We start from the raw sequence: 68755 nt of genomic DNA, 5'->3' as shown, positions 1-68755 counted from the left end.
ATCTGGATTATTAGATCAAAGACCAGGACACAGTGCGACACAAACAAGACCTTTATCAAATAAGAGGCGATACACACCAGGGCAGTAAGACGTCCAACTCACTCTTCTTGGCAACGGTCAGGAAGCACTGCAACCCCGAGGGCGGCACTCAATTCCCGCCACTCCTGTCACTCACGTTCCCCCCGTCCAGCCACCCCGAGCTCATCCCGAGCTCGCTGATGGAGAGCGGACTCCGGCTCCCTGTCCCCACAGCCCCGGCGGGGCACCTCTCGTCACTCACGGTGGCCAGCGAGTTCACCGCTGTGAAGCCTCAGGTGGGGAGCTGGGTGGCCCAGTGGTCAATGCGGCAGGCTCAGGGGCCACTCGGCTGGGGTTTAAGACCCAACTCCTCCACCCGCTAAGGCCAGGACATTAACTTCTCTGTACACCAGTTCCTTCATTCACGCCCGGAATAATAAAAGTTACTGGGAGATCTAAACAGTGAACACCCCGCGACCAGCGTTGTCTGTTACATCTGCAGGAAATGGGCCCCAGACAAGGAAAGCCCGGCGCTGGCTACCAGGAATTCATCCCTTTCTCCCATCTCCCCCTTGGATGGACAGCAGGACTGTGCTCCCAGGAGCTCTGGTGACAGCCTGGGGGCTCCTCCCTTCACAGGACCCTGCTGCACCTGCCGGCCCTCCCTCCCAGCACTGCTGCAGCCGGGGCCCTCACTCGGGTCAGCACCGCCTTCCGCCTCCGGAGCGCCGCTGAGCAGTAAACTCGGACAGGGGACCACGGTCTCGCCCGTCACCCTGCTCTCCTGCGGTGGGGACAGCTCGGACAGGGGACCACGGTCTCGCCCGTCACCCTGCTCTCCTGCGGTGGGGACAGCTCGGGCAGGGGACCACGGTCTCGCCCGTCACCCTGCTCTCCTGCGGTGGGGACAGCTCGGACAGGGGACCACGGTCTCGCCCGTCACCCTGCTCTCCTGCGGTGGGGACAGCTCGGACAGGGGACCACGGCCTCGCCCGTCACCCTGCTCTCAGCACACGGCGGTGGGGACAGCTCGGACAGGGGACCACGGTCTCGCCCGTCACCCTGCTCTCAGCACACGGCGGTGGGGACAGCTCGGACAAGGGACCACGGTCTCGCCCGTCACCCTGCTCTCCTGCGGTGGGGACAGCTCGGACAGGGGACCACGGTCTCGGACAGGGGGCCTGACCCGGGGCGGCGTCAGGAAGGAATGCAGGTCCCCGATGACCCTCGGGGACCCTGCTCACCTCCACAGACCCTACTCACTCAGCCGCTGGGACCGGGGGGCGACAGCGCAGCACACGGAGCGGTCACTCTGTGACCGTAGAAAACGCTGCCTGGAATAACCGGGAAGCCCGACCCCGCACTCAGCACACAGGAACACAGAGCAAAGGCCGGACAGCGGCCGCTCAAGCCGCAGCTGACCCGCACGCAGAGGCGGGGGCCAGTCAGCCAGGAGCCGCAGTCCCCGCCGCAAGCTTAGGGACGGCGCCCCTTCCCCGGAACGCTTCGCTCCCGCAGCCCCGGCCTGCCGACCCCTGCCCCTCCCGGGAGTCTCACTTAGACCCCACCCCGGCTCCGGGTGCGCTCCTCCGTCACCAGCCCATCACCCCGTTCTCTCGGCCAGGGCGGCCGGGCACGCCCTGAGGCGCTCCGCGGGCGACTACGGCGTCCAGACGCGGGGGCGCACGGGGAAGACCCCAGGCTCCGCGGGCCCGGGTCCCGCCTGTCTGCGCAGGCGCACGGCGCCCCGCCCACCTCAGGCCCCGCCCCTCCCGGCAGGTGTGCGCGGGAGACCCGCCCGCTCGCCTCACAGGAAGGGCCGAGCCGGGAAGTGCAAGGCCCGCCGGGGGCTCCCCCGCGCGCGCGCCCGCCCGCCATCCCCTCCCTGACGCCGAGGCCCCAGGGCTCACCGCTTCCCCCGGAAGCTGGAGCTCCTCCTGCCTCCGCCGTCGCCACCGGCCCAGCGCAAGGGCGTCCATGCGGCCTCGAGCCCGAGTCCACGCGGGTCCTCGCTCCCGCCGCGCCCACGGCCACACCCCCTTCCGCACGTGTCCCGTGAGAGCCAATGAGGAGGCGGAAGGGGTGGGGCGTCGAGGGCAGCACGTGAGCCTCCGAGGCGGTGGCCGCAGGCAGGAGTAGTGGAGGCCCGAGTCTCCTGGGGACTAGGGCCCTGTGGGGCTCGCGCGTCTCTCCAGGTCAGTCTTTAGCGACGATTGGCCAGTATGTCCTTTCTCGGTTCACAGAATCAACCGCAGGTCCCGAGGAACCCACTTCAGGATCCCCGCCACGTCTTGACTGCCGGTCTCCAGAGGATGGAGCAATGCCCGCCTCCTCTGCCTTCTGATTGGCCCCTGCGCCCTATCAGCAGCCTTCTTCCTGTGGCTGACAGATGGCGCGGCAGGCCAATCATTACGGCCGAGGCTGCCGTGGGGCGTCGCTGGGAGTTGTAGTCCCGGGGCGGCCTCCTCACTTCCGGAGTGGCGGCCGGCTCTGGACTGCGCGTGCCGGCGTGGTCTGGAGTCGGTGTCTGCGTGGTCTGCAGTGGGGAGCGCCCCGGAGGTGCCCTGCTCCGCCTCCGGGCTGGAGGGCCGCGGGTCCGCTGGCCGCGCAGTAGGGGAAACTGAGGCCCGGCCGGCCGCCGAGGGGCTGCCCGCGTCCGCGGCGGTCGTGCCGCGGGGCTCCCGCACCCAGGCCCTACTTTTTGACGGTTTTAGCCGCGGTGGTCCTTGGGCAGAGCCAGGCCGGCAGCGGGTGAGATCCGGCTGGGCGCGGGGGGCCGCCTGGTCCCCGGCGGGGCGGGGGTCTCCTGCGTTCGCTCCCAGGACCCCGCGCTCGGGCCGCCTCGGTGTCTTCGTCGGGAAGCCTGGGGGGGACGGGGCGGGGAGGAGTCTGTTGGTGCAGACCGTGTGCAGCCCATGCGTGCCGAGCGTCTCAGGAGCTTTCTTGGGAAATGCGTGTTATTAAAAAAAACTGAATTTTAAAATTTTTTGCACCCAGGTAAGCATGCTTTAACTCCGTGCTTCCACGTGTTTCTGCAAGTACCCTGTCCAGGGCACGCGGGAGGGTGCGTGACATAAATTAAGGACTGGAAGTCGGATGCGCCGCCACCGCCAACGCTGGTGCGGTGTTCCCTCGGAACCCGCGGGGCTGCGGGTGCTCCTGGAATCCAGGATTTTTTTTTTTTTTTTTTTTTTTTTTTTTTTTTTTTTTTGGTGTCTGTAATTCTAAAGGTCTTGCCTTTGTGGATCAGCGGTGTGTTTAAAAATTATTCTTCTTACTGCTTCTCTCTCCAGCTGATTTTTTAAAAATTTACTTGAAAGAGAGACAAGAGGGAGAGGGAGATCTTTCGTGCACTGGGTCGCTTACCAAGCGGCCAACAGCCGGGAGCCGGGAGCTCCATCGCTCCATCCGGGCCTCCCACGTGGGTGCAGGCGCCCGAGCGCCCATCAGGTGTCAGCAGGAAGCCGGATCTGGAGCGGAGCAGCCAGGACTGGAACCTGCGCTCCCGGGTGGATGCCGCCCGCAAGCTGCAGCTTAAGGCTGCCCACAGGCCAGCCCCTCCTGTACCGCTGAAGGTTGTGTACGGGAATAACTATGCTAATTTTACGTCTCCTTAATTAGTAACCATTAAATAGTTCATCCTTTTCTTGTTAACATTTGAATTCTCTTTATGTCCTGAGCTATCCTTCCATTGGTTGTATGGTAGACAAATCACTTCTCTTGGGCCTTGACTTTTCTGTTGATGGTGTCTTGAAATTCAGGATTTTTACATTTCTAAGCCAAACAAACTGAGTATTTTGAGTTGTTTAAAAGGGTGATGTGTGCACTGTATTTCATGAAACACCCTAGGAGTATCTGGGACTACCCCTCTAATCAAATAATACTTTGGCAGCTAAAATATATGAATGTTCTCAGATATTCAGCCTACATGGGATATACAGAGACTAAGTATTCTCAATTCAAGTGGGTTTTGTTGGGTCTCATGCCCGAAGCTGGCCCTGACCAGCAGGGCCCAGTGCAGACACTCCCCAACAAGGTGAACAGGAAGGGTAGGTCCACGGGTGAAGGACACACCACAAGCCCGTGGGCTCTGTGGAAGCAGGAACGCTCTGTTGAGGAAGTGTGCAGGCTTATTAGAAAGTTTACGAAGGATGCGCGCAGTAGGGGAGCCAATCAGAAAAGATCACGCAGGCGTGGGTGGGCCACGCACAGGGCACCTTAAGCGAAGTATAGGGATCACGCACCGTCCACGTGTCCGGAACCAGAGTGGACCTATCCCTGCCGGTGTTCTGATCTCCTGTAGCTTAACCGCGGCAGCCGCAGGCGCCGTATTGTAACGGAGATTTTAGGCAGTGCCCAACAGGGTTTGTGTCAAACGCAGGAAAAATCAAGCTTTTTAGAGTGTTTGCGAGTTGGATAGAATGTGCTGTGTCTGCTTGGCGGTCTCCGGTCCTGCGGTGTAGAGGAGACGGTTTGCCCTGTTAGCCAGGGTCAGTGTCACTGCTGCTGCTTAGATGGGCTGAGAACAAACACTTCGACGCATTTCCTTCCTGAGGTTGAATTGTCTTCATTAGTGACTCAGGAGCCAGGCAGCTTCCAGTCCTCACACGTAAGGTGCTGTGACGGCCCGGGCAGAGCTGGGGAGCTGCAGGCGGACGGCAGGGGAAGCAGGACGACACATTGCAGATGGGCTGCTCCAGGGTTCCCTTCCTTCAGGGGTGCGAGAGGAATCTTGTTGGCTTACTGGGATCTAACTCTCATCTCTCTCCTGGTTTCTCAGAAGGTGAGATCTTACAAGTAAACAGCTCGGGCTTCAGCCTTGTGTGAGAACCCGCTTCGGGGCCTGATGTCTTGAACAGATGGCCCGAGCGACCGCTGGGTCACGCGGGGTCCGGCCGTGGGCATGTTCAGAAGGACGTGCAGTGCAGCACACTGCTGAGCGTGCGTCACTTGGTGCCGGCCGGGACGTACACCAGCCTTCGCTGCTGTATGTGAATTCCCCGTGTCTCCATTTATAAATGATGCCTTAAAGTGCTTGTTATTTTAAAATTCTAAGTGAATGTATTAACTATTAGAATAAAATATGGGAAAGGTTCATGATATTAGATTCTCGCATATTATGCAAAAGCACAGCGAAAAAAGTTAAATTGGATTACATCAAAATCTAAAATTTGTGCCCCAAATGCACTATTACAGTGAAAAGGCAATCCATGAATCAGAGAAAATATTTGCAAATCATATATCTGCTAGGGAGTTACTATCCGAACTTTATAAAGATTATCTACAAAATTAGCAGCAAATAATTAAAAAAGGACAAATTGACAAAATGGGGTGGGTGTTGCAGCACAACAGGTTAAGCCGCCTCTTGGGATACCTGCAGCCCGTATCAAAGTGCCTGGTTCAAGACCCAACACTCTGCTTCTGATCTCGCGTCCTGCTAACGCCCAAAGTCTTGGGCTCCTGCCACTCATGTAGCAGCCCCAGATGGAGTTGCTGGCTCCTGGCTACGGTGGGCATTTCAGGAGTGAACCAGCAGAAGGAAGACACCTCTCTGTCTCTGCTCTCTTTGTCACTCTACCTTTCAAATATCATTTAAAAAAATTAACAACTTGAATAGAGATTTTGCCAGAGGAAATACACAAATGCCCAGTAAGTACATGAAAATACAATCAATACCGTTATTCATTAGGGAAACACATCAAAACCAGGTTGGGGCCCACTTCTCAGCCATCAGGGCGAGAAAAGAGAGAAGGCTGGCTGTGGTGCGGAACGCAGGCGCCACCTGGGTGCTGGCACCGTGTGCGTGCCTGGCTCAGGTCCCAACGGCTCCACTTGTGATCCCCTCGTCGAGTTGGATACGCTTGGGAAAGCAGTGGAAGATGGCTGAGGACTTGGGCTCCTGCCACCCACCATCCCCGGCCATGGTGACCATTTGTAACAAATGGTCCGTTTGGAATAAACCAGTGGATGGACGACTTCTCTCCCTCTCCCTCTCCTCCCCCTGCCCCCAGTAACTCTGCCTTTCAAATAAATAAACCTTTTAGAAAGATAAAAGAAGTGCCTGCTCGGATGTGAGGACATTGGCTCCCCTGCACCCTGCTGGTGGGGATGGGACAGAGACGCCCCCAGCTCCTCTCATGGGTGGAAGGGGGGCAGCGGAGAGCAGGCACTAGGTGTGTACACGCGTGTCAGAGCGGGATCACCCACAGGAGCCAACAGGGGGGAGGGCCCACGCGTCCACTGATGGCCAGGGTGGATGGGCTGGAAGGCATCATACCAAGGAGAGGGAATCAGTCACAAACCAGACTCCGAGTCCCCTCTCTGAGGTCCTGGAGCAGCGGCACCAGTCGGGGTGGAACGGTGGGGCCGGGGCTGGGAGGAGTTAGGAGCTTTAGTCTGGGAGAATGAAGGAGTTCTGGGGGTGGGCGGTGGTGACTGGCTTACACTAAGTGTGTGAGCACTTCACACACGCCGAAAACGGCCACGCTGGCAAGTGCTCACCACAACCTAAACGAAGTGCTTGGAGGACTACAACTAAACGCTGCTTCTCCATGCGTCCCGCGGTCTTGCTGGCCGCCCGCAGGGGCCGTGACTCAGGAGAAAGATGCTCTAACTGGAGCCCCTGGTTCCTACCTCAGAGGGGTGCTCTGAGTTTTAAGTGAGACCCCGGCTGTGCAGTCTGGGGAGCTCTCAGTCGGCCGTACCCCGTGCGGCTGTCTCCTCTCTCCCCACAAGCGCTGGGCCACCTGGCGTCCAGGAAGTTTCCGGAGAGTTGGTTCACTTCTGGCTCCAGACGGGATGTGCGCTGGGTGCGTGCTTTTCTGAGCCTCCGTTCTTGCATCTGCAAAGCAGGAATAAAATAGGGGCCGGTGGTGTGGCGTGGAGGGAAACCGCGGCGGGGAGTGACCCCCGATGGCGGAGCTGTCTCTCCCTCCTCTCTCTCTCAACTCTTCTTTTTGTTGTTGTTTAGATTTTTATTTATTTATTTGAAAGTCAGAGTTACACACACGCACAGAGAGAAGGAGAGGCAGAGAGAGAGGTCTGCCATCCACTGGTTCACTCCCCAACAGCCAAAGCTGTGCTGATCCGGAGCCAGGAGCTTCTTCCGATCTCCCACGTGGGTTCAGGGGCCCAAAGACTTGGGCCATCTCTCCTGCTTTCCCAGCCCATAGCAGAGAGCTGGATCAGAAGTGGAGCAGCCGGGACTTGAACCGGTGCCCATGTGGGATGCTGGCACTGCAGGCGGCGGCTTTACCCGCCATGCCACAGCGCCGGCCCCTAAACTCTACTTTTCAAATAAAGAAATACTTTTGTAAAAAGGAATAAAAAGACTGCTCCAGGCTATTGGTTTTTTAAGCTTATTTATTTATATTTATTTGAAAGGCAGAGGGCCAGAGAGTGCTTTCATCCACTGGTTTACTCCCCAAATGCCCACAACAGTAGGGGCTAGGCCAGGCCAAAGCCAGGAGCCCTGACCCTCATCCCGGTCTCCCACGTGGCTGGCAGGGACCCAAGTGCTTGAGCCAGGCACATCAGCGGGAAGCTGGATCAAAAGCAGACGTGGGATTTGATCCCAGGCTTCCCAATACGGGTGTGACTATCCCAGGCTGGGGCTTAACGCACTGTCACATAACTCCTGCCGCTAGGCCATTTTTTAACTTTATAAGGAATGGTTTTCTTAGATACTGTACCAGCAGTAACCATTACCAAGACGCTTGCTCCTTCATGTTTTTCTGATTTTGAGTGAAATGTCCCCTCCGCAGGGGAGCCGGGTCCAGCACCCCACCTCCAGCAGCCACCAGCGCTCCAGCCAGTAGCCCATTGCTGCTCTCCCTGGCGCTCCTCTCTGTGGGGTCGGTTTTTTTCCTTGCACTGACAGATGTTCTGTTTGCGTCCCCCAAACGCTGTGCCTGTTGTCCAGTCCAGAGCCAGGCACACAACAGGCACTCGGGAAGCAACTGGGCTAACTAGACACTACGCCAGTCCCCCGGGCGCCCCTCGATCCTCCTCCAGGTCACAGGGCAGGGCTGCCTTCCTGTTCCCAGAGAAACGCGGCCTCGGAGAGGTCAGCCCTCGTGCCCGGGGCTGCGGCTGCTTCAGTAGCAGCTCTGGGTGGGTTTCCCGCCTCCTGCTGCTCCGTGGCCTTTCGGCTCCTGTGCGAAGCCCCCCAGCCAACTGCAGTCTTCGTGAGAACAAGGGGAGCCTGCAGGCCTTCGTTCCGCAGCCGGCGGGGCAGGGTGTTCTTGAACGTCTGGAGTGGCAGGTGTAGCAACGTGCCAGGGCTGAGGGCTTCTGTCTCCCTAAGGCTCGGGCGGTGCTGCCTCCCTGGCTCCCTCCTCAGTGGCCTCGGAGGCAGCTTGGAGCTGGCCTGCACCTGCACGGGGCAGGGCCCTTCGCACCTTGGCCTTTTTTCCTCCCTGGCCCCTCCACCATGGCCAAGCTGCTACCACCGTCTGTTGATCCCACAGGCCGTCCCTTCATTGTCAAGTGTCGCCTCTGGTAGCTCCTGCTCTGACTTCAGCCCCCAGAGAAGCCACCTGCTTTCCGTCGCGCTGGCCACGCTCTCTCCTGGACACAGCAGGGGCGCTCCAGTGACCTGTGTCCCTGGGCCTAGCATGGGCGGGGCCCAGTGTGGAGGAGTGGCAGGTTCCGTGGAGCTGGCTGTGTGATAGCTGCTCAAGCCCCAGGGAGGCCTCCAGGAGCAGGTGCCACTGCCCCGGCCCCTCCGCGCCGCGGTTGGCGGCCCAGGCCCCAAGCCTGGGGAGGATGAGACGTGAGGATGCGCACCCTCCCTCAGCCCGTGTGTGCTCACCCCACGGAGCTGTAGCAATTGCACAGATACCTGGGTGCACACCAACATGTCTGAAACCAGCTGGTTGGGAGGGGCCCAAGCTCTGCAGGGCCCAGGTCTCTGACCCGTGTCCCTCCCTCTGGCTGTAGGCAGGGCAGGCTGTTGTCCCCTAAGAAGACTAGAAGCTGAAGTACAGCCTTCTCCCTGGACAGTCCACACCTGATTTGGTGAGGCTGTGGTTTTGTTCCAACGTTATTTTACCTTAGGCTGAATTTTCCTTTATGGCAAAACCCAGGATCAGGTTTCTCTAAATGTAATCCATGCAGTAATCCAGGAGTACTTTGTTGAGGCAAAAAAAGCAAACCGGTTTTCAGCTTCCGTGATGATAACACGCAGAGCTTTGTGCCCTAAGTCAGTTCCCTGGATTATTTTCTGAACTTGCGAATGTGCTTCAGAGGAATGACGGGAGACCGCGAAGGCTGAGTGCTGAACGGCTCTCACCAGTTCAGGTGATATTGTGCAATGTGTGCTCACACCTATCCCACAGGTGCTGGCGTGGTGGCACGGCAGGTAGAGCTGTTGCCTCCCCGGCGGCCATCCCGTATAGGTACCTGTTCGAGTTCCCACTGCTCCACTTCCTATCCCGCTCCCTGCTAATAGCCTGGGAAAAGTGGCGGAATACGGCCCCTGCCACCCACATGGGAGACCTGGAAGAAGCTCTGACCCTTGGCTTTTTGGCCTGGCCCAGCCCCAGTTGTGGCATCCAGGGAGTGAACCAGCAGATGGAAGATCCCTCTTTCTTTCTTTCTTTCTCTCTCTCTCTCTCTCTCTCTCTCTCTCTCTCTGTCTTTCCCTCCCTAACTTTTGACTTCCAAATAAATAAACACATCTTTAAAAAATTCCATCCCATAATATAGCCATAAACACTTTGCTACATATGGAAGGTAAATATTTATAATCTGTCATTTTGCATTTTCTTCATAGTTGCTCTAAGTAAAATATTGATGTAAAGGCAAATATAAATAAAATGAAAATATCAATAAACCCAAATGCACCTTGTAAGATCAGTAGCTCTGTATTGGAATGGGAAGCGTTAATTGCATCTCGTACACACCTGTCCCTGCTTCTCATTGCCCAGTGGTGTTTGTTGGCTGCCGTATTCCAGTGCACTTGCCAGGTCGCGCTTTGTTTCTCTAACAGTGGATTGAAATCTGAGCGTGATGTTTTATATTTCATCCTAAATTTTTTTATTTTCCAGGATATGAAATCACATTGGTTATGTTTGATAATCCATTTTTGGCATGTATTTTCATATAAATTATGGGGTGTTTTTGCCTCTCAGTCCTTACAACATAGTAAGGAGAAAGCCCCCAGCATGTGGAAATATGACTGATGCCACGCTGGTGTATGGGTTAGAAATAATAAGGATTATAAATGACTCACTGGGTGCAGGAAACAAGAGGAGAAGACTTATTGGGGGAGAAGTGTAAAAGCTTGCTCGGTTTATGCACAGCTGAAGGAAGGCACCGTGAGAGATAGATTACAGTCCCCCTCTCTATTATTTCTAAGGCAGTTTTTATTAACCCCTTTTTATCAATCAAAATGAATTGATTGCCTGTGGATGCAATATTTTCTGACTATTTGAAATTATAAAGCAAACGCAAAAACACAGACTCACCTACTACATTCTCTGAAAAATAAGAGACAAATTCCCTCCAAAGGGATTGCTAAATAATGTTAACACTTTTTATGGCCACCCCTTAAAACACAACATTTCATTTAAGGATAGGATTAGGCCTTGGGATTCCTTTGGAATTTGACTTTGCCCAGCTGTGTTAGTGACCAGGTATTGCAGACACTGTTACTTAATATTTATACCCCATCATAAAAGGACATCTTTCTGTAGGGTAAACATGGTTATGGCCGATAATAACTGGGTCCTGGATAAGGAATGATAGAACAGCCTGATTCAAGGAAGAGAAAATGAGAGGTCAACCAAGCTGTGAGTCGCCGCCAGCAAGGGGCACAGGCCCTCGGAGCTCTGATGCAGTGACGGGCGCGTGCAGAAACAGGACGCCCGGCTCTGGCCTCTGGTCACAGCTCGGACTCCAGAACAACCAGCTGGGTGTCATGGAGCTGTGACTTCAGGGTGTGTGTGTGTGTGTGTGAGAGAGACTATGTGCACCTGTGTATCTATGTGTGTGCCTGTATGAGCACCTGTGTGTCTGTGTGCACCTGTGTGTCATGGAGCTGTAACTTCAGGGTGTGTGTGAGAGAGAGACTGTGTGCACCTGTGTATCTATGTGTGTGCACCTGTGTTGTGCACCTGTATGAGTACCTGTGTGCACCTGTGTATCTATGTGTGTGCACCCGTGTTGTGCACCTGTATGAGCACCTGTGTGCACCTGTGTGTCATGGAGCTGTGACTTCAGGGTGTGTGTGTGAGAGAGACTGTGCACCTGTGTATCTATGTGTGTGTGCCTGTGTGTGCACCGTATGAGCACCTGTGTGTCTGTGTGCACCTGTGTGTTGGCCTGTGTGTGTACACCCCTATGTGTGTGCTCTCAGTGTCCCAAAGACCTCTGCACCCTGAATTCCTTGCACAGGTAGGAGGGGCCCATGGGGCCTGGCGCCCACTGGCTGCCCTAGGAGGTGACACCTGCATACCAACCAGCCTGAAGGCGAGTGCCCAGCCCAGCAGAACAGAGGGCCCTGTGCATTCAAGGCTCCCAGTGTCTGGAAGGTCCTTGGGATATGAGCCCTGGGAACCACACTGCCCAAAAGAGCTGGAATGGTTGGGACTTCCTGAGTCTCTAAGGAATTACTTCCGATTGTATCAATGGTTCGTGACACCAGGGAAGCTCATATGTGTCCTTAGTTTCTTAAATATGAAAAAGAATTACAAACATGAGCAGAAAACCAGCTCTCAATGGACTTGAAGCAGGAATATGCATACATGTACACACACACATTGTTTATACACAAAACATTTGACCCAAACAGGAGAGAATCTCACGCCTATGACCATTATCTGGGGATCACAGACACTCAGGGCCCAGGTGTCAACAAGAATGGGTCAGCACAGTCGCAGGGCGTGGACTTTGAGGGAAGGAACAATGCCACAGAAGGCCGAGCGCCCGAGAGATCAGTCTTCCTCCTGGGCCTCCCACACTCCTGCCAGCACTCTGCCAGGTGCACAGCTTAGAGGCCCTCACACTCACACACACGCACACACACACAGCTGATGGGGAGGCCAGGGCAGGAGAGGGGAGAGGAGTGCCGGTCAGGGGAGAAGCCTGTGTTTTGGGTGGATTGGCAGAGCCTCTGCAGACACAGGACCTGCTTGCATCACTTCTCAGTTGTGGTCCCTCTGGAGTGAATGAAGAAACCACTCAACAAAGGCTGCTCCCCTGCACCTAGAGAGACGGTTGATGCCATCTACAGCCTGGAAGCCGGTGCTGCAACCCACACCCAGCGTGGTCTGCTCTGAGCGGGAGGGAGGAGCTGAGAATTTATGCAGGAGATGGGAGGAACATGGCAGTCAACTACTGCCCACGTGAGTTTTTTTTTTTTTCCTGGGAAGTTGTAAACAATTAAAAATATATTAAAAAAAATCATTTTAACTAAAGAACTTCTGCAGGCTGCAGCAGTTGGGCTGAGATTTACGAGCTACGCTTTTTCTGAATGTGTTTCTTCCAGTCCGCGCCATATGGGACATGATCACAATTTTTTTTTCCTGTGTAGCAGCCCTGGTACATTCAAGGCAGCTCTACTGCTAGCTTTGCTTGTCCAGGTAGTCCTGTCCTCTTAGGGGAAACCGGGTTACTGTGTGTCCAGGTAGTCCTGTCCTCTTAGGGGAAACCGGGTTACTGTGTGTCCAGGTAGTCCTGTCCTCTTAGGGGAAATGGGTTACTGTGGAGCCACCAGATGACACACACCTCTGAGAAGAGATGGAGTGTATTTTTATCAGCAGAGCCAAGATGAAGTATGTCTTGAAATCTGCTTTACAAATAAACTTGCACATAAATTGTCCATTCACTGCTTGGAAATCTTTTTTCCATGTTTGAGGAGCTGTCAGAGGTCTCTAATAAACAGTGAGTCTTATTTAGTTTACGGGATATGTAATTCTTCTTTCCTTCGAAAATAATTATTTTTCAAGCGAGTGCAGCAAAAATACAACCAATAAAAATCTAGCTATGACAGCATAAACAACATTTATAGCAAGCGTATACATAGAGTTCTTCCAATAAAAGTAGTTCCCGCTCAGGGACGCAACACAGAGAATTGGCTGGCTGTTCCCAGATGGAGCGCTGACCCCTGAGAGCTGAGAAGCCACCTCACAGCTCGCTCGCTCCCACTTCAGCAGCCTGCAGGCCTCCGGATTATTGTGGTGCCGGAGGGGGGTCCGCAGGGCTGCTTGCTTGGTTGGGTCCGTGTCCTGCCTATCTGCACCTGGTTTAGCAAGACACCCTGGGACCTATTCCTGGGGCTAGAAAACTGATGGACACGGGGCGGGATGCCCTGCAGGACTCCGGAGGGGCAGGCGGGAGACTCTCTGGTTCTCCTCTCTGGTTCCTTCATTTTGGGTCCGGGCTGGTTGTCCGGTTGCCTTGGAGAGGGCAGTGCCAGGGCGGGTGGTGTGTTTGGGGGAGGGAGGCGGCGCGGCCGGGCTCCTCTGGGAGGCTCCGTGTTAGTGAGACATGCCGGGTGCTCATTTATGCTTTTTATAGTTGCTCCAGAAGATGTTATCCCAGCTTGAGAACAGAAATTAAACTATGTATCCTTCAGGTGCAAATCCGCCCTGCTTAGTTTTACTGTTTCTCAGCAGGGGGCCCCCATCAATCTTGTAGCAGGGAAATTCCTAAGGAAATCAATTCCCTCCACTGGGGGAGTTCTCAGCTGGTCTTTGGGGGCGGAGTCTCCTGGAGGAGAGCCGGCCTGCTTCTTGAGGGGCGCGATTCTTCAGGCTGGGCTTCTGGCCCTCAGAGCCCCCCCCCCCCACTCTCCCCCTCCCAGGAGCCGTCCGTGCCTCTCCCTTCCCCTGGCAGGGTTTGCAGTCTCCAGGATCAGCCGGGAACGCACGCACCCCATCGGCGCCCATCTGCGCCCTCTCTGCCCCAGTCAGTTCAGACTTTTCCTCCCGCCGTTCAGTTTCCCAGGCCAGCGCGTCGGCGTCCAGGCCCAAAGCCCCAGGTCTGGTTCGCAGGCTCCTGGCCCCTGAAGGGCCACTTGATAGTCCCCTCCTTCTCAGGCTGTGCTGTGAGGGACCGGGCACAGGAGGCTGTGAGGACACGTCCACAATCCCTGGAGGAACCCGCGGGGATGGGCCGAAGCTGGCCCCAGCACCACGCTTTCCTGTGTCTTTGCACCAGGGGCAGGAGGGAAAACCAAGTGTGAGTGTTTTCTGTAACAGCCAATGACCAGCTCCTCCCACTGTGAGAGCCCAGAGGAGCTGGAGCCCTGACCAGCGCTGGCTGCTGGGGGGGGGGGGGGGGCAGTGAGATGAGCCCAGGCAGTAAAGGGAGGGGTCTGGGCAGGTTCCTTAGCTCTGAGGTGGGGGTGCACAGTGATGGCTTTCACCTCATCAGCTGGAGGGAGTGGGAGCGCGGAGTGAGAACTGTGACACTCACGTAGGTGGCCCTGCGTAGACCTGAGTTGCCCAGTCCCGCTGGCCCAGGAGTGTTTGCTGCAGAGCCTGGGAGAGCTGAGAGGTCATCCTGACTTCTCGGTGGGCTGGGTGCAGCACAGGCAGAGTTGGCCAGGTGTTCTCTTTAAGGGGGGCTCTGCCCTGCAGCCGCCTGCTACCCCCAGCAGTCAGTGACACCCACTGTTTTGTAAGACTCACCCTGGCACACTTCTCTTGCTTTTCAATTTCTCTGTCTCTCTCTTTTTTTTAATCACAAAGGCGGTCCTCTCTGAAAACATGCACATCTCACAGTATTTAAGGAACAGTGAGCTCCTGTTTTCACTCTGGGGGTGGGACAAGCTCTCCCACCTGGGGAACACCTTCCTGGAGAAAGTTGGGGTGCAGAAAACAAACCCCCCCAGGGCAGGCGCCCGAAGCCGCCTCTGAAGCAAGGTCGCCTTCGGCTTTCTGCCCTCCTGGCTCCTGCTCCTCCCTCGCCCTGCAGGGCAGGCAGGGAAGCTGGGTTCTCTTCCCCAAGGCAGGAAGCAGGGAGCAGGAACTAGGAGCCACCTCTCCTCCCCCCTCCCCAATCCAACGATAAAGCCTAAAAATATTCCTCTAATCTCCCTGCCCCCAGCTAAGAAATCCTCTGACCGCTTGTCTGATGGGAGCCTAAGACCTTTAGAAGGGGTCCTGCCCATTGGGGGGGGGGCGCTGCAGAGAGGCTGGGGGGAACCTGCTTCAGTCTGTTAGATCCTGCCCTTTCTGTGCGATCACACCTCTACACTGCCGTTCCTCTGGGTCTTCCAGTCTCCGGGCTGAGGGTGCTCCGTGTTAGACTTTCCTTTTGTTCACTTGTCTTTGGGTTATAGGGGTGTTGGCCGGGATCCTTGATAAAAAATTCTGACATGTGCTAAATTTAACAATAAAGGCCAGGGATAGCGAGGAGGCGAGATGGGGAAGTTGGTTAACTTTTACTAGCTGAAAGCCAGAAGAGACTGTATCACCTTCCTGAACATACCTTACAGTCTTCACTCAGAGCCTACCACGGCCCTGAGGGCCACTGCCTTCCGCTTACAGCCCCAGACAGTGCAGAAGTCCACAGAGCTGCTCTGTTCAGCTCTGCTAGCCCGGCTGGGCATACCACCCCTCTTAAGTCAATGTGAACAACAGATGCGTTCCCGCCCAGGATTCTTCTTCTAAAACACTTATTTATTTGAAAGGCAGAGTTACACAGAGAGAGACAGTGAATAGAGAGGTCTTCCATCCGCTGGTTCACTCCCCAACCGGCTGCAATGGCAGGACCTGGGCCAGACTGAATTCAGGAGCCAGGAATTTCTTCCGGGTCTCCCACGGGGGTGCAGGGGTCCAAGCACTTGGGCCATCTTTTGCTGCTTTCCCAGGTGCATTAGCAGGGAGCTGGATTGGAAGAGGAGCAGTCGGGACTCGAACCGGTGTCCATAAGGGATGCCATTGCAGCAGACAGACTTTAACCCACTACGCCACAGTGTTGCACCCCCCCCAAGATTCTTATAAAAATACCCTCATCTCTGCGTGGAGTGGACACACTTCTAAACGCTCTCTAGGCCTGCTGCTCTTCTCACAGGAACGTGTCCCAGGACCTGGGCCTTCTTTGGGTCTAGCATTTGCATCAGCTCAGTAAACCCATGGGTCTCAGAGAGGCTTTGGTCTCAGGTTTTGCTTTAATGCCCTTTGTGGTCGGCAGGAAGGGCATCACTTGCTTTTCTGTCCCTGTTAAGACCTTTTCTACGCTACATATATATTTTAGCTATATATATTTTATTTACTTATAATTCTATGCTTAAACACAGTAATAGGCTATACTTGTATATCCAATTTATGGCATGTTTTTTAAAACTAAACTTTTTTATTTTAAAATAAGTGTAGATTCACATACAGTTTTAAAGAAAAACAACACAGGCCAGCTTTGGTAGCATAGCGGCTTAAGCTGCGGTGACACCTGCTTCTGTATGGGCGCCAGTTCATGTCCCAGCCGCCCCACTTTCGATCCAGCTCTCTGCCAAAGGCCTGAGAAAGCAGTGGAAGATGGCCCACATGCCTGGGCCCCTGCACCCACTTGGAGACCTGGATGAAGCTCCTGGATCCTGGCTTCAGCCTGGCTGGGCCAGGCTGTTTCAGCCACTTGGGGAGTGAACCAGCAGATGGAAGACCTCTCTCTGTCTCTCCATCTTTCAAATACATAAATCTTAAAAACAAACAAACAAACAAACAAGCAGGAAGACCCCATGTACATCTTCTCCAGTGGTAACATTTTGCACAACCTGTAATGCAGTACCACCACCAGGATGTCAGTATCTCCACACAGTCCACCAGCTTTTCCAGATTTCCTGGTTTGCTTGTACGTGTGTGTGTGTGTGTGTGTGTGTGTCAGAGAGAAGAGAGGGAGCGCATACTTAGCTCTATTCAGTCATGTTTAGGTTCATGCATCTACCCCACAACCAAGGTACAAAATAGTTCTCACCCTCCTACTGCACTTTTTAAAGGATTACTTTTATTTATTTTTAGATTTATTTATTTGAAAGAGTTACTGATGGAGAGGGACTGACAGAAAATTTTTTTAATAAAAAGATTTTTTATTTTATTTGAAAGGCAGAGTTGCAGAGAGAGAGAGAGAGAGAGAGAGAAAGAATCTTCCATCTGCTGGTTCTCCCCAAATGGCCACAATGGCTGGAGCTGGGCCAGGCCAAAGCCAGGAGCCAGGAGCTTCTTCCAGGTCTCCCATGCGGGTGCAGGGGCCCAAGGACTAGGGTCATCTTTCACTGCTTTCCCAGGCCACAGCAGAGAGCTGGATCGGAAGTGGAGCAGCCTAGTAGCCTGGTCTTGAACTGGCGTCCATATGGGATGGCGGCACTGCAGGCGCCGGCCCCAAGGCTGCTTCTCATCACTAGGGCTGGGGAACGGAAGGCGGTGTGGGTCAGCCGTCGTGGCGCAGAGGTCAGACCAGCCTCGGGACGCCCCCATCCCAGTCGGACTGTGGATCCAGCTTCTTCAGAAGCAGAAGACGGTGGCCTGAAGGGTGCCGCTCAGGCAGGACACCCCGGCCTGGCCGGCCCCGCCCTGGCTTTTGCAGCCATTTGGGTACTAAACCAATGGAAAGAAGCGCTCTCTCTCTCTCTCTGTGTCACTCTGCCCTTCAAGTAAAAAAAAAACCTTTAAAAATTTCACAAAAAGAAATGTATCCAAAACAATTCAACATGCAATCCGTGTATAGATTAATTTTTTTGGAAGACATCTTTGAAATCCGGCCAGTGCAGGTCCCAGCCAGCCACCGGCCACTGAGGGGCAGTTCAGTTCCTGGTTCTCGTCCAGGCACCTGGAGATGCCCTCCTGCCCACCCTGACAGCAGCCTAGGAGACAGGCACAGGAAGCAGCAGCCACGGTGGAGCAAGCACGGGGCACCCCGTGGACCCAGAGCTAGCTGGGGGAGGTTCCGTGGGGGACCCCCGAGGCCCAGGGACCCCACAGTCCGCAGCCCCGAGGGCCAGGGACCCCACAGTCCGCAGCCCCGAGGGCCAGGGACCCCACAGTCCGCAGCCCCGACGGCCAGGGACCCCACAGTTGAGAGCTCCGAGGGCCAGCGGCCCTGAACCGGGAGCCACAGAGACCCCACAGTCCGCAGCCCTGACGGCCAGGAGCCCCACAGTGCGGAGTCCCGGGGCCAGGAACCCCGAGGCCCAGCAGCCGGGGCGGCCAGAGCCCAGCGCCCCGAGCCCGCCCAGGGCCCGCCGCGGGCGCCGCCTCCCGTTTCCCAGGATCCTCAGCCGCGGGGCGGGCCGGGGGCGGGGCTTTCGTGCGCGCAGCCGCCGTGAGCGCCGCGGCCCCGCCCCGATCGAGCCGCCCGCTGTCGACTGCTCCTGTCTGGCGGCGGCAGCATGGCGGCGGGGGCGGCTGAGGCGGCTGAGGCGGCGGCGGCAGTGGTGGAGGTCGGCTCCGCCCGGCAGTTTGAGGAGCTGCTGCGCCTCAAAGCCAAGTAAGCGGGGCGGCGGGCGGCGGTGGGGAGTGAGTGCGGGCAGAGAGGGCCGCGCGGAGGGCGCTCGCCTCGGCCTCGGGGAACGGGCCGGGGTCGCCGCGGCGCCCCGGAGCCCCCGGGCTGGGCAGCCAGCGAAGCCGCCGGAGCCCGAGCCGCCGCCTGCGGAACGGCCGGCAGGCGGGGGGCGCGGCGGGCGGGGGCCCGGGGGCGGCCTGGGACCCTGGGGCCCCGACCCTGCGGCCCCCGGCCCGGGCGGCCCGGGCGCTGGCGGTGACTCAGCTCTGCGGCAGGCGGAGGGGGCTGCGGCGGGACCCCCGCCCGCCCGCGGGGCCCGCGCTCGCCTTGGCCTTCGCCCCTGGCTGCCCGACCTCGCGGTGGGTCCCGCTGCAGCGGGGGCTTCGGTCCCCGTCCTTACCTCGGCCCTGAACCTGCTGGCTCCTTGGGCGGGGAGGGCCCGCGACCTGTGGCGGGCTCAGGCGGGTTTCCTCGTCCCAGACTGGCTGGGGAGGGTCCGTCGGGCTGGGCGCACGTGCTGCTCGCCCTCCAGGGGCCCGCGTTTTGCGGGGAGAGGGGCGCTCGTGCAGCCCTGCGCGCGCCCAGCGGTTGTCTGAGCCACGCGCTGGGCGGTTGGGGTGGGCGCTCGCTCCAGTGCCCGGTGGCAGCCCCGCCGCCTGCGAGCCACGTGACCCCTGGGCGGGTGTGGAGAACCGAGCCTCGGCGTGCCCCGCGGGCTCCCGCGTACGCTGCTGCGCGTGGCCTGCGGGAGGCATCCCGAGCGGGCTGTGTTGGGGGGCTTCGCAGGCGGGCGACCCGAGGCAGGTGATGCCCCGTCCTGGGGCCGGGGGACCCGCTTCGTGGAAGCCGCGAGGGTGGAGTGTGGAGGCAGGCAGCCCCTCGGCATGTCGAGTCTCCTTGGGGTGTTCGTGGAGCGGAGCAGGGCGAGGGCGGGCGGTGCGGGGCGCTCCCGGTGGAGGCGGGTTCTGTCACCCGGGGCTGGCGGGAACAGAGCAGTGGGGAGGCCCCCGCAGGGCGCCCGCGCGTGTGGGCCTCGCCTTGCTGGCCGGCTTGCAGCTCGCTCAGGGCACCTGCGTGCTGCACGCCTTTGTGTTTGGTTCCTGTGTGAGCCGTCCTGACAGGTTCCTGACAGGTCAAAGTTCACATAGAAAAGCCACTTGGATGTGTTTCGGGCGCTGGTCAGAGAGCCGCGTGCCCTGCGCGGTGGCTGATGGGCGTCTGAGGGCCGAGCAGGGGCCGACGGAACACTGCCTGCCTTCCAGGTCATCCTTCGCCAGTCCTCCAGCCATCACTGACCCTCGCTGCCCCGCGGGACGGCAGGGGCACGTGGCCAGCAGTGGGGGCTTTGCTCACTGGCTGCGCCCTGGAGCGGGGGTGCGCTCCGAGGGGGAGCGGCTGGACGGAACCCGCCTGCAGGAGGCCGTGTGGGCACTGCTCGCTTTCCTGACGCGGACCTGGGTTAATGACGCCGTCTACCACTTGGTCCGGATCTCATCCTCCTCTTCTCTGGAAGTTCCCTCCAGCAGTGCCTCGGACGGGTGGGCTGCCCTGCTGATGGGAGAAGGCTGTTCCGTGAACTCCCAGGCAGTGTGCCCATTGGTGTGTGCTCCAGGTGTGTGTTGAGATCGTGGGCGTGTGTGCTGAATTGGAAAATGGAGGTTAGGACATGGAACCTGGGCGCATCCTGGCTAGGGCAGAGTAACCGTCAACGCTGCTAGAATGTCAGGTGGTCGAGGCCCTTTTGTACGTGTTTGGTCTTTCTGGCATGCCAAGGTGGTAGGCACTGCCGTCTTACAAATGTGGAGTTACTGTTAAAACCGCCTTGGTAGTAATGGAACTGAAACTGGAATCCAGATCCGATCCATATGCTTTTTTCTTTTTTACGTATTTGCACTCACACTGTTACAAAGCTTGATAATTTATCTTAATTTTAAAAACATGTAATCGTATTGTGAACATTTTACTGTGGCGTTAACAATTCTTTTAAAACTTGATTTTTAGTGGCTTTACATATGTTTTAATGGCCATTAAAAATCTGTATTGTTAGATGTTCCCAGCTATTTGCTTTGTAAAATAATGGTAAAATATCCACATACATAAATCTTTACCACTTTAGTTACTTCTTCAGGATATTTTCATATTTTAAGAAATTTCTGAAGGATCCCAATTTCAACCAGCAGGATATGAAAGTGCGTCTCACCATCTTGTTTATCATTCAATATCATGATTTAAATAATCCTTTGTGAATTTGATGAAAAGTGATAGTCTAGCTTTTTAAAAAGTTGAGATTGGTTACATACATTAATGAAATGCACAAGTCTTGATTCTCTGATAGATGAGTTTTTAAAATTTATCTATTTGAAAGGCAGAGCGACAGAGGGAAAGGGGGGGGGAGAGAGAGAGAGAGAGAGAGAGAACTCTTCCATTCACTGGTTCATGCCTCAGAGCCCACAACAGCCAGGGCTGGGCTAGTCGTTTTCACAAACTGCATCCTGGTCTCCCATGTGGGTACAGGAACTCGAGTACTTGGGCCGTCATCTGCTGTCTCCCAGGCACACGAGCAGGAAACTGGGTTGGAAGAGCTGGGACTGTACCCAGGCTGTCTGATGCGGGATGTGGGCCTGCCAAGTGGCAGCTTCACCTCTGTGCCATAGTGCCTTCTCCAAGACAGGGTGAACTTTTTTCTTTTTAAAATTTATGTGCTTGAAAGGCAGAGTTACAGAGAGAGAGAGGTGGGGAGAGAGAGTGAGCTTCTGTCTGGTTTAATCCCCAAATGGCTGCAATGGTCTGGCCCAGCCCAAGCTGGGAACTCCTTCCAGGTCTGCCATGTGGGTGAAGGGGCCAAAGCAGTTGGGCCATCTTCCTCTGCCTTCCCAGGCGCATTAGCAGAGAGCTGGATCAGAAGTGGCGCAGCCGGGACTGGAACCAGTGCTCATATGGGATGCCGGCCTTGTGGGTGGCAAGCTTAACCCTCTGTGCCACAGCGTCACTCCTGGTAGGGATTTTTAAAGCTGTATGCATACCAGTAACCAGCATTCAGAAAAGAGTATCGGGCCCCGGAAAGTTCTTTGGCTCCTTGCGTTGACCGCTGATCTGTGGTTGCTGTAGTTGAGCTTTCCCTGTTCTTGGACTTGATGTAATAGCATCATGGGGTTTCTTTTGTGTTTGGCACTTTTGCTCAGTGCTTCAGGATTGATCCGTGGTGTGTGTATCTGCAGTTGGTCCCTTTGCTGCATGAGCTGTATGACATTGTGCGAGTGTACGCTGCTTTCAGCCATGTGTAGGTGTCGTAGAGACTGTTACGTGTGAGGCTGCCCTGAGCGTCTTGCACAGGCCTCGCTGGACTTCTCTGCGACCCTCCTTGCCTTCATTAGGCCTCAGAGACCCCTAGGTACTGCTGGCCGGTGAGGCTTGAGTAGGCGCAGGTTCATTACGGGGGGCGAGGAGGGGGACGCGGTGTAGGGGTCAGGCCTGGCTTCACTGGCCGGAGCTCAGTTCCAGGCTCCCAGACACGCAAACCTGCTGTGTGGCTGAATGCTTTGGAGGAGTGCAGCGTGGTCTCTGCTAGAACCCAGCACGCTTGCTCGCGCGCTGGAGCGCTGGACTCTGCAGGGTGTGTTAGCGTCCCCGGCTGGGGCCCTGCTGCTCTCCCGTTGTGCCCTGCACAGCTCTCCCCTCGTCCTCACTCCGTCTGGGATCTCTGTTCTCCATTCTCCTTGGTTTCAGCGAATGACTTGAGAAAGCAGCACTTTGGGGTGCCTTCCTGAGTCCCCTTTACCGCTCTGCCAGTCCCTTTCCCTCGCTTGGCTCCTGACTGGGGGAGCCCGCGGTCTTGTGCAAGCCGAGTTCTCAGCTGAGATTCGCCCTCTGCTGCCTTCAGAGACCTTGCGTCCGCCGCTGTCTTGTGGGTCTTCAGCTTCTGCCACTCCGTTTGCACTGTGAAGGTTCTCTTGTATTCAGAGCAGAAGCGTGCGTCCCTTGGTGCCGTCTTTCCTCTGCTGGACAGGATCTCTAGGGTCCCTGCTTGGCCCTCAGCTCAGCCCTCCGGTGCGCTTGCACCTGCGCTTCACCGCTTCCCACTGCGGGTGGTGTTGCCGCTCCTTTCTTCTCGTGACCTCTGAAACCCTCTGCCTGTGCCGTACCCCAGGACCCTCTCTCTGCAGCAGGGTCTGCGCTCCTTGTCCTGCCTGTCCTGACGTGGGTGAGCTCCTCGGACGCTGCACCCGAGGGTCTCCTCTTGGTCGCCTGCGGCATGGTGCCAGGCTGTCTGGATTCCAGAGTCTGGAGATGCAGCGCAGACTTCCTTCAGTTGGACACCGGCGGACAGCACACTGGACCCCCTTTCCTCTCAGGTCGGCAGCTTCCGTGCTAGGGTTGGAGGGGAGTGCCACCCAACCCGCAGTCTCTAAGCCAGAATTTGGGGTCCCACGTCCTGCCTCTGACTTCCTCCCAGAGCTTCTCTCACTGCACTTCCTGTTCTTTGTTGGGAGGTCCTCCCCCCTACCCCCCGCGCCCCACTGTGCTGTTTTACTGGGATTTACACTTTCCCATCCGCTTGCTTGCCCACAGTCTAGTTGTCCTTAATTTTGCATGTAACTTTTTCTGATTTTTTTTTGGAGGGGGGATTGTATATAAACTTGAAAACCTATAAAATTGAAGGTCTTTTCAGTTGTATGTGAGGATAGACTTACAATTACCTTTGACAGGGTAGTTTTCTATGGAAATAATTAAGACAGATAAATACTGAGATCCTTAAAAATTTAATCAGTAATTTATTTATGTATTTTATTTGAAAGCGTTACAGAGAGAGGTAGAGACAGAGAGAGAGATCTTCCATCTGCTGGTTCACTCCCCAGATGTCTGCAATGGCTGGAACTGAGCTCGATCCAAAGCCAGGAGCCAGGAGCTGCTTCAGGGCCTCCCATGTGGGTGCAGGGGCCCAGGATTTGGGCCATCCTCCACTGCTATCCCAGGCCATAGCAGAGAGCTAGATCAGAAGAGGAGCAGCCGGGACTAGAAACAGCGCCCGTATGGGATTGCAGTGCTTCAGGCCAGGGCTTTAACCTGCTGTGCCACAGTGCCGGCCCCCATGTAGTCAGTAATTTATCAAACTATTTTTTTAAAAATTATTTTCATTTTATTTGGAAGGCAGAGAGACAGAGATCTTCCATGTGCTGTTTCAGTTAGCAAATGTCTACAATTGTCAGGCTGAGTCTAGGAGCTCAGAACTAAGTTGGGGTCTCCCATGGGTAGCAGGGACCCAGGTCCTCAAGTTACCACTGCTGCCTCCCAGGGTGTGCATTAGTAGGAGTTGGAATTGGAGCATAATTGGTACTTGAACCTGGTATTCTGGTCTGTGATGTGGGTGCTTTAACCAGTGGCTTAACCACCAGGCCAAATGCCCACTGTGCAGTATCTTTATATTCCGTTTTCCCATAAACTTTCTGAAATCTCTCCATACGTGTTTAGAAGATCTTTTACAGCATAATAGAAAAGGGTTCTTTGTAAAAAGCGTTACCATTTTTCCCGTGTTTCTGGTGGCGTGTCTTGTCTTGAACATTTGATTGCTGATCCTGTGGTCACGATTGTGTTCTTGCTCACAATACCATGTTTAAAAAGTACATTCCGACTCTGGCAGGATACCATTCTCACAAGCGTCGTGCCTCGGTACGGGAACTCCCTCTGCTTTCCTCTGGGGCTGATTTGCATAACTTAGTGGAGATGGATGAATGTTCAGAACCACCTCAAATGCACTAAATGTTGACTCAGGAAATATCATTAACTGGAAAATGCAGCCATGAGGGCCGCAGAACCTCGCCATGTTCGATGCAACAAAGTCTAGCAGAGCGCAGTTCACGCCAGTCTTGGATGATTTCTTGGTCGTAGAATTTATATCATATTCACTCATTTCCAGAGTTAATATATTTTTAAAAAATGTGTTTTGTTGATGGACAGATCCCTCCTTGTGGTCCACTTCTGGGCACCATGGGCTCCCCAGTGCGCGCAGATGAACGACGTCATGGCAGAGCTGGCTAAAGAGCACCTGCAGGTGTCGTTTGTCAAGGTGAGACGTTCCCAGTGTCGTCGTCCTACGCTTAATTCTGATTTACGTGTTAGGCTCGAGTTTATTAACTAATTTAAGGGGGGAGTGGTGTGAGATTTCAAGTGTTTATAGTTGGTGCTGGGATTTGTTATTTTTGCAGATTTTACTTAGAGACCTTAACATAGTTTTGGATTTCTTAAGTAGTGTAAAAATCACCACACTTTTCCTTGAGATCCTTGGGTGGGAGGACAGAGCCATAAATATGCGGATGGGCAGAGCAGAAGCAGACTGGACAGCTAGCTGTGGGTGGTTGATTTTAAGACCCTTGTGACATTGACGAGATTACTTCAGCTGGAAAGCTGGGTGTCAGATGGAGGACTGGGTCAAGAAAGGGTGTAGCGGCAGCCGAGGACAGGGTGTGGGAGGAAGCTGCTGTCTGGAGCTGGATAAATGCACACCTGCGGGGAACGTGGACATCTTTCCGACCTGTTTGGGATGCAGAGAAGGGAAGCCAGACAGTCTCGCTGGCTGCCGCCTGGCTCTCTCCTGTTTGTGTGTTCCTCAGTCCTCATCTCTCCTGAGTGCATAGTACTAGCAGAGTGTCTGTGGCCCTAGGTGAGCTCACTTGGTCTAGCACATTTACTGTCATTCAGGACTTAGCTCTGGTTTAAGCAAAAAGCCAAGATAAGAGTTGAGAATAATAAATTATTGGGAAGGGAGGCACGTCTGTACTCAAAAGCCTGAATTCCTAGAAATGAACAAAAACTCAAAGCCTTATTTATTTATTTATTTATTTTTGACAGGCAGAGTAGACAGTGAGAGAGAGAAACAGAGAGAAAGGTCTTCCTTAGCCGTTGGTTCACCCTCCAATGGCCGCCGCGCTGTGGCCAGCGCACCGCGCTGATCCAGTGGCAGGAGCCAGGTACTTATCCTGGTCTCCCATGGGGTGCAGGGTCCAAGCACTTGGGCCATCCTCCACTGCACTCCCTGGCCACAGCAGAGAGCTGGCCTGGAAGAGGGGCAACCGGGATAGAATCCGGCGCCCCGACCGACTAGAACCCGGTGTGCCAGCGCCGCAAGGTGGAGGATTAGCCTAGTGAGCCACGGCGCCGGCCAAAAGTCTTATTTTTTAAAACCAGAATTTGAGTTCAGAGTACGTGTTAGCAAGTATACCCATATATATCGTTGAACATGACATCAGCTGTATTTGTGTGCTCTCTATGTAAACAGAATGATGACAGGCGGTTTATCTGAGTTGTAACTGATAACAGTTTCAGGTGACCTCTGACTAGGGAAGTTTGCTGTGACTTCCTAGGGTGTTTGTACTCACGTGGCTCACAAGTCCAGTGTAGGTGTTCACCGTGGAGGCTTCCCTCCTCCAGTCAGCCCTGTCGTCCCGCTCCCTAGGTAGTGGCTTACGTCAATTTTGTATGAATCTTTTCTGTGTTTCTTTGTGCAGATAGAGTAAATAACAAATATAATAGTCAGCTTTTTAAAGTTTAAGAGCTAATTAGAATACCAGTGAAAGTATAATGCAACTTTAGGCTAACCTAAAATGTCCAGTATAAATAATGGAAAGGGGACATTAAAGCTGCGTGTTTCGTCAGTGATAAAAGATAAAAGATAGTGATTACAGTGAAATGAGTGATTCAGCGTTTCAGTTCTAAGATTAATTAAGATGACGGTAATTGTTCTCAGCCTGCTTTTTGTGTATTGTGTGACTGGTTTAGGTGACGTGTTGTTCTCAGCTGCCGGCTGAATGATTTATTCAAAGTGACTCTAGAATTACTTCGCACAGTGAGATTTCGGGCTCAGTGAGCCAAGGGCGGCAAGTCCTCCGTGCGCTTGGGTTGGGGACGCCCAGCTTGGTTACAGGGGACTTTGTTGGGCGTGACCGCAGCGTCAGAGTGGTCATTGTTCAGCCATCGCTTCCCAGAAACTCCCCGAGGCAGGGTTTCTCCTTCATTGGCTGTCTGCCATCAAGGGCAAAGACAGGCTGCGTGGAGTTTGTAAGGTAGGTGACTCCAAGGCACTTGCTGGACAGTGGCGAGCAGAGAAGTGAAAGATCGGAGAGAGTGTTGGCATCTCCCAGTAGGAGGCATGCAGTTCATTTTAAAGACCTTTTGTTAATGAGGCTTTTGGGAATTTCTAGAATATAGAACTAACATTCTACTACCCCATGTGTGTTTTTTAATTTGATTTCTTTCTTAAGTTTATTTTTTTTTTGAATGATGCAATGGTTGGCCATTTTTGATTTGTGGAATATAGAGATTAGTCCATTTTTTTGTGACTGAGACTTGCAAAATCATTTAAGTAAGAAATCTTAAATAAGGTATTTTAGCACATTGTAAGGTTTTATGACGAGCAACCATTTCTTATTTTGTAGGAGACGATAAAATACCACTTTAGAAACATTGGTGGTAGGTTTTTGATGGGAGTAGTTAGTGCTCGTTGGAACTGAATGCTTCAAGATCAGCTCTTTGCATTTGCTGTGCCTGGGTCCTGCGTCTGCTGGGCTGGCATGGGCTGTCAAGGCCGTCCCTGCTCCTCTGTGTGCCACACCTGTGGCAGGTGGTGTTCCGCCCGCCTGAATCACCACACATCTAGTCACATCCTGAGGCCCCCGTACCTCCCAGAGCTCGGAGATGAGTTCTTTGTGCTGGCTAAAAGTCTCATAGAAGCCGTGGGTTGATTCAGAATAAAATACTGAATTAAAAATGTCAGGTGCCTTTGCTTTTCAGATTACGTGGTTTGTTAGTACTTAATCTCATGCTGGTCCTGTTAATATGTCATTCCCTAAAATAGGAGTACGCTATTCTGTTGGATTGTTTGACAACCTCCGAGGCACAGTGTCTGGTGCAGGGAGTGGGAAGGGGAAGTGTGGTAAGGTGCTGTTGTGATGAGAGAGTTGGGTGCCTCCGGCACTGTCTGAGGCCTGAGCCCCATCTGTTTTGCTAAAATCTCCTTTTGTTCTTGTGGCGTTTTTCCTTTGAGCTGAGTCTGTGCCCTTGGTGCCTGTTGGTCAGGAGTGACCTGCTTCTGTGACGTGATTCCTGCAGTTCTCACTTTCTTTGTTGCTGTCCTTTGTCAGGTGGCTCCTGCCTCCCAGGCCAGCCTCCTCCCACCCCACCCAGCCTGGCCCTGGTCACTGTACTGTGTAATTCCTGTCAGTGTAGACGTTCTTGGACTTGGAGCCGGCTGGCTGTGAGAGTTCATGCCGCTGTGCCTCATTTGGTAGGAACCCTTCTTTTTTTTTTTTTTTTTTTTTTTGGACAAGCAGAGTGGACAGTGAGAGAGACAGAGAGAAAGGTCTTCCTTTGCCGTTGGTTCACTCTCCAATGGCCGCCACGGCCAGCGCGCTGTGGCTGGTGCACCGCGCTGATCTGATGGCAGGAGCCAGGTACTTATCCTGGTCTCCCATGGGGTGCAGGGCCCAAGCACCTGGGCCATCCTCCACTGCGCTCCCTGGCCACAGCAGAGAGCTGGCCTGGAAGAGGGGCAACCGGGACAGAATCCGGCGCCCCGACCGGGACTAGAACCTGGTGTGCCGGCGCCGCAAGGCGGAGGATTAGCCACTGAGCCGCGACGCCGGCCTCCATTGCAATTTGAGATACAAGGTCAAGGGTATGGAGCAGTTATATATTTAAATTTGCATTTTTTTTATTTCTTGAAAAATAGGAATCTTCATAGTTTGATTTATTCTGAAATATGCAACTATCTTAAAGATACAGTTCCCAGGGTTTGATTTCTAGAGGTCTATGTGATTAGTGTAAGCAGTTACGAGAGAGACCGCGCTTATGCACTGGTATAGTCTGCAGATGCCTGCGCCAGCACCATGCTGGGGCCAAAGCCTGGGGCCGGAACACCGTCCAGGGCTTCTGTCACTTGGGTGGCAGGAACCCAACTGCTTGAGCCATCATCATGGCCTCTCATTGTCGGCGTTAGCAGAAAGCTGGATTCAGAATGGAGCCTGTTATTACGCTCAGGCACTCAGATGTGGGACGATAGGCATCTTGGTACATGTAGGATTCTGTTTTATAGGAACTGTAAAAATTCCTCTCAGATAATTCTAGTAGAATTGTTGAATCATTTTAAAAACCTAGATTTGACCTATGTTGTCTTGGTAATGAAAAAATACTGAACCACAGTAATATGGTTTATTAGCTATTTTGGGTCTAAGTTTGGCAAGCATTTTTAAAAAGTTATGAATGATGTTACTTTAAATGTCCTTTGAAGTTGAGCAAGCACAGGTGTTACAGGTGCTGGTGGCAGGGAAGGAGGGAGGGTGACTTGAGGTTGGATTGGTGGCAGGGGCCACGTAGCCTGTGGACAGTGGAGAAGGGTTCAGGTCCTGCTCCAGGTTGAGTAGGGGTGGCACTATCCCATTCCAGCTTTGAGCTAGGGCTAGGGGGCCATTTACTTCCTTAGCTCAGGGAGCGGTGTGCTGGGAGCTGGGGGAGTGCGAATGCTGAAATGGTTGTCATGGTTTACATTTTGGAGGGAAGCTCAGAAAACCTTGGTGGATTGGGTACAAGGGCTGAAGGAGATGAGTTGGTCAAGGTTGTCTCCTTATAGATTTTGAGGACAGAGAGGCTGGGAGATGCTCAGCAAAGCTTGGGGTGAGGTGTTGAGGGTGCATTCTGGAGGTAAGAGGCCCGGGCTGGGCGGTGTGGTTAGGACTCAGAACCTGAGGAGAGCAGTGCCGGCCTAGGGCCTGGGCCTATTCTTTTTTTTTTTTTTTTCTTTTAATTTTTTAAAGATTTATTTATTTGAGAGGCAGAGAGAGGGAGAGACAGAGAGGAAGGTCTTCCATCCACTGGTTTGCTCCCCAAATGGCTGCAGCAGCCGGAGCTGGGCTGATGCAGAGCCAGGAGCTTCTTCTGGGTCTCCCACGCCAGTGCACTTGAGCCATCTTCTGTGCTTTCCCAGACCACAGCAGGGAGCTGGGTCAGAAGTGTGTGGGAAGCAAGCGATTTCCACTCAAGGCATTCTTCTGGATTCCATCATGGTTGTGTTTATGTTGGTCCAAAAATCATGTCTAAATCCTGTCTTTGAAATATAATCTTTTTTGCTTGTGGTAATAGAAAACTTAACCATGGTATAGTGAGAAAAGCACAGGTTTGGTAGTCGAACTTGGATACTGTGTCTTTGGGCAAGTTACTCAAGTGACCTCCTGTGTTCCTCCAGAGAGGCAGAACCAACAGGCCAGCCGAAGAGATGGGAGAGGGATTTGTTATGAGTTCAGTTCACATTGCGAAGCCCCACTGTCTCATCTGCAGTTGGAGCGCCAGCACAGTGGTGGCCGGTCTCAGCCTGAGAACCTGGAGACGGGATGTTCCAGTGCGGAAGAGAGGGGACTGAAGTCGCTTTTCTTCCTTCTTGTTCTGTTTTAGTCTTGATCCCACTGGATGGTGCCCACCTGGGTGGGTGAGGATGGATCTTCCTTACTCAACCCACTGATCCATATCGCAGTTTTTTTCTGGAAAACCTTCATAGACACACGCAGGAAAAATGTTTTACCAACTATGTGGATGCTCCTTAACCAGCTCAAGCTGACACCTAAAATCAGTCTTCACGCCTCTTTCTTGCATAGCCGTCCTCTGAAGTTGAGGTGGCACCATGCCGCCCGCCTGTCAGAGTTGAGTAGGCAGTTGAGGTGGCACCATGCCGCCCGCCTGTCAGAGGTGAGTAGGCGGGGCAGTTTTGTGGAAGGGCCTGTGGAGGTTTGTGGCATGGAGCAGGCTGCCTGTTTAGGGCACTGCTTTATTTATTTATTTTTAATTGGAGTAGTCGCTCTTCCTATACCTTCTTAAAATAAGATTGATTTATTTTCAAGGCAGTCACACACACACACACACACACACACACACGCGCGCGCGCGCACGCATGCGTGCAGAGAGAGAGACGGACCTTCTGTCTGCTGGGTCACTCCCCCAATGGCAGCAACAACTGGGTCTGGGCCAGGATGAAGCCAAGAACTCCTTTCGGTTCTCTCATGTGGGTGACAGGGACTCAAATACCCGAGTTGTCATCTGCTGCTTCCCGGGTGCACTAGCAGGGAGCTGGATTGGAAGTGGATTGAACTGGCACTCTGATGTGCAATCTGAGTATCCCAGGTAGCGGTTTAACCCTCTGTGCCACAGTCCTGGCCCATTTTAATTTAAAAAAAAAAAAATTATTTTCATTTCATTTGAAAGGCAGAGAAACAGATACACATGGAGAGACATGTTCCATCTGCTGGTTCACTGCTAAGTGCCTGCTGTAGTTGGAACCATCAGGCTGAAGTTAGGAGCCTGGAACTCAACCTGGGTCTCCCAGGTGGCTGGCAGGGACCCAAGTGCTTGAGCATCACGGGCTGCCTCCTGGGCTGCTCATTACCAGGAAGCTAGATTGGAAGCAGAGAATCTGGGGCTCACACTGGACGCTTCTCTATGGGATATGGCGTCTTAACCACTGTGCCAGACTCCAGCCTGAAGATACTCACTGCTGATCATCTCTAAGTTCTGAATGCACCCATTGAAAAGTATTTGTTGGGGCCGTGTTGTGGTGCGTGGACCACCATCTATGATGCCAGCATCTCATATGAGCAGCATCCTGGCTGCTGCATTTCCAGTCCAGCTCCCTGCTGAAAAAACGGGCAGAAAGCAGTGGAAGATGACCCAAGTGCTTGGGCCCCTGCACCCGTGTGGGAGACCAGGATGGAGCTCCAGGCTCCTGGCTTCAGCCTGGCCCTAGACAGCTATTTAGGGAGTGAACCAGCAGGTGGAAGGTCTTTCCCTCTCTCTCTTTCCCTCTCTCTCTCTCCCTGTAACATTTCAAATAAGTAAATGTTAAAAGTATATATTTTTTATTTTCATTTTGGTAACTGTGTTAGATCTGACAAAAATGTTTACAAAGAATTTGAGTCAAGATTTTGGGACTGGGAGTGTCCTGGAGTTCTGGAGGAGCAGTGCTGTTCTCTGTGGCTCTCCTGTCCCTTGTGAGAGGGAATCTGTCACTCTTCTTCCCTGAGTCTTCTAGGAGTCGGGGATAAGGGGCCCTGCTGGACACTCAGCAGTGTGGACAGAGACTGGCTATGTAAGACTTTGTCTTTGTCTTTTTTTTTTTTTTAAGATGTATTTTTTTTTTTTTTTTTTGACAGGCAGAGTGGACAGTGAGAGAGAGAGACAGAGAGAAAGGTCTTCTTTTAGCCGTTGGTTCACCCTCCAATGGCCGCCGCGGCCGGCGTGCTGCAGCCGGCGCACCGCGCTGATCCGATGGCAGGAGCCAGGAGCCAGGTGCTTTTCCTGGTCTCCCATGGGGTGCAGGGCCCAAGCACCTGGGCCATCCTCCACTGCACTCCCTGGCCACAGCAGAGGGCTGGCCTGGAAGAGGGGCAACCGGGACAGAATCCGGTGCCCCGACCAGGACTAGAACCCGGTGTGCCGGTGCCGCTAGGCGGAGGATTAGCCTAGTGAGCCGCGGCGCCGGCAAGATGTATTTGTTTATTTGAAAGTCAGAGTTACACACAGAGAGAAGGAGAGGCAGAGAGAGAGGTCTTCCATCCGCCAGTTCACTCCCCAGATGGCCTCATTGGCTGGAACTCAGCTGATCCGAAGCCAGGAACCGGGAGCTTCTTTCAGGTCCCCCGTGCAGGGGCATAAGGACTTGGGCCATTTTCTACTGCTTTCCCAGGCCACAGCAGAGAGCTGGATCAGAAGTGGAGCAGCCGGGACTAGAACCAGCACCCATTTGGGATGCTGGCACTGCAGGTGGCGTCGTTACCTGCTACGCCACAGCTTCGGCCCCAGGACTTTGTCTTTATGAGTCAGGGCGCTACCCATTTGGCTCTGGTTTAAGACCATATTACGTTGCATCTATTATGGTATGACCTTCGTTTTGGATTTGTATTCCTCTTATGTTTAGAATCTGGTAGTGCTAAATGTAGCCTGGTACAGTGCCAAGGTTAGGTGGCCCTCGGGAGGGTCAGAGGTAGGCGTGCCCTTGCTGTGAGCTCTTCTGGACCTGAGCATTCTGAGTGTGGAGTTGTGTGCGTGGTAGTTTGCAGGACTTCGGAAAGTCTGTGCTAAACAGCCGTCTCAGAAGGCTTTGTCTTCTGCCTCTTCTTCCTGCGCTATGGGACAGTGAATGTTGAATTGACATTGATAGAATTTTCACATAAAATACATTTAAAAAATTGAAATAATTAAAAATACTGTTGCCAAAAGGTGTTCTAGAAAATAAAAACTAAGATAGCAAAAGCATCTGAGGGTACATGACAGAAGATACAAACCAGAGACAAACGACTCTGCTTCCCTCCTGACTGTCAAGCTGGGTAAAACGCCAGAAGAAAATGGAATTTCAGGCCCAGTGGAGATCTTTGGTTCCTGGAAAAATACAGCGTATATATTTAAAAAATTTTAACAATATAATTTATCAATAAATTTTATTTCCTACAGGTATAATGTGAATACAGATTTTTATTGGTTTCAAAAAGTTTATATTAAATTGACAGTCCTTTGAGGAAAAAATATATTTTAGCTTTTCTCAAAGTGTATTGTTTATAAAGACCTACATAAATACTTGTAATAATTGTATTCTAACTATTTAGAAATTGTGCTACTAACTGTGTTTAAGTCCTTGTATCAGATATCCCATCATGCCTTGTTCAGGGGCCTCAAAGAAAGTGTCAGACCGTGCAGTCAGTTACAGTGCATTTACATTTAGGAAGACCTGTCAGGATACCTGCTTACTGCCCAGCAGCCTTGCAGGGGTTAAAAGAAAAATTTATCAGACATCAATAGTTTATTGAAGAAATACTCCTTTTGCTTCATAATTTGCGGAAGGCCGCAGCTGTCAGTCATGATGTACTGCCTCCTGAAGTTAGTCAATAGAGCAAACAGCCAGAACTGCTGTGGGCAGAAAATAAGCACTGTAATCATGACATAACTGGGGTCAGTGATTTATGGATTTCAATATAGTAGTCGCTGCATATGATTGAAAATTTACTAGGTCACTAGTGCACCAGAAATTTTATTCACAGCCTCCAGGCATCTTTTGAAATGTGCAACCAAATAAAAACCTCTGAGCCTGTTTCCATGCTGCAGACTCGTGGGTGACACGCCAGCCCAGTGAGCCTCATTTACATGTAAACATGACACAGGCCTCGGTGCTGCCTCTTCAGAAATGCCAGTGCTTGGAGGGATAATGCATGTGTAACTGATTCCATCTTGAGTAGTGAAAAGTAACCTTTTAATAATCAAGCTTGAATTCTTTTGTTTTAAAGCTGGAAGCTGAAGCTGTTCCTGAAGTATCTGAGAAGTATGAGATTAGTTCTGTTCCCACCTTTCTGTTTTTCAAGGTAAGGACAAAGGTGGGAGAAGAGACCCTCCGTCTGTAGTGGGCCCTGGACAGGAGGCGTTGGTTGTTCCAGGCCTTGCTGCTTTCTCTGACAGTCTCGTTTCTGGCCCTGGTGCTGAAGAGCAGTGCTGAACTGGGGGCCTGCTGTGGTCCTGGGGTGTCCTCCGCTGGAGAGTCCGCAGCCAGAGTGGGACATTTTGGTCACTCTCCAGATCATGGCTGTAGACCCCATTGTCTGCGAGCTCGGTCACATGCTGGTTGTTCAGGGCATGTGCCTGGGCATAATGAAACATCTGGCTGGTTCTGGTTTGATTAATGACTCTTTAGGAAGTGGGTGCAGATCTGTGCTTCAGGGCACTGGTGGGTGTTGCCATTGTTGCCCCGAACCTCATTTCTACTTAATAATAGATTCCTCCCAAGGAGGGCAGAGAAATCCTTTTTGTTTTAGGTTAGGCTCTGATCTGGTTTCACTTTGAAGTGTTAGTGTGTTTTCCCTGTATGTTCCCAAGGGGAAAAAAAAATTACGTATTTCTAAAATGTTTGTGCAGTGCAGACAATGGGTAATCCGATTTCTCTGATAAGTAGTATTTGCTAATTTAAAAAATCAGCTATAACTGTGTTCTGGTTACAGTTTTGGAGAGTAAAATGTGAGATGATGAAGGAATGCACGTGTGTTCTAAATGGCTTTTAAACTTCAGAATTCTCAGAAAATCGACCGGTTAGATGGTGCACACGCTCCAGAACTGACCCGGAAAGTTGAGCGGCACGCGTGCAGCGGCTCCTTCCCGCCCAGCGCTGCTGAGCAGCCCAAGGAAGAGCTCAGTGTCCGCCTGAAGAAGCTGACTCACGCTGCCCCCTGCATGCTGTTCATGAAAGGAACCCCGCAGGAGCCACGCTGTGGTAAGCGGCTGCGTCTGTGATCACCCGAGCCGGGTAGGCCCGACGCCAGCGCAGCGCGCGGTTGAACTGGGTTTGCTCTCACCGTGTGCCTTAGGCTTGGATTCACTGCCTCCAGAAAACCAGGAAGGGGTAGTGAGCTTGCACTGCACATGGAGAGAATGTCAGAACCAGGGGAGTTCTGGAAAATTATTAATTCAGGATCGTTGTTTTATGCATGAGTATTCAGACTTCAAGATACACAGAGGACTGCCCTGGGTCACCTAGTGGCAGAGTTGGGGTTAGGTTCCAGTTGTCATTTTGCGGTCTCTGTCAATGGGCCTTTGCCTGTTTAGCTTTTTTTCTTTTTTTAAAAGATTTATTTATCTTACTTGAAAGAGTTACAGAGAGAGAGAGAGAGAAAAGTCTTCCACCCACTGGTTCACTCCCTAGATGGCTGCAACTGGCCGGAGCTGTGCCAGTCCGAAGCCAGGAGATACTTCTGGGTCTCCCATGCGGGTGCAGGGGCCCTAGGGCTTGGACCATCTTCCACTGCTTTCCCAGGCCACAGCAGAGAGCTGGATCAGAAGTGGAGCAGCCAGGACTCAAACCGGCACCCATTTGGGATGCCAGCACTGCAGGCGACGGCTTTACCCGCTGAGCCACAGTGCCGGCCCGTGCCTGTTTAGCTTTGCTCTTACAGTTTCCTTTCTTTCTTGACCACCTTCCTTGGTGCCTGCCAGAGTCTGGTGATTGTGTTTTTACCCGCTGCTGTCATTTCCAATTTATAGCAGCTAGTAATTCAAAGATCCCTAATTCTTGGCTTAGAATCTCTCGTTTTTTTGTACACATGGATGCTTGTAATTTTGTCCTTAAGTAAGTTTTAGAGTTCTTTGACCCCTCTGGTGTTGAGTTTGTGTTGTTTTCTTTTTACTGTGCCTAGTACAACATTATTATGCTGCATAATTGAGCATTTAATTCCTCTTGATGATGCTGTTGAGATTCTGAGAGTATTCGTTTCAACTACACAAGAGGGAATTGATTAAGATAGGTGGCAGCAAGATCAAGTAAGCTGTTGCTATGATTCCTGGATGTCCAGTGTGACTTTAGAAATAGCCAGGCTTCCAAAATAAATTAAATCTAAATTCTTCCCTATGTGGTTATTAAATTATATATCAAGTTATGAAAAATGATAAATATTATCTTCAAAGAGAAAAAAATCATTCCTTTGTCTCAGTCCTGCATGAAAAACTTGCATGCGATGCAGATAAGCAGAGGAAGACGCCTGTGAGCCTCTGCTGAAGAGCTGCCTGCCTCCCCAGGGCTGACTAACCACTCAGACCCAGCAGCAGCCTCAGGGCCCGGCCGTGCTGCAGCTCCGTGTAGAGGCTGTAGCTGTCGCACACTCACCCCCTTGGGCTGAAGTCACGCCTGGCCCTTTTGGTGGTGGCTTCTTTGAGGAAGATTTTCCCATCTCTGAAGGCTGAAGTGCAGCAAAAGACGGTGAACCTGCATGGCAGCTTACACGTAGCAAACCACAGTGAAACCAGCACAGTGCAGTGTTCTCTCTCTCTCTCTTTCTCTTTTTTAGTTTATTTATTTGAAAGGTGGAATTACAGAAAGGCAGAGGCAGAGAGAGAGAGAGAGAGAGAGAGAGAGAGATTGCCCATCCACTGGTTCACTCCCCAAATGTCCGCAACAGCCTGAGCTGGGCCAATCTGAAGCCAGGAGCCAGGAGCTTCTTCCGGGTCTCCCATGTGGGTGCAGGGGCCCAAGGACTTGGGTCATCTTCCACTGCTTTCCCAGGTGCATTAGCAGAGAGCTGGATGGGAAGTGGAGCAGCCAGGACTTGAACCAGTGCCCACATGGGATGCTGGTGCTGCAGGCAGTGGTGTAACCTCTGCCTCACAGCACTGGCCCCGGGTGTTGATTCTTGAGTAAAATATCTAAGAAAACTAACTGGGAAATATTTTTATTGTGCGCACGCCTGCCGCTCCCTTGATTCTCTGCCTGATTCTCTCCCCCTTTGTGTGCACAGCAGCCTGGCTGTGTCGGCTCTAACCTTGGTAGAGTGACGTGGAGGCCTCAGCTCTGCCGCTCCTTTCTGGGCCGCGCGGTGGAGAGGGCTGGCGTTTCCGAGCAGGGGTGCGGTGGTGCCCTTCATTCAGCAGTGTTGTCCTCTCTGCTTGGTTTGTGCGCAGCTCCCTGCCAAGGAGGTCCTGGCTCTGTGGAGCCTCCCGTGTGGAATCGTGGCCCTCACGCTGTGTTAAAACACGATTGAGGGACGTTGACATTTCTGGGACACCTGGCGTGACATTTCTGGGGTCTGCCCAGGGTCTGCACAGGCTGCACCTCCATCTCCTCCTCCTCCAGGCGCTACCTCCTGAACTCTGTGATGTCATCAGAGAGCTAGGTTATCCTTGCAGTGTCTGCCTCGTGAGGATGGGGAGGGAGAGGTGCCTACATTTTGGGAAGGGTGCTACAAGCTTGCGTATCTTGTTAAGCTGAGTGTTAAATCCTGGAGCGGGCTAATCAAGTTACTTGGGAATTCTTGGAATTATTTCAGTTAACAAAGCTTTAACAAAGCAATTGCTATTGGAACCCCAGAAATTTCTCCTTCAGTGAGAGTCATCTGTGCTTTTTACTTTTTAAATCAGACCCTAAAACATAGCAAGGCCAAAAGTGTTCTTTAGGATTTTTTTGTTAGATATTGATATTTTTTGTTAGATACACGTAGATATAGATAAATGTGGCCTATTATTCATGTCCTGAGTAGAAAAGTCTACAGATAGTGACCCTGTGGCTGCTAAACACCATTTTTCTACTTTTACATGTTTTTATTGAATGCTTGTGTTCTTTTTAAATGAAAAGTATGTAAATATTTTGTTTTTGGGTAAAACCTTCTTACTGTTTTATCCTTAAGCATAACATTTCCAACCATTTTAACCCTTAGAAATGAAACTTCCAATTCATCTTTCTAGTCTGCATGTAATTGCCTAAAGCCAAAGTAAAGCCTTCTCTCCGCCGGTTCCAGTAGAAATGAGTACAGGATAACCATCAGCAATCAGCCGTCAGCTGTTTACTAATGAATTCCCAGATGAATGGAAGAATTTCAGAATCAGTGTTTTACTTGAGGCTGTACATGAACTTAACACTTGGGCTGTAGCAAAAGCAGCTTATTATGTGCTGCACAAACAAACCCTCGTGCTTGATCTGAACAAGCCGCGGGTCGCGGAGACGCTGGGCGCTCAGTTGTAGGTCCGTGTTTTAGTGGCAGACCTGCTTTTGGGTGACATCTAGAAGAGCCTGTTCTTGCCGTGAATCTGGTGCTGGATTTTAGAATTCGATTTTATTTCAAAACAAAGAGATGATGCTGTTAAGTCCTCTAGGGTTTTTTGAATCTGAAGACTAGCTCATTTCCAGGGAATTGTGACTATATTCGAGAAGAATGATGACGTGTGAAAGAGGAGGGTGGTTCAAAGTACTGGGGGAAAATTGGGAAGAATTAGCTTATGGAAAGAAAAATACCCTATTTCCAGACTAGACTAATAAGATTATGAAAGACTGATCCTCACCCTCTTACTCTTCAATACTGATGTTATAATGAGATGATGTCAAAAACATGTAGAACAAAAATGTGTCACAAATGTATAATAAAATCATGGAACATAAAATTGTCACAACAGTGTAGTAAAGAAATCACATTACATACATTGGGGAATGCAAATAGTTTTAGGAAAGGAATTGTCAGGTTGATGCCGCGAGATGAGAGCGCCGTCAGGCTGCAGACTGCTGATAGCCAGCAGCAGAGAAGTCCGCTCTGGGAGTCAGTGTGCTTCTTCCTGTTTTGTGGTTTCTCCCGCTTAGAGACGGGAGGGGTCAGCGCGCTGAAGCGGGCTCCCAGGAAGTAGTAAAACGTCGATGGAAGCGAGGCAGGACTGGGTTCTGAGCTTCCAAGGATGCTTAAAATAACTGTGGCAGAGTTTTCTCCTCCCACCCAGGATTGACCCAGGAGAGCAGCTCCATCCCCACTCAAGGCCACTTCAGTGTCTGCTGGAGGGGTGGATGCAGCAGGTGCCACGGCCTCAGGGCTCTGCTTTTTTGGCCGATGTGGTTTCTTTTACAACAAAAAATGGTCTCATATTGAAGGAGAACCTTGATATGTACACGTACACACACACACACACACACACACACACAGACGCTTTCTTTGTCTCCCTCACAGTTGTGTTAGAGTTAGATGTTATGTGCGGGTGTAGGAAGTACGGCCCTCAGTCAGATGCAGTTTTCTTGGAGTGTTCTCTTCACTCGTGAGTCAGCCGTGCTGACTGGGTCACCAGCGAGGCCGAGCTGACATCCAGTCTGAATCAATGTCCAGTTGTGTACGTGTCTGAGGGAAAGAGAGCGGCTCAGTTCTCCACTTTCTTCTACCGTGTGCAGGTTTCAGCAAGCAGATGGTGGAGATCCTTCACAAACACAACATTCAGTTTAGCAGTTTTGATATCTTCTCGGACGAAGAAGTGCGGCAGGGCCTCAAAGCCTACTCCAACTGGCCTACGTATCCTCAGCTCTACGTTTCTGGAGAACTCATAGGAGGGCTTGATATAATTAAGGTGAGAGCCGAGAGGTCTGCCCCTTGTGCCCAAATCCCACTTAGAGCATGCTTGCCAAAGCGTTGTAATAAATCTCAAGTGCAGATTTCTCTCGAATGTTAGCTACTATGGACCTGAAGTTGGTACTCAGCGTTCCAGGTTAGGTGATGGCCTGGTGTCCTGGCGATGTGGTTTGGGGATTTGTAGCAGGGTCGCTTCTCAGACTGACACCTGTGCTTGTTTCAGGAGCTGGAAGCATCAGATGAACTAGATACAATTTGCCCAAAAGCTCCCAAGTTAGAGGAAAGGTAAGTGTGTTAAAAGTTTCACATCGTCTATCGTTTGTTATCTGAACAATATTCTAATCACCAGTTTGGTGTTGTTCGTGTGGCAATCGAGAATTCGGTGTCTGTGTGCCAGTCGTAGCTGTGTGCAGTCAGAGCAGTCGTGCAGCCTTGGGAAGATCAGTTTGCACTGTGGAAATCTTAGTGCCCATTTTGTGGTGGTGTGTTTGGGAGCCAGGCTCTCGCTGTCCTGGGGACGCCGTGCTGGGACGCCGGTGTGGCGACTACCGAGCAGGAGCGTTTGTGCCCTCCAGCAGGCCGTGGGCTTCTCCTTGCCCTTCCAGCCACGGCAGGTGACCATCCAGGCTGATTTCATTTCATTTTTTTTTTTTTTTTTTGACAGAGTTAGAGAAAGGTCTTCCTTTTTTCCGTTGGTACACCCCCTAAATAGCTGCTACGGTTGGTGCACTGCGGCTGGCGCGCTGCACCGATCCGAAGCCAGGAGCCAGGAGCTTCCCCCTGGTCCAGGCTGGTTTCAGAGCTGTGTGGTCTGTCTGCTGTTTTTTGGGAGGATCCTAACCAGCTTCTGGAGAAGCTGTCTTACAGACACTTGGACTTCAGGAAAGACTTAATGGGATTTTTATTGAAATAAATATGATGTGGAGGTTCAAACAGGAGTTTATTCTGAAATAGATCAGCACACGGCCCCTGGTGTGCTTGGGGCTTGAGGGTGAGGTCAGCCTTCCTGTTGCCATTTTCTTGCCACTGAATGGGCTGAGGATTTCTGATGTTTAGCAGTGAACTCCTCGGGTATCCTGTCCTCCTAGGTCCTGCTTCACGTCTGGCAGACCGACTTTCTCAGCAGGTTTCCCACAGAGTGGCACTGGGGTGTCCTTGTGGTTCTCTGGTCACAGAGACTGTGCAGCCTGCGGGGGTCGGGGCTATGCTCCCGTAGCCCCGCGTTTCCTTCACCCCCGCTGTTTAGCTCCTGGGTCCCGTGGCCGTGCCTGTTGTCGCAGTGTGCTGCTCTAAGTCCCCTGTGCTTTCAGGCACCCAAAGGGAGCTGGTGCGAGTTAGGTGGAAGTGAGGCAGGCGCCCAGTGAGCAAACGGCAGGGTTGCTTTGGCGGCTGGGACCGTCTTTGAGCTCAGAGTGGCCTGTGGCTCCGTGAGAGGGCTGGGCTCAGAGTGGCCTGTGGCTCCGTGAGAGGGCTGGGACCATCTTTGAGCTCAGAGTGGCCTGTGGCTCCGTGAGAGGTCTGGGGCAGCAGCATGTTTCTGCATCTCCCGCTGAGAAGTGAATCCTGCTGTACCGGATGTGGCAGGGGTAGAGCCTTGTGTGTTTGCTTTGGGACAGCTTCATTCCATAAGGGGACACTAACCACAAACCATCCACTTCAGCGGTGGGAGGAGAGAGTGGTGGGTGACCCTGTGTCCCCACACTGACTCTTCCCGGGGTTGCTATGTGTGTGGATGGTCAGTTAGGGTGTTTGGAAGGTGCTGTGAAGTGCAAGCAGGACGTTACAGTGGGGATTTTCACAGTTGGTTTGGGTGATGTCTGTGCCTTCCAGGTGGCCTTGTGAGCCTGAAGGGTGGAGCACTGGGCATGGGCGTCACCACGGGGCAGAGCCCACGGGTCTGGTTCTGGACGTGCTGGGTGGGCTGGAAGCATACTCGGAGCAGTTCCTTACTGATTGGTTATTATTATTACTTTTCTAAGTGCTGTGAGTTGATGGGCTTAAATTGCAACTTGAAGGAACATTCGTTGCCTTAAAAGCCATATTGTGTTTTACAGTGGCTTAGGGAGAGAATGAAATAAAGGAAAATGTCAGTGCGTGTGCTTGTTCAGTACCACGCATGGCTGTGAACGATCACGCTGCCGTCCCTCAGATGTGCCTGTGACTTGTGAAGCGGAGAAGAGTGGTGTTTAATAATTGAGCTGGGCCGTTTTATGTCCGTTTTCTCTCTTTAGGCTCAAAGTGCTGACAAATCAAGCTGCTGTGATGCTCTTTATGAAAGGAAACAAACAGGTAAAGAACTCAAAAATGGCTTTATTGTAATTTCTTCCGATGTTCATGTCTGCACCAAGGGGACAGTCAAATCTTCTTTTCCTGGCTTTGGCTAATGACGCTGTAGTGGTATCAGGAAGTTATCCAGCCTTCAATGCTACTTATGGAGATCAAGCGCAGTCATCTGCATTTTGCTTGACTGTATCATCAGCATCTCAGTGGGGTGTACTTCTCTCTGCTGCCAAACTCTGTCAGCTCTCCTGTCCCCTCAGCCCTCCTCTGACCGAGGGTGCAGTCCGTCTCCACGTGTCCTGAGTGTCGGGGGCCTGAGCGCGCTCAGGTTTGCCCCGGCTCGTCTTGTGCAGGTGTCCACCATGGAGAAGTAAACCTGTGGACGTGTTTGCTGAATAAGCAAAACAGTTGGCAGCTGTGACTCGGAATGATGTGGTTCTTGTCGCGTTCTTGATGAAAGTACATAATGATTCCGTGTTATTTTGAATAGCAGGATTGATAGGTCACTCACTGTTAGTCTGAGCAAAACTAATTATATTTTGTATTCTAATGACAACAATAATTTCCAAACCTGGCCATATAACATTTATATATATGTGTGTGTTATAGGGGTGTGTGTGTGTATTTTACAGTTTTCATAGGAATTGAATCTGTTAATTCATAACCAGTTGTGGAGGTAAGAAAGACTGGACAGTTTGGTCTGTTTAGAGATAAGGAGGCTGAAGCTGTGGAAAGTGAGGCAATGGGATGGACACTACCCAGCTCGTTACCCAGGATGCACTGGGCAGGCGACTTCACCACAGGGACTTCACGTCCCCTTTTCTCAATGGGCTCTTTTTTATTTATTTATTTTTTATTTGATAGAGTTAGAGAGACAGAGAGAAAGGTCTTCCTTCTGTTGGTTCACCCCTCAAACGGCCACTACAGCTGGCGCTATGCTGATCAGGAGCCAGGTGCTTCTTCCTGGTCTCCCATGCAGGTGCAGGGACCCAAGCACCTGGGCCATCCTCCACTGCCTTCTGGGGCCACAGCAGAGAGCTGGACTGGAAGAGGAGCAGCCAGGACTAGAACCCGGTGCCCATATAGGGTGCCGGCACAGCAGGTGGAGGATTAACCAAATGAGCCACGGCGTGGCCCCTCAGTGGGCTCTTTGAGAATTAGGTTGCTGTAAGTAGTGTGGGCCTTCATTTAAGTAATTGAGTGAAACTAATTAGTTAGTGTAACTGTTTAATATAACCAGTGTCGTGGAGGTAATAGGGGAAAACTAAAATTTTTTCAAGAAAATTGAGAAGCAGAGAGATTGAGATGGAGATCTTCCTTCTGCTGGTTCACTCACTGACTGCCTGCAACGGCCGGGGCTGGGCCAGGGCGACGCCAGCGGTTGGGAGCTCAGTCTGGGTCTCTATGGGTGACAGGAACCTGCCGCCTCCCAGGGGGTGCGTCAGCAGGAAGCTGGAGCAGTCCCTTTGAAATGGGGTGCGGACATCCGAGTGGCTGAGCACCGGCCCCAGCACGGAGAGTTAGGTACACTTGAGCTTGTTGGAATCACTAGGTAAGGACCTAGGTTTTTGACTGGCCCAGTATGTTTATTAAAACAAAATGTAGGAAGTTAGAAATTCCCCATAATGATAGAGTATCTTTTTTTTCCTTTGTAGTGTCGGTTTAAAGCAGATTTTTTATTCTCAGTAGCTTCTAAAAACCAGCATACTAGAGCTATTACGATATTTAGTTCATGCATTGTGGAAACAGTATTGTTAGAACTATTAAAAATGTTCATGTGGGCCGGCGCCGCGGCTCACTAGGCTAATCCTCCGCCTACCAGTGCCAGCACACCGGGTTCTAGTCCCGGTCGGGGTGCCGGATTCTGTCCCGGTTGCCCCTCTTCCAGGCCAGCTCTCTGCTGTGGCCAGGGAGTGCAGTGGAGGATGCCCAAGTGCTTGGGCCCTGCACCCCATGGGAGACCAGGAGAAGTACCTGGCTCCTGCCATCGGATCAGCGCTGTGCGCCGGCCGCGGCGGCCATTGGAGAGTGAACCAACGGCAAAGGAAGACCTTTCTCTCTGTCTCTCTCTCACTGTCCACTCTGCCTGTCAAAAAAAAAAAAAAAAAAAAAGTTCATGTGGCTGCACATCTTTTCTGCAGGGTAGGGTATTTGGTGTCCTGTGGAATGAAAAAAACTCAGTTTCTTTAATCTCAAGGAAACTTGGTATCCTGTATGTAATGATAAAAAATGGGGGCCAAAGCCCAGCTGGGAACAGGATGAGGATTACCATGGGCACTTACGGGACTTAAGATAATTTTGTGTGAATTATATAAAAAATGAATAGAAGTCTCTGTAGAAATCTAGGTTGGATGTATTGGACTTGACTGTAGAGAGTAAGCTGCTGGACACGTGCTGTCCCAGGGGGGTTCTGGGTCAGCAGTGGTGTCCAGGTGGTGTCAGTTCTTGAAGGGGTGGGCTGTGAACACACACGGGAGGTTGGTTGTGTAGCGGGTGGCTGCCTCAGACAGGCTGTGCTGGTTTGCTAGCCAGGTTAGGTACAGGTGACATCATGCTGGATGGCAGCACGAGCTGTAGGTTACATTGGACAGGTGCTGTATTGGGTGGCAGCATGACATACAGCCATGCCAGGTCGGTCATGTAAAATATATAATCTTTGTGATTTTTGTTTTTAAACTCTAGGAAGCAAAATGTGGATTCAGCAAACAAATTCTGGAAATACTAAATAGTACTGGGTATGTAAGTCTCATTCTTGTGTGTTAGACTTAAAAATTCTAGCTTAACATTTCTGCCAGTGATAATTTTTTTAGTTGTAATGTCTATATTTGGGTATTATCTGTTTCTTTTGCTGTAGTGTTTGGAGTACTCTACCAAAGTCTTTCTATTCAGACACACAGGGGTTGTCTGCCCTGAGGTCTCTCCATGTGTAAAGATATAATAGGGGCACCCTGTTATGGGAGCTTCAACATTTTCTTTGGAAAAAAAAAAAAAAAGTGCACTTCTCGGCAGTAGTGAAACAGAGGGGCACACTTTCAGCTCCATTGCTTGTGCTGGAGAGGTCGGGTGGCTGAGCCACAGCCTTCGGGCTTTTGACTTGCTTGGTGAGGGAGCTGTTGGGGTTTTTGTAAGCACGTGTTCTGTGGGGTTTAATCACATGTTCTTTTCTTACTTTTTTATTTAAAAATTGCTTTTTTTTTTTTTTTAAGACACCTATAATATGTATCCTAACTGTGCCTTTAAATAGATTGCACAGCCCCATGAAGTGACAGGGAAAGTAGTCTTGGGACTCTCACCATTTGTGGGCAGGATTGAGGGTGAGTTGAGTAGCACGGGTTGACACACAGCGTTGAGGACATAACAAGAGACAGTTGATTTCTCCAAAGTCTGGCTCTCACAGAGGCGAGCACAGTCAAGGAGCTGAATGCACGTCCCATGCCTGCTCCCTTTTCCGCAGGGGGGAGGCTGGCTGAGTTTTGGTCGTTTTTATGGACCTCCCTCTGCCATGGCGTGCAGGGAGACACACTCAGCCCTCTCTCGCCAGCAGCGCAGGCTCCTTCAGGGAGAGGTCATCGTCTTCTCGCCAGACCGCCCGCGCCAGCCCTGCAGGGTCAGAGAACGGCCTCTGACTGGGCTTTCTGCCGGGGTGTCTAACCCTGGGTGGGTGGGACGTGCCAGTTACGCCAGCACAGGGGCTTCTTTGGGAGACAGTGAGCTCCCACTCAGACTTGCCAGCCATGGTGAGCTCACCATGCAGGGCTCATGAACAGGCCTCATCTTGCCGGGAGTGAGTGTGGGGAGAAAGCTGCATTTTCTGATTTCTCATCCATTCTTACCCTTGTCTCCAGTAGTAGAGTGTTGTGGGGGGCATGGAGGAGCAGTGTGAGGAGTGTGAAACGCAACGCTGCCTTTGCACGGAGCGGGTGGAGCTGTGCCGGCGGGGGTGCTGCCCACCGCAGTCGTGGCCCTTCCCAGGCAGGCCGTAGCTCAGAATTTTCACCATTGGTAGAAGGCACTCGCCTCTGTGCTTTGCCTGGAACGAAGACTTCACCCTGTCTTTTTTTCTTTGATTTTTTTTTTTGCTTTTTAAACATTCCTTTGTTGGTACTTGCTGCTTGTTTATACTATCATCAGTGCCTTTTATTATTATTATTTTTTTTGAGTGTTCCTGTGGGCAGTTTTCTTTGGAACTTGTTACTAAGTAAACAAGATTTCCGTATGAATGCAGATTCCCTTTCATAGGAAGTGTAGTTATTTTTTATGCGTGGTGCCACTTCCCCATCCTGCTCTGTGAGCATTAAAGAGCAGCTGCGTAGGAGGGCTGGGGCCAGGAGTGGGCTGAGCGCACTCAGTGCTGGGCTCCAGAGGTCGGTAGGCTACAGCTGGCCGCAGGCTTTGTGACTCGGGTGGTGTGGGAACACACACGCACCCTGCAAGTGGGCGCTGTGGCTCTGGCCGTGGCTGTGGCTATGGCTGTTCTATACCCTGTAACAGAACTGAGGAGCTGCAGAGTCTGGAATGTTCACTGTTGGCCTGTGAGAGCATGTTGCTAGCTCCTGATCTACCCCATAACCCCCGTACGAGGGAACTTAAGAGAGTTCAAGGGAAAAATGGGAAGTCCGTGCATTTTTTACGATGTGCATTTTCTGTGAGCCTTCTGAACACTTTTTTTTTTGGTAAAGATTTATTTATTTGAGAGGCAGAGTTACAGACAGAGAGACAAAGAGAGATCTTCCATCCGCTGGTTCACTCTCTAAATGGCCGCAACGGCTGGAGCTGAGCCAATCCGAAGCCAGGAGCCAGGAGCTTCTTCAGGTCTCTCACGTGGCTGCAGGGGCCCAAGCACTTGGGCCATCTTCTACTGCCTTCCCAGGCCATCAGGAGAGCTGGATTGGAAGAGGAGCAGCCGGGACACGAACTGGTGCCCTTATGGGATGCTGCTGCCACAGGTGGAGGCTTAGTCTACTATACCATAGCTCCAGTCCTTTGACCACTTCTTGTATGCATGAATTTCAGAATTTTTAACATCGAAATTATCTTTTAATTCTATTTTCAACGAGCTTTTGAAGTACCCTTGTATTACCTAGAGAAGAATCCAGATCAGTTTGAATTGGGATGATTTACTCTGTGGGAGCAGACAGACGAGAAGTAAAGTCATTCTGTCGGTCTGTAGCACATGTTAGCAGTGGAAAAGTTGATCTGCTTTTCTGGACTGTGTTAATAACATCAATGGGTTTTAGATTTTTGTGTAAAAAAACTACTTCCTGTTGAAATGTTTTTCCTTTTTGCAGTATTGAATATGAAACCTTCGACATACTGGAGGATGAAGAAGTAAGTTTTGTATTTTGTGTTTTGTCCTTAGTCTTGGTTTTAACAGTCAGGGTATGACAGGAAGGCTTCAGGGTCCCTGTTGTCTGTTTAGGTTCGGCAAGGGTTGAAAGCGTACTCCAGCTGGCCGACGTACCCTCAGCTCTACGTGAAGGGAGAGCTTGTGGGAGGACTGGATATTGTCAAGGTAAGCTCCTCATCTGCTGTCCTGAGAACTGGAGACCTGGGCGCCTTTGAAATCCACGCTTCACACTGGGTGTGGACCCTGGGCCCATCTCTGGGTGCATACTCTGGGCCCATCTCTCTGGGTGCATACTCTGAGCCCATCTCTCTGGGTGCAGACCCTGGGCCCGTCTCACTGGGTGTGGACCCTGGGCCCATCTCTCTGGGTTCAGACCCTGGGCCCGTCTCACTGGGTGTGGACCCTGGGCCCATCTCTCTGGGTGCAGACCCTGGGCCCGTCTCACTGGGTGTGGACCCTGGGCCCATCTCACTGGGTGCATACCCTGGGCCCGTCTCACTGGGTGCGGACCCTGGGCCCATCTCTCTGGGTGCAGACCCTGGGCCCGTCTCTCTGGGTGCAGACCCTGGGCCCATCTCTCTGGGTGCAGACCCTGGGCCCGTCTCTCTGGGTGCAGACCCTGGGCCCATCTCACTGGGTGCATACCCTGGGCCCGTCTCACTGGTGTGGACCCTGGGCCCATCTCTGGGTGCAGACCCTGAGCCCATCTCACTGGGTGCATACCCTGGACCCATCTCACTGGTGTGGACCCTGGGCCCGTCTCTCTGGGTGTGGACCCTGGGCCCGTCTGTTCTCCAGCTGCTTGTTCAGTCCCTTCTAGCCCAGGGTGGGCGTCCCTGTGTGTACAGTGTCGTGTCCTCTCACTGCACTTGCCCTGCACTTGCCCTGCCAGACCCTCCCAGGCCCTCCTCTCTGCCCCCAGCGCCTCTTCACCACCTGCCGGCCAGAGTCCACTCTGCCAGGTTACGTGATTTTAGTTTCCCTTGTGCTGTACTCGGCCAGGCAGAGGTTCCTGTCGTATTTTCCTGGTTTTCGGCATTCCTCCACCATCCCCTTGGCTTTGGATTTTCTTACAAATTCTATATTTAAATCTCTTTTCTGTGTCTTTCAAGGCCAACCTGTCAGCGAATCAGTCAGATTCTTGCAGCCAGAAGCATTGCTCCTGCTGTTGAAGTTGCCTGTCCCTTTATTGCTTTGTTGTTAGCATTCTGGTTATTAGAATGACTGCTAGTCTGCACTCGAGTGCATGGAGCGGGAAGAGGAGCAGGAAGCCGTGGGCTACAGGCTGCTGGAGGCCTACAGCCGGCGCGGCCCCGCCTGCCACACCCAGAGCCAGGGTCGCTGGGCTTGGTCTCCTGGGGAAAGATGCAGATCCCTCTTTGCTTTTCAGATGCCAGGGAATCCTCGCGTCAGGTAGCGTGTGCGTTCTGAATCCTCGCGTCAGGTAGCGTGTGCGTTCTGAATCCTCGTGTCAGGTAGCATGTGTGTTCTGAATCCGTCCTGTTGTCCTGCCTTTCCTGGGGTGGATGAAGGGCTTTAACTTGCTCTATGTGAACTCTCAGGACTCTTAAGTGGACATGGCTTTCCTTATGTTTCGGGTCCAGGATGTAGGACGGCTGGCTTCTTCCCACCCGTGTGCATCACAGCAACACTGGTTTGTGCAAACCCATGTGGCAGCTGCAGCGTCAGTGCCTGGAAGCATCGCCCCTGCCCAGGCCCGCCCTGGACACTGGGGATGAGGAGGAGGACAGCAAGGGGCGGGGGCTGAGTGGGAGGTTGGGCTTTTCTGGAGAGGTGGGAGCCAGCGGTCACAGAAGGTGAAGGTGGGTGGCAGCTCCCCGGGGCCCGGCTGGGAAACTGCGTCCAGCCTGCCCCGGCTGCCTGCTTAGCGGAACAGGTGGCGCAGGCAGTGCCACCTCTGGTCAGGTCAGGAGCGGCCGTCCTGTGCTCCTGACCGCGGCTCCAGCCGTTTGCTTCGTGTGGCTGCTCCTGTGCAGCTTTGTCCCCGAGTTCCAGGTCTGATGTGATGCCTCTTAAAAAGGCCAGTGAGGCGTTTTCCTGTTTTCTTAGTAAACTATCTCACTCCTGGAGGGAGAACTGTACCTTCATAATGGCCCCAAAGCAACAAAAATAGATCTGCACTGGGTATTTTATGTATGTGTGTCCTTTGTAAGACAGTCTTCAGACCCCGGATTCTCCCAGCGTGTTCTTGTCTGAGTGTTTTATAGCCTGCACCTCCGCCATGTAGCTCTTGGGAAGACACAATCAATAAATCTCATTTAACTGTAAAAGCTGAGCTGCGCGGGATGCAGTCGGGTGATGGGGCTTCTTGTGTTTACTTGGTACAACATGAGCATTTGGAAATTTGTAATGTTGTTAACATTTTTCCTCGAGCAGATGCGGGAATATCTCACAGGACGCCGGGCTGTTCTGTTCCTAGCATCAAGGGCAGCTGTGCGTCCTGTGTCCAGCACGTTCTGGGTGGGCTGAGTCCAGCTGGCCCTGTGGGGCCCTGAGCACTGCTTCTGTTGGATGAGTCAGTGGAGACAGCGTGAGCTACTCCAGGGCCTCGGTGTCCCCAGGGCTGGCCTGCGCCTGGTGGCTGCTCGCCCTGCTGCTGCACCTGAACGGCTGTGGAGAGGGGTTGAGAATGCGAGGGGCACACTGGGGTGTCCACTCTGGCTCCTGGTGCCTGCCTGGGCTACTCTAATTCTTGTTCTCAGGCGGCGGACGAGAAGACGCTTCCCCAGGCCACACAGCCTCCCACCACTCGGAAAGTGCTGCTGCTTAACAGGAGAGGAGGAGGGCCGGACTCCACTGAGGGTTGTGTGTGTGCAGAATCATGCAGGCTGGCGTTAGCCCAGAGGGGAGGTCGTGTGGACTTCGGGGGTTCCACTGATTGATGCTCATGCTACTTGGGGACAACATGAAATGTCACATCAAATTAAATGTCGATTCCAAACTGGAAAATCTTACTTGTCCTTTCCCTGTGAGTGGAGCCGCAGGAGCGGGGCGTGTGTCTGAGTGGGCTTTCTCATCACGTGGCTCCTCTCTCTTTCCTGTTGCTTGCTGTAATTTAAGTGGGCGCCGCCGTTTGTTCCGTGGCTGTATTAGCTTCTGCTGGACAGTCTGGTTGGGAGGACGTCCGTGACGTGTCCTCTGGTCACGTGTGCGGCTTGTGTGCAGCATTGAGGGTGCTGGAGACGAGTCTCCGTTCCACAGGGTCTGTGCTGGCTTCGGCAGCACACACAGCTCCATAGCGTGTTCCTTTGGGTTCAGACCGAGGTGCAAGCCTGGTGGCATGGATGTTTTCATTTCTTATTTATGCATGTGTATTCTACTGTTTATTTTATTTTATTTTTAGGAACTGAAAGAAAATGGTGAGTTGCTGCCTATCCTGAGAGGAGAGAACTGACAGGCGAGCTGATGTCCGACTGGTGCCGGGAGCCCAGTAACGGTGGAGCAGGTCATGATTCAGTCCTCAGAGGGGGACTAGGAACAAGAAGGTGCTGCTTGCCCAGTTACGCTTTGTGTATTTCACAGGGCCATGCTAAAGAAATGTATGTTACGTTTTTCCACCAAAAATAGAACGCAATAAACATCTTCAGATTCAGTTAAAAGGACTTAGTGTGTGTTTGCACAGTGAAGTGAAGCACAGTTGCTGTCATTGAGTCACTTGAAATCTCTTACTACTGGCCTCTTGCAGCGTTTCAGGACGGTCAGAGCGCGCCCACGCCAGCCCAATGGCTCCCCTTGCTGGCCAGAGAGCGCTTCACACTTTGAAGGCACCTGGAACTCTGGATGGCACTGCCGAGCGGGGCTGGTCAAGCTGCCGAGGTGGCGCAGGGGTCTGCAGAGCACGCAGGAGCGCCACCCAGAGCGTCTCTGGACGTCACGCAGGCGCATTCGTCAGAGCAGCTGTGAGACATGGTCACAGGACAGTGTCCCTGCGCTGTAAGCATCAGGATGTGTTGTAATCATGGGGACGGACATGTTTTCCGCTGAGGACGTCTGAGTCCGTGAGAATGTCTGCATGTTTGGATCCCGAATCTGCTGTTCGGAGCACGGTGGCCGCAGGGGGCCTCTGCGGTGCGGGCTTTCAGTGGGACAGCCGAGTCCCCTCGTGTCCGCGGCAGAGGCCGACTTCACGGACTCATCCAGCTTGGTGATGGGGCAGCAGAGGCTCAGGGCCGGCCCTGTATATCCTACACTTGTCCTGCATATTCTAAGTCAGCCTGTAGTCTTACCTTATTCTGGGCAAGATCTGATAACCTGCCTGGCTTTTTTTTTTTTTTTTTTTTTTTTTTTAAATTTATTTGAAAGTGTTTTGGGGCTAGTGCTGTGGCGTAGCAGGTAAAGCCACCGCCTGCAGTGCCAGCATCCCATTTGGGCGCTGGTTCATGTCCTGGCTGCTCCATTTCCGATCCAGCTCTCTGCTATGGCCTGGGATAGCAGTGAGGATGGCCCAAGTCTTTGGGCCCTGCACCCATGCGGGAGACTGAGAAGAGGCTCCTGGCTTCGGAGTGGCCCAGCTCTGGCCATTGCAGCCATTTGGAGAGTGAACCAGTGGATGGAAGACTTTCTGCCTCTGCCTTTCAAATAAATAAATAAATATTTAAAAAAAAAAAAAAGTTAAGATTGAGCTTCCATCCAAAGCCAGGATCCAGGAGTTTCCTTCAGATCTCCCACACGGGCGCAGGAGTCCAAGCACTTGGGCCATCCTCCACTGCTTTCCCAGGTGTATTAGCAGGGAGCTGGATCAGAAGAGGAGCAGCCGGGACTTGAACTGAAGCCCAAGTGGGATGCTGGCGCCACAGGCACAGGCTGAGCCCACTACCCCACAGCACCGGCCCCCAGACTTGCTTTCCTTGGCACATTCAGAGAAAACGCCCACCATTTCACAGACACCCACCTCCAATGTGGGATACAGGTCTCTGGCCAAAGGCTGTTGCTGTGGTCACATCACACGGTGTGTATTTCAGGATGACGCCCCTTACAGTGGCCCAGACAGAAGTGACCTCTTTCCCGGGCCACCCACGCTGAGTCCGAGTAAGTGTGGAGCGTGCCGAGAGCTGCCGCCGTGTGCTTCCCGTCTCTTGGTTCCGGTAGCTGTTGGCTGCTCCGGTGGGTTATGGGCCGGGGGCGTGTCCGTGTACACGGATGAGTTCCTTGGCTGATTTCGGCAGGTGTGTTTTGTGAAGTCGCCTGTCATATTTTTCTCACGAGTGGGTTTTTCGTTGAGTCCGTCCCTGTAGAAAGCATGTCAGTCCTCGCTCTGGTCTTGAGTCCCAGGGACAGGTGTTCACAGCAGAGGGGACGGTGTTGTTTGGGTAGTGCGGTGCTCCTTGGGTGTCTGGGGTGGGAGGGGCCTTCCTGACGGGTGCCTGGTGGAGGGTCGGCAGCCCTGGCTGTGCTGGACTCCACCGTGCCGTGGGCAGCGGCGCCCTGGTCCTGACGGGTGCCGGGTGGGGGGTCGGCAGCCCTGGCTGTGCCGGACTCCACCGTGCCGTGGGCAGCGGCGCCCTGGTCCTGACGGGTGCCGTGTGGGGGGTCGGGGCAGCCCTGGCTGTGCCGGACTCCACCGTGCCGTGGGCAGCGGCGTCCTGGGGCTCCGCTAGGGCAGCTCCGCCAGCCTCTCCAGCTCCCAGTTCTGTGGGGATCGAGTTCGCTGGTGCCGCCCGAGGCCTGCGGGAGCGGGAGTGGGGGGCGGGGCGGGGCGCAGGCGCTCTGAGGCTGGCTGCTGGGGGGCCGTGGCTGCCTGTCCACTTGGAAAGCCAACCTCACGTGGTCAGCACTGCCTTTTACAAAGGCTCCTGCCGGGAGCCCGTGAGACGTCGTGTGTGTGTGTGTGTGTGTGTGTACCTGGAATAACTCCTACAGAATCGGTGTCTGCTTAGCGCAGATAAACCTTGCAGGGGTAGACTTTAAAATTCTGATTCCACTTTGCAATCAGAGATGGAAGGGTAACACCGACGCAAGAGGCCAGCAAGGTGGTGACCTTGTCGCAGGTGAGGAGCATGGCTTGGAGCTGGAGCTTCCATCCAGGGCCAGGTGGTCCCTGGACCTCACGTGCCTCTCCCACGAGGCTACCCGTCAGCCGTGTGGTGCGTGCTGGCTGGGGTTTGTGCCCTCTCAACGCCTCTGAGACTGGCTTATCCTGTGAGAGCAGCCGAGGGCCGCACTTGGAGATGGGCTCCCCATGTCCTGTTGGCTGGGACGTCAGCCCTGCAGGGGGCAGTCCCGACCTTGCTCATGGCCTCCCTGTGAACTCCAGGTCCTCTTGGGCCATCTGGACTGATCGTTCACCCGCTTAAGAAGTTAAAAAGGCCACCGGGCTGTTTTCATCCTCAAAAAACAGGAGTTTGTGGCTGAGGCTGATTTCAAGGCAGCTGTTTGTACAGCTGGAGCTCTCGCCTGAGGTGGGCAGTTCCGCCTGTGTCCCCTGTGTCCAGGCTGTATTTTCCTGGGAGGCAGCAGGGACGGCTCCAGTAGCTGGGTCCCTGCCGCCCTCGGGCGAGGTCCAGGCTGAGTTCCAGGCCCCCGGCTTTGTCCTGGCCCGGCCCAGGCTGGTGGAGACAGGGAGTGAACCAGCAGATGGGAGATTTTTCTCTGTCTCTTCGTCTCCCCCAAAAAAACCCTGAAAGAAGTAAAAGTTAAACAGATCAGGAGCGTAAGTTTGATTAGTTCTGAAGCAGCCGCAGTGCGTCCTGTGTTTGTGCCCGGGAGCCTGACCGGCTGAGTGGGTGAGAGCCCTCTGGCCTGCCCTGTGGCACAGAAGGTTAGACCTCCTATGGTGCCCGCATCCCACATGGGCGCCAGTTTGTGAGACCCGGCCATTCTACTTCCAATCCAGCTCCCTGCTAATGGCCAGGGGAAGCAGTGGGAGATGGCCCAAGTGCTTGGGCCCCTGCACCGTGTGGGGGACCTGGAAGAAGCTCCTGGCTCTGGTTCCAGCTCCTGGCTTCTGGTCGGCCCAGCCCTGGCCGTTGCAGCCATTTGGGGAGTGAACCAATGGATGGAAGATCCTCTCTCTCTGTCTCTCTCCCTCTCTTAACTGCCCTTCAAATAAATAAATCATTAAAGATGGCTGGCGCCGTGGCTCACTAGGCTAATCCTCCGCCTGCGGCGCTGGCACTCCCGGTTCCAGTCCCAGTCAGGGCGCCAGATTCTGTCCCGGTTGCTCCTCTTCCAGGCCAGCTCTCTGCTGTGGCCCGGGAGTGCAGTGGAGGATGGCCCAAGTACTTGGGCCCTGCACCCCATGGGAGACCAGGAGAAGCACCTGGCTCCTGGTTTCTGATCAGCACAGTGCGCCGGCTGTAGCAGCCATTTGGGGGGTGACCCAACGGAAGGAAGACCTTTCTCTCTAACTCTGCCTGTAAAAAAAAAAAAAAAAAAAAAAAAAAAAATCCTTAAAGAAAAAAAAAAGCTGCCCCCTGGCAGAGAAGCCCGGAACTGCAGGTGACAGCTGGTGTCTTAGCAGAATTCAAGCCTTTTTTTTCTAAGTAAGATCTAACTCTTTGCAGGTAAGTTTGTTTTTTAAAACTTACTGATGGGGCCAGTGCTGTGGTGTAGCGGGTAAAGCCGCCACTGAAGTGCGGGCAACCCATATGGACGCCGATTTGAGACCTGGCTGCTCCACTCCGACACAGCTCTCTGCTATGGCTTGGGAAAGCAGCAGCAGATGGCCCAAGTGCCTGGGCTCCTGCACCCGCGGGGGAGATCTGGAAGAAGCTCCTGGCTCCTGGCTTCAGATGGGTGCAGCTCCAGCTGTTGCTGCCATCTGGGGAGTGAACCAGCGGATGGAAAACCTCACGCGCTCTGCCTCTCTCTAACTCTGCCTTTCAAAAAATAAATCTTAAAAAAAAAAAAAATCTGAATGCTGGGAGTGGACACTCTCTAGAAGACTCAAGGATTTTCGGAATGGGCTCTGTCTCAGACAAGCTTCTGTGAGTGGCATTATCCTGGCTGCAGACCCTAGGGGGCACTCCCCTCACGGCTTTGTTGGGTGGACTTGAGGGACAGCAGGCGCTGGGCAGGGTGCAGGCTCCCTGGGCCCGGATTCAAAACCCTGGGGGCTGCGGCTGTGTAGGTGGAGCCGTGGTGCAGTAACTCGGGTGCACGGCTCAGGGCTGGGGCTTGGGGGGGGGTGGGGCAGACACCTGCGGGGGGGCTTCGAAGTGGCCGCGGCTGCACGTCTCGGTCAGCGCTGATCCTCTCCCCGGCCTGCGCCTGGTTAGGCCCTGCTGGAGCAGCTACTCAAGGAGCCCCCCACCCCCCACCCCAACTGGTGCTGTCCCCCGGTGAGGGCCAGTGCAGAACACGGGCGGCGTCGGCGCGGGGAGAAGGGACGTTAGGTATTTCTGTAGGAATTAAAAGTTTTCTGTGCCCGTGTTTTGTGCTTAGGAGAAAGGCAGAGGGGTGTGGGGTCCAGCTTCCCGCGGGACTGACTCCTGGCTGCAGCCCCAGCATAGCCCGGGCCCTTGGGAATGGACAGAGGCTGGGGCGTGGGCGGCTCACCCCCAACTCCTGAGTTCCCATGTCCTCCGAGCCCTCCCTCCCAGCTCCCTCTGTCTCTGATCTAGAAGGTTCCAGAGCGTTCGGCCTCGGGTGCAGGACGGCAGGGGCCCTCCCCGGTTTCGGGGTTACCTGGGCGCCTGGCGCTGGGCTTGCTCAGGTCGTGAGGGTCTTGTCCCAGGGTCGCAAAGCGGCCAGTGGACAGGACGTCATCTCGCACCTCCCGCTTGTCTTGGCGGCCCGGGCTCTGCAGGTCAGCACCGCGCCCCTCCGGGGGTCGCCCGCCTGAGTGTGCCCACGCCGTCGGGGCAGGTGCGGCCCGCGCGCAGAGGAGGGGGCTCCCCAGTGGACAGGCGCCCACGCCCCCAACACCGGGCCGCGGCGGCTTCAGGGCATCACACCTGCCTCTGCGAAGTCTCCGCGGGGCCCTGGCCCGCCTGGCCGTCCGTGTCCTCCCCGTAGGCGCAGCCAAGACCCGGCCCTTCAGGATGGCCCGCGGGCTTGCTCCACGCGGGGTGGGAAAGCGGGGCCTCCGGGCCCCCGCTCTCGAGCGGCGGACGCGGAAGTCGGACCGGCAGTCCTCGCCAAAGCCCCGCGCCCGCGCCTTCCCCGACCCCGCGTTCTCCGACGGGGAGACCCGGGAGCGGCGGCAGGCGGACGGACACTCGGGTCCCTCGGGCAGGCGGGGACCCGGGCGCCGAGCGTGGGGGCGGCAGAGGGGGAGGGGGCAGGGCGCGGGCGGGGCTCCCTGAGACCGGGCAGAGGGCTGGTGAGCCCGGCCACGCGCCGATACCGGCATTTCCCGACTGACCCGGGCCGGGGTCCCGCGGCTCGGCCGGCCCTCCTCCAGGGCCCGGCGCGCGGGGTGGCCGCCACGGCCCGTCGCCCGCGCGTGCGCTCTGGGGCCGGGGCCGGCGCGCTCGCTGGGTGGCGTCCCTGTCCCTGACCCTGACCGTGTAGCCGCGGGCCTGGGAACGCGCAGAGACGCCCCCGCTGTCTCCGGTCCCTTCCTGTCGCGAGGGACCAGGCCGGGCGCGAGCCCGCACATCGTCTGTGCCCCTAGCCTCGGTCTCCACGCATGGACAACGGCCCGGGCCGCGGGCCTCGGGCTCCGTCCAAGGCTGGACTCCCAGGTCAGCGCGCAGCACGCGGGGGCGGCCACGGTGGCTGCGGCGGCCGCGTGTGTCCACGCGAGGGCGCTGCGCTCTGCGTTCCTACCCGGCCGCTCGCCTGCAGAGGCGACCTCTGGGCGCCAGAGGGCGCGCGAGGACCGAGGAGAGCGCAGGGGCCAGGGACAGGGTGGGTGCAGGGCACGGGATCCTCTGTCCCGGCTCTTTTGCAGATTTTCTGCCTGAACGTTGTCCAGAGGGCACCGGCCAGGGGTGCGGAAGCCACTGTCGCCTGTAGCCCAGCCAAGGCGTTACCTGTTAGATCATGGGGCGGGAGGCTGGCGCCGGTCCATCTGGCCCTGGGTTTGCAGGTTTCCATCTGGCCTGGGCTGTGGCTGGGCCCTCCGGCATGGCCCAGGGCCTCCGGCAGCCCCAGGGACTCCAACACATGGGCACGGGGGCCCGGCCTCGCCCAGACCTCGGCTCTCTCCTGGGCTCCCGCAGCCCGCTCTGGAGCTGGGCTAGGCCCAGGGCCCAGGCTGTGAGTGACAGGGCTGCCTGGGCTGTGAGTGACAGGGCTGCCTCTTCGGGGACGGCCTCCCCCTCTCCCTCCCCCTCCCCAGTGGACTGGGATGAAGGTGGAGATAATCGTGATTTGTAAGATTAATAGGCTGTTCTTTCTGGAATAGTCCTAGGCTTATAGGAGGCCCGGGTGGGGGTCCGGGGCTCCATTGCGTTCTGCCTGTTTCCCTCGGCATCTCCGAGTCACCTGTGATTGACAGTGGGACGCATCACGGCAGCAGTGCCGGCACCCTGGCTCTCGCCTGCCCGTGCCGGGACCCCACGTGGCTGTGGTTGTCTCGAGGCCTTGCTGGGCTGCACAGTGTCCCAGGCCCAGGCCGTGGTGAGCTTGACCGTGGGGTGCTGGTCAGGAGGAAGCCTCTCGGTGGGCCCTGCCCAGCTCCTCCTCATGGCCAGGCTGGGGTCCCGGGTCAAGGGCCGTGTCGTTGGTCGCATGCAGGCTGCATGCTGTCCACGTGAGCAGTCACAGGCTGGTGTCCTTGGCCACCTGGGCTGAGGCAGGCTCACCAGAGCTGCCCCCAGTGGCCGGAGGGGCTGGGCCTGGGCGGGGCCTGCTCCCTGTGGGTGCTAATGACCCCTGGGGCACAGGTGTGGCTCCTGTGGGCATCCAGTGGCCTCGCTGAGCTGACAGGGACAGAGAGACCAAGCTGGAGCCCCCCGGGCCAGAGCCCTGCCCATCCAGCTGGAGGGCATTGCGGCCCCCATGATATGTTGTGCAGGCCTGCAGGGGGTTGGCTGGGGGCGGCAGGGACCTTCGGACAGATGGCCTGTCCCGCAGAACCAGGGACAGGTACCTGCGGGGCCCGGTCCCCTCTCCCGAGAGCACCCCAGACTCCCTGGACGGCTGCCTGTCAGGACAGGTGCCAGTGCCCTCATTAGCATGTCTGTCCCTGGGAAGGCATTGGCTTGGCAGTTAATAAAAGATTTTAATTAAAGAGTGAAGAGGCATTGCTGGCAAACTAGCCTTGTCCCTGAACTTGAGCGACCTGTCAGAGTTAAGAGCTGGCTTCATCTCCACGCACGCCTCACTGTTTGGGGGCGACTCCGCCCAGAGTCTGGGGGAGCACTGAGCACCCTGGGGGAAGTCGTCTTCCCTGTCTTCCCTCCCCCACCCGAAGCCCCCGGCAGCCACTGCTGTGCCTGCTTCTCAGTCTTGCCCATCGGCCACCCCGCCAGCCGCAGGTCCCGGTGCTGCCAGACACACCCCGGGCTGGCTGCCCGCAGAGCCGCCTGGTACCGAGGGCCTGCACTTGGGCTGTTCTGTGCCGTTCTCTGTGTGCCTGTCAGTGTGCCAGCCGAGAGCTGTGGCAACGCGCAACTGAGAAGTGACACAGACCTCCCCAGTACCTCGGGTCGGCTCCTGGCGCTGGTTGGCGTGGCGAGGAGGGTGCGCCAGCGGAGGAGTAGCCAGGAGCTGGCTCAGGCAGACGTGTGAGTGGTTACTGAAGTGAGGTGTGCGACTGCTGTGGCCCGGGCCACAGGACGGAGTGGCAGGTGACCCCGAGGGACCGGTGATGGACAGGCTCAGCCCTCGCCGTGCTCCCCGGGGCTGCACGGCCTGGCTGTCTCTCACTGAGCCCTTCCCTGCCTGCTGTGACTCGAAGCAGCCCGAGGACCTGGCTGCACCCACTCGCCCCTTCCCGGGCGGGGCCCTGAAGCAGAAGCAGGGACTTCCCTGGACCCCAGGAAACTGGCTGTGTGCGTGGGGTGTCGCGCTGTTCCCGGGAGGGGAAAGGTGGCCCTGGCCTCCCCGTCTGTCCTGACCCCGGGGGCTGCTGCCTGGGGCTCTGTCTGCCCTGCAGGTCAGGGTTAGGGAGCCGTGGCAGGCTGGGTCTGTGCTGGTGTCCCCCGGCCACTCGGCACCCTCGGGCTGGGCCTTTGCTTCCACTGTGCCTGCCAGCACCCCTTTCCCCCAGGGCTGGCTCCACCCAGGCCCGAGGCTCCACCCTGCCCATGAATGCCGGTATCTGCACTGGTCAGTCGACCATGCGGGGAGCCAACATTATGGCTCTGGGGCCACGAGGCTGAGGTCCATCTGGAGTCCACATGGGCTGGACCTTAGCCCCACAGTGATGGGAACCCTGTGGGCTCCTGGCAAGGGAGGGGTGATGGCACCAAGAACTGGCCTGGGCCACAGGGTGGGGCTGCCGCAGAGCTGGCCTTGGGAGGCTGGGCAGAGCCCAGGGGCAGGCCAGCTGGACAGGCGGTGGCTGAGCCGGGGCAGGAGGGACAGAAGCGACAAAGAGGCTGGATCCCAGGTGGGGGCCGGGGGCACTCTGGGCTGTGCTGGCGAGGGGTGGCGAGGGGGTGTCAGCATCCCTGAGGCCACCCTCATCCTGTGTCCTGCCGATGGTCTGGAGGGGCCGGCGTGGGCCAGGCCTTCTCTGCTGTCTGTGGGTCCCCTGTCATCACCTTCCTGGTGGCACCGCAGGGATTCTGGGCCAGGGCTGCACTGCTGCTTCTGCTGTGCTGGCTGCTCATGGAGCTGACAGCTGGGGTTGTCACTCCTGGGTGGGGGACAGGGGCCCTGCAGGACACCATGGGGACAGGGGACGTGGCCGGTGGCAGAAGGGCCCTGAGGCTGAGCTCATCTGGCATTGTCCTGCCTCACCCTGCCCTCCTGCCAACAGTGCTGTGGGGTGGGCTGAGCACCAGCTGACCCTGGAGGGGGTCACATGGACCTGGAAGAGGAGGGGGTGTCCGCTGTCCCCCACACTCCTTTGTGTCCTCTGGAATTGGGGTCAGTGCAGCATCTTCTCCAGGTGTCACCCATGTAAGGAATGAGCAGAGAGAATCCTTCGTTAGCAAGTGAAAATGGGGACTGCCTGCCTGCCCAGGGCTGAGACCTTTCTTAGGAGAGATTATTCGACTGGGAAAGGGATAAGGCTGCTACCAGCTCCTCCACAAATGGTGGCAGTGGGGAGTGGTCTCCGAGCTGTACTGGGGCTCTTCTGTTGAGTAGAAGCTGGGGAGGGGCCTCACCTGGTGCAGGTGTCTCACTGGTGCAGGTGTCTCACTGGTACAGGGGTCTCACTGGTGCAGGTGTCTCACCTGGTGGAGGTGTTTCACCTGGTGCAGGTGTCTCACTGGTACAGGGGTCTCACTGGTGCAGGTGTCACCTGGTGCAGGTGTCTCACTGGTGCAGGTGTCACCTGGTGCAGGTGTCTCACTGGTGCAGGGGTCTCACTGGTGCAGGGGTCTCACCTGGTGAAGTTGTCTCACCTGGTGCAGGTGTCTCACCTGGTGGAGGTGTTTCACCTGGTGCAGGTGTCACCTGGTGCAGGTGTCTCACTGGTGGAGCTGTCTCACCTGGTGCAGGGGCCTCACCTGGTGCAGGTGTCTCACTGGTGCAGGTGTCACCTGGTGCAGGTGTCTCACTGGTACAGGGGCCTCACTGGTGCAGGGGTCTCACCTGGTGGAGCTGTCTCACCTGGTGCAGGTGTATCACTGGTGGAGGGGTCTCACCTGGTGCAGGGGTCTCACCTGGTGGAGCTGTCTCACCTGGTGGAGCTGTCTCACCTGGTGCAGGGGCCTCACCTGGTGCAGGTGTCTCACTGGTGCAGGTGTCACCTGGTGCAGGTGTCTCACTGGTACAGGGGCCTCACTGGTGCAGGGGTCTCACCTGGTGGAGCTGTCTCACCTGGTGCAGGTGTATCACTGGTGGAGGGGTCTCACCTGGTGCAGGGGTCTCACCTGGTGGAGCTGTCTCACCTGGTGGAGGTGTCTCACCTGGTGCAGGGGTCTCACCTGGTGCAGGGGTCTCACCTGGTACAGGGGCCTCACTGGTGCAGGGGTCTCACCTGGTGGAGCTGTCTCACCTGGTGCAGGTGTCTCACTGGTGCAGGGGTCTCACCTGGTGGAGCTGTCTCACCTGGTGGAGCTGTCTCACCTGGTGCAGGTGTCTCACTGGTGCAGGGGCCTCACCTGGTGCAGGGGCCTCACCTCACATACTCACACAGGTGCATTACTGGGCAGGTGCTGGGCTGTGCTTTCCAGCCAAGGGTGGTGGGGTCTTTCCTCCCAAGCACCAAGACACGTAATGAGACCAAGTTGCTCACTAAGAATCGTGCTGGGAGCAAGTTTGCCACCCGTGTGAGAATGTGCGTCCTTGACTTCAGACCTAGCTGAAATGGTAGAATGTGTGTCCTTTCCCCTCAGCCCTTGCAGCCCTCCCAGAAAAGAGTTCTGCTTTCCCCTTAACCTACAGGTGGGGAAAGGAAACCCTGGGCCCGGCGGGGCGCTGGCGGAGGACGCTGCCCTCGTGAGGCGCTCACTGGCGCTGGACGCAGCCTGAGGAGCAGGCTGGCCTCGTTAGCATTAAGGGCTGGAGCAGCGCGGAGGAGGAGCGGTGGCGAGTTGATGGAAACGGCTCTTACCTGGGGGATGCGTTCCACGGTGCTTTTCCATACAGGAATCCAGAAATCCTGGTGCTCCTACGCACCCCCTCACTGTTAGCTGTGGATTCTGGGAGGCCAGGTCACGGCGAAGCGCTGCCACCCAGCCCCAGGCTTCGGCGTGGGTGCTGGGTCTTCTCGCTCAGTCTGACGGCCGGGCGGTGGCCGGGGACTGCAGATGGCCACTCGGACGCTCACCGTGCTTTGTGTCTCAGAGGCAGAGGCTCTCAGCGTGGACCTCACTGAGGAGTAAGACGGCAGGACCGCCGGGGGTCCCCGCAGGTGCAGGCAGCCGCCTGGACAGCGCGCTGACCGCTGCCTTGCTCTGCACCCGGGCAGATGGCGTGTTTCGAAACAGCTGCGTGGGGGGTAGGCTCATGGCGCCACCTGCGGGCCTGCCAGAGTTTCCTCTCGCCCTCCTCCAAGCAGGCAGCTGCCTCCAGTGGCCCGGGGGATGTCCAACAGGAAGGGGCGAAGGCGGGGAGTCTCTGGCTTCCGGGGTCGTGGACCCGGGGTGGTGGTGGATTTCTAAGTGGAGTTTCCAACCTACTATCCGTCTTCTAGTGCACTAAAATGCAGCATTGAGGGGTGGGAGTGGTTTGGGGTGTAGCAGTTTGAGGGGAGCAGGGGAAGAGGGGAGGGGGAGAGGGCCGCTCCTGCTACATAGGATCCTTGGTGATGGAAGAGGGAGGGGACCAGGGATCCCCTAGATGGTCTGGATGGTGGAGGACCCCAAGGAGATGGGAGTGGTTGGACCCCAGGCAGAAAGAATCCTGTGGGCACAGCAGGGGCACCCCAGGAATGCTGAGACGCTGAGGGGTGCCTTCCTGCCGACATCGGGCTCCGTGCGGCAGGGACGCCCCAGGAGCGCAGGAGGAACCATTCCATCCAGTCACAAATTCTCGTGAGCGCGTGCGTGTCCACGCACAGGCGTCTCGCCTCTGTCTGCCGGCCAGGGCTGGGGCTGGGCCTGGGGCCGGGGCCGGGGCCGCTGCTCTGCCTAGGTGAGGTCCCGGCTGTACCTGGGCCACCAGGTGGTCCCTGGAAAGTGGAGCTGGTGTCCCCGGCGGTACTGCGGTGAGCCTGGGGTGCCCTGGTGGGCTTGGGAGCGGGGAGCGGGGAGGAGGTTTGTGCCCACCCACAGGGAGAGAGGGGACCCACAGGGGAGGAGGCCCTGGGCTGAGAAGGAGCCAGGGGCCCACAAAGAGGCCTGGGGCTGCTGTGGGCGCAGGGGCAGCCCGTGGGGCCTGGCGGCCAGGGTGGGGGCAGCACGAGGGCCAGCTCCCTCAGCAGGGTCCCCAGAGACCGAGGTCGTCTTCCCCGCGAGCAGCCGGCGTCTCCCGGTTTCATCAGGAGAATCTCGAACCCCGTCTGCTGGGTCAGCTCAGAAGCTGCTCTTGGCCATGGGCGTGGCCCCAGAGGACCCACGCCTGGTGCTGTGCCACCAGGCCTGCTGCGGGCCCCAGAGCTGCCCTTCCCGTCCGGGTGCTTCGCACCTTGCCGCAGCCTTGCTGGCTCAGGGCTGCTTCCGTGTGTAAAATTTCGTTTGCCTGTGGTGCTCTGTGGCCCTAAAGGCAGGGCCTCTGACAGTGCTGTACAGGGGCACAAACAGGCCGGGCACAAGGACCAGTCCCACTGGGTCCCACTTAGGTGGGCTTCCTGGAGGCGTCAGCGCCACAGAAACAGAGTTGGGGGTGTGGGAGGCCGAGGGCAGGGAGATGGGGAGCGGGTGTTGCGTGGGGACAGGGTTTCAGCATGGGGGTGGAAGCTCTGATGGCGGGATCCGCAGGTCCACTGTTCACAGACGGCGGGGCTTTCCCGAGGGGCAGCGAGGTGGGTGCCGAGGGCCCTGCCCAGAGGGGCGGCCAGCTGGGCGTGCTGGGTCCTGACACCCACGAGAGGTCAGGAGGCCGGGCAGGCAGGCTGGCCCCTGGCGCCAGAGCTGTGCCCTCGCTGCTGCCCGCCACGCTGGGCTCTGGGGTACAGGTTCCTGGCCCCGGTTGTGATGTTGGGGAGCCTTCCAGGCTGAGCTGGGGTTACCAGCAGTGCTGAGGGCATCGGCTGAGGCCCCAGTGTCCTCCTGGGAGCTGGCCCTGTCCCGCTGCAGGGGAGGTGGGCAGGCCCATGCCTGGGCAGAGCAAGCGTGTGGCTCTTCACCGGGACCACTCACTCAGGGGAGAGAGGACGGAGGGGCCAGAACCCAAGGGTGGGGGCTGCTGCACGGACCGCAGAAGAAAAAGTGGAGCAGCCAGGACTAGACCCAGCGCCCAGAAGGGATGCTGGTGCCACAGGCAGTGGCTTTACCTGCTGCCCACAAAGCCAGCCCTGAGGATCGTGGGTTTGTATCCAGAAGTCTTAGGTTCTTCTCTCCAGATCGTGCCTGGGTCTCTGTGGACGACGTCTCACTCTTTCCTGGTGTTTCCGTTTGTCTTAGGAGCGACGGGGCGGGGGCGGGGCTGCCCAGGGCCAGCCGGAGGCTTCCTCGGGCGTCTGGCACCAGCGAGGTCTCCAGTGGCTCACAGAGAGCTGGAACTCAGGGCAGGGATTTTTGTTTGTTTGTTTAGATTTATTTGTTTGTTTGAAAGGCAGAGCGAGAGCGAGAGTGAGAGTGAGAGCGAGACAATGATATCTTCCATCCTCTGGTTCACTCCCAAATGGCCACCACGGCCAGGGCTGGGAGCCTGGAACTCCACCTGGTCTCCCAGGCGCGTGGCAGGGGCCCAAGCCCCCGGGTCTTCATCCACGGCCTTCCCAGGTGCGTTAGCGGGAGCTGGAGCAGAAGCAGAGCAGCTGAGACACAAACCAGGCTCTCCATCATGGGATCCGGCGTGGCAAGCAGTGGCTTCACCCACCCTGCCACAGTGCCGGGCTGGGGCAAGGTGTGTGTCTCTGCTCCCAAAGCCGCCCTCGCCCCTGCTCCCAAGGCCGTCCTCGCCCCTGCTCCCAAGGCCATCCTCGCCTCTGCTCCCAAGGCCGCCCTCATCCCTGCTCCCAAGGCCGGCCTCACCCACCCCTGCGTCCCCTTCCGCTGGCAGCACAGAGCTTGGGAGCAAGAATGGGTGGACAGGTGCCTATTCAGGGACCCACGGGCAAGCCTGCACTGGACGGCCGCTCTGCCCTCTGTCGTGGTTCCTGTCTGATGGTGGTGTCTGAGCCCTCTGTCGTGGTTCCTGTCTGATGGTGGTGGCGTCTGCCCTCTGTCGTGGTTCCTGTCTGATGGTGGTGTCTGAGCCCTCTGTCGTGGTTCCTGTCTGATGGTGGTGGTGTCTGCCCTCTGTCGTGGTTCCTGTCTGATGGTGGTGTCTGAGCCCTCTGTCGTGGTTCCTGTCTGATGGTGGTGGTGTCTGCCCTCTGTCGTGGTTCCTGTCTGATGGTGGTGGTGTCTGCCCTCTGTCGTGGTTCCTGTCTGATGGTGGTGTCTGAGCCCTCTGTCGTGGTTCCTGTCTGATGGTGGTGGTGTCTGCCCTCTGTTGTGGTTCCTGTCTGATGGTGGTGTCTGAGCCCTCTGTCGTGGTTCCTGTCTGATGGTGGTGGCATCTGCCCTCTGTCGTGGTTCCTGTCTGATGGTGGTGTCTGAGCCCTCTGTCGTGGTTCCTGTCTGATGGTGGTGGTGTCTGAGCCCTCTGTTGTGGTTCCTGTCTGATGGTGGCGTCTGAGCCCTCTGTTGTGGTTCCTGTCTGATGGTGGTGGTGTCTGCCCTCTGTCGTGGTTCCTGTCTGATGGTGGCGTCTGAGCCCTCTGTCGTGGTTCCTGTCTGATGGTGGTGGTGTCTGCCCTCTGTCGTGGTTCCTGTCTGATGGTGGCGTCTGAGCCCTCTGTCGTGGTTCCTGTCTGATGGTGACGTCTGAGCCCTCTGTGGTGGTTCCTGTCTGATGGTGGTGGTGTCTGAGCCCTCTGTTGTGGTTCCTGTCTGATGGTGGTGGTGTCTGCCCTCTGTCGTGGTTCCTGTCTGATGGTGGTGGCATCTGCCCTCTGTCGTGGTTCCTGTCTGATGGTGGTGTCTGAGCCCTCTGTCGTGGTTCCTGTCTGATGGTGGTGGTGTCTGCCCTCTGTCGTGGTTCCTGTCTGATGGTGGCGTCTGAGCCCTCTGTCGTGGTTCCTGTCTGATGGTGGTGGTGTCTGCCCTCTGTCGTGGTTCCTGTCTGATGGTGGCGTCTGAGCCCTCTGTCGTGGTTCCTGTCTGATGGTGACGTCTGAGCCCTCTGTGGTGGTTCCTGTCTGATGGTGGTGGTGTCTGAGCCCTCTGTCGTGGTTCCTGTCTGATGGTGGTGGTGTCTGCCCTCTGTGGTGGTTCCTGTCTGATGGTGGTGGCGTCTGCCCTCTGTCGTGGTTCCTGTCTGATGGTGGTGGCATCTGCCCTCTGTCGTGGTTCCTGTCTGATGGTGGTGTCTGAGCCCTCTGTCGTGGTTCCTGTCTGATGGTGGTGGTGTCTGCCCTCTGTCGTGGTTCCTGTCTGATGGTGGTGGTGTCTGCCCTCTGTCGTGGTTCCTGTCTGATGGTGGTGGTGTCTGCCCTCTGTCGTGGTTCCTGTCTGATGGTGGCGTCTGAGCCCTCTGTCGTGGTTCCTGTCTGATGGTGGTGGTGTCTGCCCTCTGTCGTGGTTCCTGTCTGATGGTGGCGTCTGAGCCCTCTGTCGTGGTTCCTGTCTGATGGTGGTGGTGTCTGCCCTCTGTCGTGGTTCCTGTCTGATGGTGGCGTCTGAGCCCTCTGTCGTGGTTCCTGTCTGATGGTGACGTCTGAGCCCTCTGTGGTGGTTCCTGTCTGATGGTGGTGGTGTCTGAGCCCTCTGTCGTGGTTCCTGTCTGATGGTGGTGGTGTCTGCCCTCTGTGGTGGTTCCTGTCTGATGGTGGTGGCGTCTGCCCTCTGTCGTGGTTCCTGTCTGATGGTGGTGGCATCTGCCCTCTGTCGTGGTTCCTGTCTGATGGTGGTGTCTGAGCCCTCTGTCGTGGTTCCTGTCTGATGGTGGTGGTGTCTGCCCTCTGTCGTGGTTCCTGTCTGATGGTGGTGGTGTCTGCCCTCTGTCGTGGTTCCTGTCTGATGGTGATGGTGTCTGCCCTCTGTCGTGGTTCCTGTCTGATGGTGGCGTCTGAGCCCTCTGTCGTGGTTCCTGTCTGATGGTGGCGTCTGAGCCCTCTGTTGTGGTTCCTGTCTGATGGCGGTGTCTGAGCCCTCCTCCCAGTGCATTTCCCACTGACTTAGATGTCCTCACATTCGGGATTCCACCATCTGTGGTTCTTGGCGGCCAGGTTCTGTAGCTTGTTCCCGCTGACCCCGCTGGCTCCTGCTGACTGCTTGTTCCCGTGTGAGGTCTGCAGTTTAGTTCCACGGGGCTTTGTGAATCCTGGGTTTAGGCGAATCCCTCACACTGGCTTCTGCAGTGCCCTGGGCACCCCGACCTGGGGCTGCTCTGTGTGGGTTTCCCAGAGCCCACGGCCGTGCAGCTGAAGGACCGAGCCCCTCAGTTCTCACAGGAAGCCTTTCCCCGGCCCAGTCCGGCCTCCCTTCCTCCCCCCACCCCGATTCTGAGGACCTCTCCCCAGCATTGCACCAGGGAGGCCGGAGGGGACCCAGGCGCTGTCTCTCGTCCCCAGAGACCCGAGGACCCTCCCTGTGAATCTCCGGCTCCCTGACATCCCCCTTAGCATCCCGTGAGCTCGGTGCATGTCTGAGGGAGATCTATCTGTGTGTGCACTCAGCCCTGTAGGGTCTGTGCTGGGAGACCCCCGGAGCTGCCCGGCACACTGGCGGAGGGGCCGCGCCTCGCCCGTTTTCAGGGCCGTGTTACTGCCACTGTGCCCTCGACAGCTCACCTCACCCCACGCCGTGAACACACCAGCTCCATGGGAGGACAGCATGGGCCGTTCATCCTCCCATCCCCCAGGGGAGGAAACAGGTCGCAGCAGGTAGGTGGGCACCCGGGGCCCCAGTCGCTACTGTACTGGGGACCCTGCGGCCTGTTGGAGGGACTGGGGCCAGCAGAGGTTCCTGATCGGGAAAGTGCTGCTCTGTGGAGGCGGTGAGGTTGCGACCAGGCTGATGCCGGGGTCCTGGGGTCCTGTCTGACTGTGTGCAGGCAGCTGAGGGTCCTGGGGTCCTGTCTGACTGTGTGCAGGCAGCTGAGGGTCCTGGGGTCCTGTCTGACTGTGTGCAGGCAGCTGAGGGTCCTGGGGTCCTGTCTGACTGTGTGCAGGCAGCTGAGGGTCCTGGGGTCCTGTCTGACTGTGTGCAGGCAGCTAAGGGTCCTGGGGTCCTGTCTCACTGTGTGCAGGCAGCTGAGGGTCCTGGGGTCCTGTCTCACTGTGTGCAGGCAGCTGAGGGTCCTGGGGTCCTGTCTGACTGTGTGCAGGCAGCTGGCCCCTCCCAGATGTGGACAGCCTGGGCCGGCTGAGGAAGCACCTGCCCTGCCGAGACCCCGCAGTCTTCACTCAGGTCTGTGAGGACCCCAAGCCTGGGTTCTTAACCCTGTGGGCCAGGTGGTCCTCGGAGGCTTCTGCAAGCCTTAGGTTGTTCTTTCTCTTTGCTGGGTCGTTTCAAAGACGGACCACAGCCACCTCCTCTCTCCCGCTCCCCTGCTGCCTCCCTCCCTGGGGACGAGCACTTTCGGCCTCCAGGTGTCAGGTCGGTGATGCAGTGGCTCTCGAGTGATTCTAGCCCCTGTCCAGTGCTCAGGTGGCAGAGGTCACCCGATGTCCTCTGGTGCATGCCCAGTTGGAAGGTGCTGGGTCGTCTCGTGCCCACCAGGGTCAGATCTGCGCGTGGGCAGTGGCTCCTGGTGCCTGGCTGTCGGGACGAGGCCCACACCCTGTGCCCCTGGTTGCCAAGCTGCAGAATGGTCACCAGCTGAGAGAGCTCTGTCCAGCTGCAGGGGCCAGGTGTCCAGCAGCCTGGCCGGGGCTGTTACCCGGTCTGTGCCCTCCGCGGTGGGTGGGGTAGGAGGCCTCCTTTCCTTTGCTAGAGGCTGAGGGGTCCCAGGTGCCGTCTGTCGGCCAGCCGGGCGCGTGGCCGGGGCGGGCACAGCCGCTGCTCGTGGCAGCTGGCTCTCAGAGACTCGCGGTGGGCACGGCTGGGGCATCGTCCTCCTCTGCTGTGTGACCGTCTGACCTTGCAGTCCATGCTGTGGAAGCGTGTTGAGAATCTGATACAGTAGCGTCCTTAAACACTGTTATTTCCCGTCAAGATGCCGGCCGGGGGAT

The 68755-nt window shown here is 55.3% G+C and overlaps 2 protein-coding genes and 1 long non-coding RNA gene across 7 annotated transcripts in view; 2 read left to right on the top strand and 1 right to left on the bottom strand.

Moving 5' to 3' along the window:
- Window positions 1-2056, bottom strand: part of C15H10orf143 (chromosome 15 C10orf143 homolog) — a 103539-nt gene extending 101483 nt beyond the window's left edge. For all 5 annotated transcript variants that reach the window (XR_011382724.1, XR_011382725.1, XR_011382726.1 and 2 more), the window contains exon 1: window positions 1929-2056. Coding sequence is in view for 2 of the 5 variants with exons in the window: in XM_070058273.1 (XP_069914374.1) it covers window positions 1929-1997 (69 nt within the window). In the remaining 3 variants the exon portion in view is untranslated. The remainder of the gene's footprint in view (window positions 1-1928) is intronic.
- Window positions 2057-2651: 595 nt separating this feature from the next.
- On the top strand, window positions 2652-3672 carry LOC108175771 (uncharacterized). Its single transcript, XR_001792433.3, has 2 exons — window positions 2652-2769; window positions 3016-3672. It is a non-coding gene; the product is annotated as an uncharacterized lncRNA (long non-coding RNA).
- A 14591-nt stretch (window positions 3673-18263) lies between these two features.
- Window positions 18264-50582, top strand: GLRX3 (glutaredoxin 3). Its single transcript, XM_051836642.2, has 11 exons — window positions 18264-18447; window positions 24418-24526; window positions 33771-33845; window positions 34543-34744; window positions 39161-39333; window positions 39559-39620; window positions 41567-41624; window positions 44298-44350; window positions 46904-46943; window positions 47035-47127; window positions 50327-50582. The coding sequence occupies exons 1-11, from the start codon at window positions 18350-18352 to the stop codon at window positions 50375-50377; spliced, it is 1014 nt and encodes a 337-aa protein (XP_051692602.1). The 5' UTR covers window positions 18264-18349; the 3' UTR covers window positions 50378-50582.
- Window positions 50583-68755: the final 18173 nt, after the last annotated feature.

This window comes from Oryctolagus cuniculus, chromosome 15 (assembly GCF_964237555.1).
Source record: "Oryctolagus cuniculus chromosome 15, mOryCun1.1, whole genome shotgun sequence".
Classification (NCBI taxonomy): Eukaryota; Metazoa; Chordata; class Mammalia; order Lagomorpha; family Leporidae; genus Oryctolagus; species Oryctolagus cuniculus.
Note: the sequence above shows the minus strand (reverse complement) of the source record. Positions and strands in the feature narration are given on the sequence as shown.

Coding starts and splice junctions, on each gene's coding strand:
- GLRX3 (XM_051836642.2), top strand. CDS start 18,350: ATGGCGGCGGGGGCGGCTGAGGCGGCTGAGGCGGCGGCGGCAGTGGTG. Junction 34,745..39,160: donor CCCGCAGGAGCCACGCTGTG/GTAAGCGGCTGC, acceptor TACCGTGTGCAG/GTTTCAGCAAGCAGATGGTG. Junction 41,625..44,297: donor TTATGAAAGGAAACAAACAG/GTAAAGAACTCA, acceptor TTTAAACTCTAG/GAAGCAAAATGTGGATTCAG.